The sequence below is a fragment of the Mauremys reevesii genome, linkage group 3 (assembly GCF_016161935.1).
Source record: "Mauremys reevesii isolate NIE-2019 linkage group 3, ASM1616193v1, whole genome shotgun sequence".
NCBI classification, from domain to species: domain Eukaryota; kingdom Metazoa; phylum Chordata; order Testudines; family Geoemydidae; genus Mauremys; species Mauremys reevesii.
In genome coordinates, this window is record NC_052625.1 from 158,490,215 (window position 1) to 158,562,303 (window position 72,089).

Consider the following 72,089-nt stretch of genomic DNA (forward strand, 5'->3'; position numbering starts at 1 on the left):
ATATTAACAATTTTCACTTTCAAATGTTGTGGGATTTTTAGCTTGGGCCTTTCTACCCCAGAGAACATTGGTATTTCAGTGATATTGTACAAAACTCGTACAGGCATGGAGCCTTACATCATTTATAGGAACTCCGTAATCCACCTTTGCGGGGACAGATATCCTCTGAATAATAGGTGGAATTTTAAAACATCAGGATTGTAGTTTGAGACACACTTTAGATCTGTATATAAACGTAGTAGCTCAACAGTTAAAACTGTCAGTTTTCATTATAAGCATAATGTTTAGACCCCACCAGCAACCACTAAAACTTTCTGGACGAAAGCTCTTTTCTGGATATTTCTATACATTGTCATGATAAATTGAATTTATAATCCAAGACCATTTCTTAATTTGAGGATGCATATTTCTTTCATTGTCTGGGATCAGAGGTACAAAACAGCAAAAAGGTAAACATTTGTTTCATTTCTTGAAGAAAAAAAACAAACAGAATCCTGCTCTCTACCTATTATGTCTCTGATGAGTCCAGAAGAGAATACTGTCACTTGCCATCTAGGGCAAATTAACTGATCATTTTCACTTTATGGCATTTTTTGGTTTGGCAATTGATAACCTGTACCACTGTGGTCACCCAGAAGCACACCCTTGTATTAGCCAGCTCAGATCCCCAAATCACCACCGCAACTAAAATAGGGAAAAATTCCAAGAAGGTAATGTCACGCTCAAGCACAACCCCGTTTTGTGTCCAGGTGGTGGGCATTTTTGTGCACACCAGCTGCCTTGATAAAACACCCCAAAACTTGAACCCCTTGCCACATCCAAGTGGATTTTTAACCTGCTTTGTAATAACCATTCCTCCCTCCACAATGATACCCCATTAAATCGACTCAGAAAACTTTCCCACACCCCCAAGTCCTCCTTCATCTCTCTCTAGTGAACCATATGTAATGGTGTGGCCTGGCTATGCTGCCCACTCCAGGGCCACAACCCTGCAAGCAAAGTTCAGGTCCCCCAGAATAGATTGCAGTTCCTGCAGCCTGCGTTTTTTAGCCCCCACTGCTCTCTGGAGCAACCCTGATAGCTCCTGAAGCTTATCCTGAGGGAGCCGAGATATGCCCCCCGTGGTGTCCAGCTCAATGCCCACGTAGGTCAATGTAGTGGAAGGGCCTTCTGTTTTCTCCTCTGCTAGGGGTACCCCCAACTCTTTAGCCAGAGCCTGAAATGTGTGCAATAGTTGAACACACTCATTTGACCCAGCTTGCCCTGCAAACAAAAACTCATCCAAGTAATGCACCATGTGGTTTAGTTCTGCTGACCGCACCACTGCGCAGTGCAACACTGTACTGAATTTCTCAAAAGCTGCACAGGATACTGACCAGCCCATGGGCATAGCCTTGTCAAAATAAAATTGCCCCTCAAAACAGGAACCCTACAGGTCAAAGTCCAATGGATGCACCGGCAGGAGTCAGAAAGCAGACTTGATATCACATTTAACCATTAGCGCCCCAGGGCCACATGCCCTAATGATACAAACGGCTTCATCAATGGAGAAATAGTGTACGGAACAAAGTGCCAGGCCTATTCCATCATTAACAGATCCAGGCCTATTCCATCACAGACAGGTGATGAATTAATCGGTATGTCCCTGGGGTCTTCTTGGGGACCAACCCCAGGGGGGAAACTCTCAAATGTGCTATAGGCAATTGATTAAATGGCCCAGCTATCCTGCCCTCCTTTAATAATTGTGCAATCTTTTTTTTTAAACAATATGTCCCATCCCAACTACTGACTTTAATTTTTTTGACATCAAATGAATTCTATTTCTCACAAAAAGGATCCAAAATCTGCTGTAAATTCCTGCCACAAATATGCCCCATATGCCCTGTTAGGATAAACCCATAGAAGAACACTTAACACATCCGGCCTAACTGGCATTGGGGCCCATGCCCATTGCAACACCCCCGCTTTTCCCCCTCCCCAGCTTGTGCGCTGTGTCCCAGACACCGTGTTCCACCCGTGCCAAACCTGCGGTTGAAGCTTGTGCCACCCCCATTCCTGTTTCCTCCCTGAGATCTTCCCTTTCCGCGCTGGCAAGAACAGGCTGAATGGGCCCCAAAACATGTCTCGCGAACATGCCTGTATCTACAGGGGTTGTGAAAACAACCACCATCATTAAATGCCCAGCAAATGCTATTACATGCCTGGGGCCCCTCCCGAGCTTGTTGCGAAATGAACAAACCCCGGCACCCTTGGTGTCATCCATTGCAACCACAGTGTGTGATGAGGTATGTCCCACCTTATCCCAGTTTGTGTTGCTGCCTTAATCAAAACTGCTCATCATAATTAAACCAGGACATGCTCCAAAACATATTGTGTGCCTGCCTAATTATATCCATATACTTAACCAAGGCAGAGCTCCTCTCTGGGTGGGCCTGTACTATAACATCTGCATAGATGAGGAAGGCAGCTTCCCAATTTTCTTAGGTTCTAGGCACCCTTGGCCTCTTGGGCAGTTTGCTATTTTGCTTGTCTTGCCCATGTATACTGTCTGTCACCTCCCTGTGCACTAGGGACAATATATCCACGTATTCGCCTCTCAGGATTTTATATTTAGTTGCACTGAGTAGATGAACTCCCATCGGGTCAGCCACCCAGGCATAACTGTACTCAGGACTGCATGGCATGGAGGGAGTTCTGCAGAGCCCTGCTCCCGCACAGACCTCCCAGGAGTCTCTACTCTGTCCCATGAGGTTACATGTCCTGATGGCCAATGAGTCCCCATGTGCCTGGGGGTTCGTTCCCAACATGGGCTTCGCTACCCTTGACAGGGGCCTGCCCCCGTCCTGCTGCCCAAACTTGAGCCCAGGCTGGGCCTACCCTGTCACCCTGTGCAGAACCCACACACCTAGCTGCCTGAAGCTGCTGCAGTAAATGCAAATTAGCTTGTAGTAGCTGTGTAATAACATCAGTGCCCACACTGAAGGTGCCATCCCAGGTGGGTCTGCCCAGGCTTCTGGACCTCCCACTCCTGGGCCCAGAGTATTTACTACCCCGATCAGCTCACTCCTGTCCCCCTCAGGTGAACTCACTGAGTAACTGTTTGAGCACTGTCCCTGAACCTCGCTGTGGCCCCATGCAACTGCCAACCCTTGCCAGGCTGGAAGGCTGGATACCACCTCTGCCACCCATCCCCCGCAACCTCTGGGATCAGCATTACTGCCATCCCTTGTGTTCAGTGGAAGAGAACATCCTGGTTCTAGGTGACCTTGTGCCCTTTGGAAGCACTGTAATGCTGTGTAGAAACCCCCAGAAACAACTTTACTGACCATTTGCTGCACAGCTCCACTGACTACCCTGTTAATCCACACAGCCTGCCCACCTGCATGTGTGGATGCTTCCCCTTGGTCATTTCCCTCCATCAGTCCATAAGGCTGACCTGGGTTATGCCTTGTGTTATTAAACACACCACCCTGGGCATTAGCAGCCCCCGTTTTTGTGAGCATCCCCTGCCCCTTCTGCAATACAGCTGGTACATGAAACAGTTAAATTCTGTTTCCTTCCTGGGAAAGCCCAGACAAACTCTGTGCCACCTTAGTTGTGGTGCAGTCAATGTAAACACTATCTTGTGGCCCACCAGTAGATTACCATAGATTGCGTGCAGGCCGTAGGTTGCCCATCGCTGATCTAAGGGCTTGTTTACGCTGTCCTGCAGTGCAGGCTTCGGGAGCATGGATTGCAGAGTGCACCAAAATGTTGCACTGTAGTAATCTGTGTGGTTGCTGATGGTGTGAACTATCTTGCATTAACATAGTCCTCTTTCAAACAGGACTATGTTAATGTGTAATCCTGTTTGAAAGAGGACTATATTAATGCAAACTAGGCACTTTTTATTTCACACCAGCAATTAGAATGCAACATTTAGGAGCATTCTGCAATTCATACCCCTTTAATCAGTTTCATTTGTGATCTCAGTCCTGATCTGAATCTAGCTGAACGACAACTTTCCTAACAACCCCTCCCCGCCCCTTCAATCCTCTTTTCGTAGTTCTTATGGAAAGTAAAGCCACATCCATAGGAAGAGGTAACTCAGGGAACTGGTCATGGGATCTGGAGCCTTTTACTTCTAGGTAACTGGCTGGAATCTAGCCCAGGTTGGTAGTCACCAAAATACATTGCCATCTGATGATCTTTGGGAAATAAGCCCAGTCTAGTTCCCAGTGTCACCAGCAGCCACATCACAAAAAAACACCACCACAACTGACATTGACTTGGGCTCCCCTCTGAAACTGCCTCTGAGGGTGCAAGAGATGACAGGGCATGAAGTCTTGACTCCCCTCTAGGGAGACCATAGACGTATGTTCCAATGGAACAATGACAGTGTCAGCTGATATGGGGAGGTACACAACTGCAGAAAATATATCCCCCAACCCCAACAAGATGGGCCTAGACTCTGGAACTCACTGACAAAGAATGAAGAAACTCTAAGGCTCTCAGCACTCAGAACTGAGTATTACATTCATTAGTCTGACTCAGTTTCCTCCAATATGTTCTGCACTTATTGAAGCTGTATCAAGTATCACAAGGGTAGCCGTGTTAGTCTGTATCCACAAAAGCAATGAGGAGTCCGGTGGCACCTTAAAGAATAACAGATTTATTTGGGCATAAGCTTTCATGGGTAAAAAACCCACTTCTTCAGATGCATGGAGTGAAAATTTCAGATACAGGCATAAATATATATTGGCACATGAAGAACATACAAAAGCCAGTAGGAGAATATTTCATTCTTCTTGGATACTCAATAACAGAGGTAAAGGTAGCCGTTCTTCAACAAAAACATTTCAAAAACAGACTTCAAAGAGAAACTGCAAATTCATTTGCAAACTTATCAACAATTTGATCTTGAATAGGGACTGGGAGTGACTGGCTCACTACAAAAGCAATTTTCCCTCTTTGATATTGACACCTCCTCATCAATTATTGGGAGTGGACCACATCCACCCTGACTGAATTGGTCTTCAACATTGGTTCTCCACTGACTCCTTTTTCTCCATGTGCCAATATATATTTAGGCCTGTATCTGTAATTTTCACTCCATGCATCTGAAGAAGTGGGTTTTTTTCCCACGAAAGCTTATGCCCATATAAATCTGTTAGACTTTAAGGTGCCACCAGACTCCTTGTTGTTTTTGAAGCTGTATCTAATTTAGAACATTGAAGCAGGTTGCTAGAATAGGTTATAGTACAACTGCATCAGTGTACCCATATAGTGGGGCCTCTCACATACAGAAAGTTACTCATGTGAGTAAGTGTTTGTAGGCTAGGGACTTATGGATCATATGATTGTTAAATGAACATTAAAGGGAGGCTGACAGTTGTCAAGGTAAGCTCATTGGAACAATATACATTTAATACAGTCAAATGCAAAGTCATATATCATGAAATAAAAAATGTAGGTCACATGTACTGGAAGGTGACTGTTCTGGAATGCAGTGAGAATAAATTGGATTTAGGGGTTATTGAAAATACCAGCTGAACATAAGCTCCCAGTGCAGTGCTGTAGCTAAGAGGACAAATGTGATCCTTGGTTGTAAGAGCAGGAGAGTATAGAGCAGGAGTAGGGAGGTGGTATTATTACCTCTAGATAAAGCATTAGTGAAGCCATTAATGGATACTGTTGACAAAGTGGAAAGGGTACAGGAAAGAGCTACAAGAATGATTTGAAATGTGGGAAACCTGCCTTATAGTAAGAGACTAAAATAGCTCAATCTATTTAGTTTATCCAAGAGACGGTTTAAGAGATGCCTTGCTCATGATCTGCAAGTACCTAAATGGGGAATAGATTCCTGACAGTGGTCAGCTCTTCATTTGAGCAGAAAAAGGCAGTACACAATCTAATAGCTAGATGATGAAGTTACATAAATTCAGACAAGAAACAAGGTGCACATTTTTAACTGTGCCCCCTTAGCTACAATACCACACTGGGAGCTCAGGTTCAGTTAGTATTTGCAATGATCCTAAGTACTTTTCATTGTCACTGCATTCCAAGATAATCACTGAAACAACTCACCTAGGGACATCCTGGACTCTCCATCATTTGGAGTCTTTAAATCAAGACTAGATCTTTCTGAAAGGTCTGCTTTAGCTCAAACAGTGATTACAGGCTTGATGCAGGAATCACTGGGTGAGGGTGTCTCTGGCCTAGTATATGCAGGAGGTCAGATTAGCTGATTGTAATAGTACCTTTTGTCCTTAAAGTTTTTGACTCTGTAATTGGTGAGGAAGCACACTTGCACACATATGTACTACACTCATAATACTGCTGTTATCTCTGATCAAATATAGAGACACATCAGTGGGCAGACAAGCCTGATATAGGTATATCGGGGATATAAAGTCCCTCATATTTTGTTTTATTCCTAAATTCAAACTTTGCTTTTCTTAACATTTTATTTATAATTTCCTGATACATGATTCAATAATGAACTTTGAAATCAAGCAAAAATTTTATATGAAATCCAATAGTAAAGGGAGTGGGAGAGAGCATTTAGAGCCTTCCAAACTTGGCAAAACCTCAGGAAATACCCAGACAAAATAAAAAGGCAAGATATATACATTTATATATAATAGGAACAAAATATTTCCATAACTGTAAAGAGGGCTTGATTCTACCGACTTTATTCAAGCTGAATAGTTCCCTCCATCAAGAGTAGCCACATTGAGAAATGAGCCCAGCATAATTCCAGTATTTAACACTAATAGCATAGCAAAAAGATCCAATTTTAAGGTCAATTTAAAACTTAATCAAAGACAAATTAATATAGCGAATTTCTGGCAAGAATTTTTATTACTACAAATCTTGATAACATTTTAAATGGATTCAGACTCAATCAAACTGAGGTACTAGGGAGCTACATAGATCATTGGCAGAACCCAACTCACCATTTTCTTTAGAAGTCAATGGACTAGCAAGAAAAGCCTTAGTTTCATTTTTTTATAAAGTAGTTTTTCCTATTTTTATGAAGGCTAAGTTTGCAGTGAAACAGAACAGAGACCTTAAAACCTAAACACTGACGAGAAAAGAGGATACATTCTCTTCTTAGCCCTCAGGTGATCTTTGACACATTCGGAAATGCTTGAACCTTTTTGTTTAAAGAAAAAAAAAGGATACTTTATTTCTCCAACAAGATTTATTAATCTTTCACAATCAGCAGATTGCAAAAAAGTGGCAATATGCTATTCCTTGCCTACCCTGAAAATATATTTACTAAGCATAAGAACAGGTTCAAAACTATATACAGGGTAGATTGAAGACACTAGAAAAATTTTAAAAGTTAGTCATAGAATTATATTAATTCCTCTTTCTGACAACCCTTGGAAAATCCAGAATAGACAAGTTATAGATCATACAAACATTTTCATTTAAGCAGCACAAACCTGCATTTTCATTAAATAAGTCTGTAGGTGATATATTTTTATCTGCTAAGTTTTAGTTGCCCCTCAAAGTAGAGTAGGACTTCAGTATCCAACAACTAAGCACAAGAGAAAGGTAGAAAGGTGCATGTAAGAAACTACTTCTGCTCTTTAGTGAGTTTCAGTGGAGTTGCCCTTGTTTAAGTAAGAGCAGATTTTGGTTAAAAAAATCTTACTCATCTGTTTCAGTGCTTCTCCATCTAAGCCCCAAAAAAGTTTGTAAGTATAATTACATTTGTCAGTCTTCACATTGTAATGATCAGCTAAAGTAGGAATCTCCCAAGTTGCCTACAGATCTTTCAACATTCAGTGGCTGGCCAGCAAATTAGTCTTCCTAACAAACTGCACAATATTATGTCTACAGAGACTGGTGGCTTATATTGTCAATGAAACCAGCAACTTAGTTTTAAAGAGGGTTTTCCATAGCAACAAATATCATGTCTATCTGAAAATTATATTATTACTTTGTTTTTTTTCTTTCAAAGATCACTATATTTTAAACATAAAATATACCCACTGTGACAGACCCAGGCCAGTGGGGTACAGGAGTCTGGTAGAGGACAAATATACTGGTTACTGGATGAATAGTTTTCTGTTCCCTGAGTGACCAGAACAGGGGCTATCCTAGAGTAATCAGGAAGCTGCTAGAACCAATTAAGGCAGACAGGCTGATTAGAACACCCGCAGCCAATCAAGGCAGGCTAATCAGGGCACCTGGGTTGAAAAAGGAGCTCACTTCAGTTTGTGGTGGGTGTGTGAGGAGCTGAGAGTAAGAGGGTGTGCTGCTGGAGGACTAAGGAGTACAAGTGTTATCAGACACCAGGAGGAAGGTCCTGTGGTGAGAATAAAGAAGATGTTTGGAGGAGGCCATGGGGAAGTAGCCCAGGGAGTTGTAGTTGTCATGCAGCTGTTACAGGGGGCACTATAGACAGCTGCAATCCACAGGGCCCTGGGCTGGAACCCAGAGTAGAGGGTGGGCCCGGGTTCCCCCCAAACCTCCCAACTCCTGATCAGACACAGAAGGAGTTGACCCAGACTGTGGGTTCCACCAGAAAGGAAGATCACTGAGGTGAACAAATCTGCCAATAAGCGCAGGACCCACCAAGATAGAGGAGGAACTTTGTCACACCACTCATATTCTAAAGTGTGCCCTTTGTTCCTCATACAGCCTTTTCTTTTTCTAGCTCAGTGGGTTCCAACCTATGGTCTGAGGACCACTGGGGTACACAGACTATCCCTAAGATTTCCAAAGGGATCTGCACCTCTGTTCAAAATTTTTTAGGTGTCTGCAAATGGGGGGGGGAAGGTTGAAAACCACTGTTCTAGTTAATCATTACCTAACCTCAAAAATATTCACATCTGATGACTAGAGCTTTATTCTAAGTTAAATTTTATAACTATGCCACAGGCTGCAATACTTTTCTTTTCTACATTTAACAGAATAATAGGCTATTTCATTCTTTTGTAATCTTACGTAAAATACGTGTTTATAACCAATTATAACAAACTATATAGTTACACTGTATCATAACATTGTACACAACAATAGATTTAAATGTTGGTTTATCTTCATTCCACTTGATATTTTAATTCACTGAGATTTGTCTTTGACCATGTTATTAGAGAAAACTGTCACATGCCCAGTTATTTCCAAAACAGTTTATTTAATCAAATGTCTTAGGTAAGGACAACCCATAGAGATGAAACCCTCTTCCTGTATATGTGTAATTCTCACTTTTAGTTATGTGCAAATGGAGGTAGCTGCTTCCTTGATGAAGACAACAAGAGTTCTCAATGTGTCTGTGCTCCTGGATGGACTGGGCGAACGTGCCTGGTGAACATTAATGACTGTGAAGAGAACTGGTGCCAGCATGGAGCCACTTGTGAAGATGGAATCAATGAATACAGGTACTAACATGACACTTTAAGTGTATTCAGAGAAGTTTGTGCAGGCTAAAGGCAAAGTTGAAATATTATTCCCTCCAGTTAAAATTAAAATGTGATTTGCTATTGCATTCCTGTCCTCCTTCAAATCTTAAAAGATCCTGGGCATGAATTTGTAATAAGTGCATACCTTCAAAAAAAATATCTGTTCAGATTGAAGTATTTCACAGGCTGGTCTCATAACTATACATGTCTTTACTTGACAGTAGGCTAAAATAACTAAAATACATTCCCAGCTAAATGGTTCATCTTTGCTTACAAAATGGTAAATAACTTTAGGTGTATGAAGTGACAAATGCAGTAGCTTTTCTTACTAAATTATAAATAAAAATAACTAAATGGATAATTTAAATGTTGAGTTATTTGTGGCCTTTACTTGAGGACGTTCAGACAAAGCTGTCAAGTGTGTTCTAGTTTCCTTGGTAAGCTGTAACGCACTATACATATTTTAAAACCAGGCTCAGTAAAATTAGGAAGAAAATAACTCTCTGCACAGGCACTGTGCAGTTGTGGTTATGAGCACTGAATTATTTTTCTGTCAGGAAAAGATGTAAAAAAAAATCTCTATATAATCTATTAATATTTTTTGAAGTTGCGGTTTTTATGCTACCTCCAGTTACAGTGAGCATATATAATTAATGTTTTATTTGTATTATAAGGCTGATGATAAAAACTATTAAAACACATGAATTAAAATATGCTTGCTCTCTAACACTGCTGTCCTAGAAGCCTCTAATAGAATATGTAACTTAAATAACAATTGAACCCCCCCCCCCCGACCCAATACAAAATTGGATAAGTGTATTCTGCCAAATACTGCTGGCTGGAGGGGAAAGGGCATGAAAGAGGGGGCAGAATGGAAGAGAATTTTTTCATACACAAAAAAAATCACAAAAATGCTTTTTTTCAAAAAAATTGGAATTTCATTTTTCTGACTAACTTTAATATCAAATCATTGTGCCATCTTCAATGATTTAATGACTTTAAAGGGGGTAAATGTGTGATTGTATACAGTTGGCAGGCAAAATATTCCATAGTCTTGGTGGAACATACACAGGGTACAGTGTAGACTGAAGAACAGCTGTTGCATCTCAGACCTCTTACCTCAGGTGCCTTTTACACTGCTTTTGCTGCCGTAGTTTTCACTCTGGTTCTGCTCACACACATTCTTCAGCATGTAAATCACTCTCAGCTATATTGTGTGAGTGCTGCAGCCAGCCACTCTGGAATTACATGACAGGGTGACACCAGTACATTCTTAGTCCCAGATTTTTCCCAGAAATGTGCATCTGGTACTGTTCAGCCTTCTCCTGGACAATACAAGCTCATATAAAGTCTGTTATTTTATTAACAGAAAATGATTTACACAAATCCTGTTATCCCAAATGGATTTTCCCAAACACTTCAATTCAAACACACTAATTTAGATAAAACAATAAAACAAGTTTAACCACAAAGAGAGAGATGTTAAGTGAACACAAGTAATGAGGCATAAAGGTCAGAACTGGTTACAAGAAAAATAGAGGTAAAATGCAACTAATGCCTAACTTAACAAACTAGGCTAAATTCAAAACAAAGTCTCTCTTGCTGAACTTCTATCAGTCAGGATCCCTCCCCCAGTCCAACATTGGGTTTGTTTTTGTTTTTTTGGTTCCTCAGGTGTTGTGAATGCTCTGGGTAGAGACACAGAAAGAGATAATTTGGGTTGTCTAACCTTTCTTTTTATAGTCCTCTCTCTCCTTTTGAGAAGCTTCTCCAGCTGGGACCAGAGCACCAGGCAGTCTCCCTGGACAGGAAATCTATTCTATTCCTTTACTCTAATGTGGATTTTCACCCATGTCTTTTCCTGCCAAGGAATAGCCACTTAGCAGGTGATGGCCCATTTAAGTTTGCTTACACCTGGCTGAGGGGTCAGCTTGCCCTTTGTCTCTGAGGAATTGGTTTGGCTGCTCCTCAGACTTGGAACATGTCTTAGTAACACCATACAGTGGAATATTATAACTTTGCATACAAAATTACCACACATTTTACCAGCACAATGATGATCAACAAATTATGAGTTTTCAAATGATACCTCAAAGACATACTTTGCACAAAGATTATTACAATAGTGTGTAAGGAATGAATTCATGGGTACAGACCGTCACACGTGGACCTGTAGAACAGTAAACAATGATATTATTTGCCTCTTGGCCATTTATCCTACAACAGTGTTAACAAGTCTCAAGGGACTGGATGGCTTTGGAAAATAGTAATGGGCTACAAGGCATTTTGCATTTAGTTACTGGCTAAAATCCTATTCAGGGTCAAAACAATAAAACATACTTATTTGCTGGCATCTCAGTCTTTAGAAGGCAAATTATGTTGATGATCAAACCATCAGCCCTGCACTAACTGATAGCTTCAGCAGAGAGGCAAAAGCTTGACTTAAGATAGTCCTCCAAAACAAGGTGGAGGCAGATTACAGGAACAGTGTGTGGAAATTACAGTACAGTACAATCCTGCCATGTGCACAAGGATTTCTGTTTCTAGGTGGCAATCCAAGCATCCTTTATGAGAACTGAAATATTTCTCTTTCAAAAATTAATGGATTTCTCAGGAGTACATATTCTCAGTAGGTAAAATAATGTAATTTGTCATTTTGCTTTCCCAATCTACCTTTAAAACTAAGACTAGAACAAGAACTGTTGAGTATAACTGCTGCAGTTACCCAACGTTTTAGATTCTTGCCATTTGACTTTCAGTCATAAAGTAGGTATCACTTTTGATAAGGGATATGCCAAGAGCCTTATTTGGTATGAATTAGTTTTAAGAACAAACAGATAGCAACAAACTGTCAATGTGATGAATAGGGAGTTAGATGTGTAACTCTAATTAACAATCATACTACAATCCATTTTAAACCTAGTATAGTAAATTTAAAAGATTACTTACCACTATGTTCTTCATGCATTAAGTTTGCACCTTGATTATTCTCTAGAATTCCACAAAATCTGAAATATCATACCAGATAGTTTTCAGAGTAGCAGCCGTGTTAGTCTGTATCCGCAAAAAGAACAGGAGTACTTGTGGCACCTTAAAGACTAACAACTTTATTTTAGCATGAGCTTTCATGATAGTATATGTCATGTATGGACTTTTAATTTAAAATATCTTATCAAATGGTTTTTTCCTAATTTAAAAAAAAATGAAATTCTTGTTAACCTTTGGTATGATATGTCATATTGGGACTGCAGTGGGATCAGAAAGCTTATAAAGCACTCAGGCTAGCTGTAAGCACCTTGTCTCACCCTTCTATCTGTCCCCTCCCCCAAACTGCTATTGGCCAGAGTAGAGCTTTTTACAAACTGCTAACAGGGATGGCAGAACCAGAATAGCTGAAGAAAAAGTAGGTTGAGTTTGAACCAAAATTGATTTTTTTTCTTGACAAAACAAAGAACAAACCAAAATAATTTGGGTTGAACAAAACAGTTTCAGCTGTTGATTAGAAACAACATTTCAAAACAATGTCAATTTGGAACATTTAAAAAAAAACAATGTGTGTGTTGGCTGAAACTATTCACTGAATTCACAAACAGTTTTGATACCCTGAAAAATCCATTTTTCTGCAAATTTACTATTAGCTGAAAAACTATTGCCCAGCTCCACATATGATTCAAACTCCTCTCTGGTGGAACTCTAACAACCAATCAGAGCCCCTGTCTCTCATCTATTTCACTTCAAGGATTAGGAGTACAGAAGAACTAGCTGTGCACATCAGAGATATTGAATAGATAAAATGTCAACTGTGTATTCAATTCAATAGGACTGTAGTCTCCTATTTCCATGAAGGCATATTTCAATAGCAGACCCTTTTCAGATATAGCTGTGTCTGAAGGTTTTATGTTGTTGCCCATCACTGTAATATCTGAGCACCTTCCATGTAAAATGATAGCAGTAGGAAGTCCCTAGTGGACTTCCCGGAGTCTGTGGCAGTTCTCCTTTGTTTAGGTTAAAAGCTCTACTTAGGTAGTGGTTTTGTTTAGTGTTTGTTTCAGGTTTTATAAATTATTAATTTTAAAGATATTGTGTCTAATTCTCCTGTCGCACTGTTGTAAATCAGGAGTACTTCTATTATAGATAATGGAGTCACATAGGCATACAATCATTGTAAGAGCAAAATAAGGGCCCTGCCCTTTATTATTCCTCTTGGGCACTATGTGAAGATCTTTGGCATATGTAGCAGTTCTGGCTGAAGCAGAGAGGGACTAGGACTCACTCTTTACAACGTTGATGGAATTAGGAATCATGGTCATTGGTATATGATTGGGAGCAAAAGAGTCATAACAATGTTCCCCAAGAGTTTCCTTTAACTTAAGTTTAACATACCTTCTACTGACATGGTAGTGTACTAAATCAGGACTTCTGGAGGCAATGCTAACTCTTATTAATTAAAATAAAGTGCCGCATTTCCAGTTTGGATGAGTTATTATGCCTATTGGAAGTCAGCATGTCTATTGAAGTAATCCATTGTCAAATGCATATTGACCGCATTATCATGCAACTGCATATACACAACAAAGGGAATAATAGAACTCTTGACCTTTTGTTCCTAAAAACTAGTGAGCAAAAAGAATGGCACCAGTGGCTGGGCCATTACAGAACTGTAACATTGTAGCGGGGTGGTCACCCCGTTCCTGCCTGGAGGGCTTGAAATCAGCCCTGGGAGAGGGCTGAGGTGGCAAGAGGGATGGTGCTAGGGAAAGCAGCAAGCCTCGGCTGATTGGGGAACCAGCCACAGATGCGGCCACCCCCCAATCAGGGCCCAGCTGGCCTTTATAAGAGGGCAGTGGGCTGGGAGGAGAGTCACTCTCTCTCTCTCTACCTGTAGAGAGAGAGAAGGGCCTGGCTGCTGGGGAGCTGAGTGGGGTACTGAGTGGAGCAGGGCTGGAGGAAGGCTAGAGACGCTGGGGAGCTCCAGCCTGGAAACCTCCCAGGCTGCAGGCCTTGTTAAAGGCCAAAAAGGATATTGAGGTTGCAGAGGGGCAGCCCAAGGGTAGGCAGAGGCAGTGGGTCCAAACTCCCCTTGCCGATGATGAGTGGCAATTATACTACAGTCTGCCCCAGTGAACAGGGGCTAGATGGTGACTGGCAGTAGCCAAAGACTGAGGCGAGGTGGGCATAGAGGGTGGGGGTTCCCTGGGGAGGGGAGACCCAGATCTGTGGGGGTACTGCCAGGGGGCAACATCCTGGCCTGAAAGGGGCACCGGGATCCAGGAGGGACTTGGGCCCAGCGGCAAGCAGGACACTGGCCTGCAGAGGGCGCTGCAGAGGCTGGAAACGCTAATTCCCTGGACAACCAGCAGGAGGTGCCGCACCAGTGAGTCGTTGCCCGCTACAAACATATATACATGTTTGAGATATCCCTTTCAGGTATATGTACACATCATTCAATTATACTCTTTGAAAGGGGAAAATGTTTAGGACTGATTTAGCATGGCCTATAGATAGGTTTTTATTTAATTACTCCTCAAAGTGAAAGATCCCTCCAATGACAGGAATGTTTTGGAGTCCGCCTTGAGAGGGAGCCATTTCATTATAGGTGTTGTATTTCATTGGTATGAATGTTCCTGACATCCTAATCCTGATTAGGAGAAGAACATAAATTTAGGGGGAACTATACATTGTTGCTAGAGTTGCTAATTAGCTCTTTAATTACACTGTAATCAGTAAGGGAGAGTACCTTGTACTTACATAATTATAACCAATTAACTGTAGTTTTAATTAAATAAACCATGGCCCTGATCCCGCAATCTGATTTATAATGATGAGCTCTCACCCCTGCATAGAGCCCCACTGAAACCAGCCCCAATGGGACTCCACCCAGGTACAGGAGTCTGCCCACATGGGTCAAAATGCTGTTTCAGGGCCTAATAGATTATTTATTCTTGTTGCTACCCTGATGTATTATTATGATTACAATTTTATTACAATGTTATGATAAACTTGTTTTATGCTTAAAACATATCCTACTTTATAGAAATAGTTTTGAGGCCTGCAATTCAGAAAAATCTTTCCCATAAAGAAGACTGATTTGGTTGATACTAAAGCCTAAATTTCCTGCTCATTTTCCAGTATTCTTGACATATTCAGAATAACTTATTATGCAGTATGTATAATTTAATTTTGAATGAATCTCACTAAGAGAGAGTAAAGCTTTACCAAGTTAAAATCGCACTCTAACAGAATGGTTTGGAATATGAAATAGTCTATTTGTGTGATGCCAGCATGGTTATAAATGGTAAATGTATTTTAATTAAGTTTTGAGAAGCAAAAAAACCCAAAGCTAGTGTTGATATATCCTGCCTTTTCCTCAAAACTAGCTGGGAATTTTAGGGAGTTAGATTATATATTTTGTCTCTAGCTTCACACCTCCATGCTTTTTTCATTCTATTTTACATCTAGAATTTAATTGTAGGACCTAACTGGTGTCCCTGTTTAAAATGCTAGTTCTGTGATCTGCACAGCCTTCTGTAACAATAATAGGCTTCTCCTGCTAGTGAAAGAGGTGACTGCTTTCCCCTACTTTGGTGTAGCTCTAAAAGGTATGTGGATATATGTTGTAATTTCTTAAAAAGTATTTCTGTAATAACTTACATAACATTATTTCTTCAGAGACTACAGGTGCTTACAGAAGCCACAGTGGAACTAAACAACCTTTTAATCTATTTATGAATGTGTGTACAGTTCATATTTCAGTTAGTATTTGAAATAATTAACACTGAGCAAACACAGTTAATCTGTTCAGAGTATTATAATAAATAATACTTAATTTAAAAAACTCACAAACATATCCACTGGGAGGAATTCATCCTGTGCTAATGCTGAACCTGGGTGTTTCTTGTGCTTCCCCTATCTTAAAGTTATTGGAGGCAGATTCAGGTACCAGCACAGGGTAGAGTAGCTACAGCACATGTCTAACTTAATCTTTGTCTGCAGTGATTGTTATGGGCTGTGCCAAGAGCCAGGAATCGTGCATAGGAACTGTCATACTGGGTGTTTAGTTCAGCATCCTACCTGACAGTGGCCAACACCATATGTTTCAAAGAAAGGTGTCATGTCAGAACTACACAGTAGACAGATGTGGAGTAATCTTCCCCCATAGTAGGTCTCATACTGATCTCTAATAGTCAGAGATTGGCTTAACCCCTGAATCATGAGCTTTAACATCAAATCCAAAATATTTGTTAGCATTACCTATGACAACTCTGGATATTATGTTAGCCATGTAAATGTCCAAACACTTTTTGACTTTTGCTAAGTTCTTGGCCTAAACAACTTCCTATGTCAGTGAGTTCCACAGTCTAATTACACGTTTCATGAAAAATAGTATTTCCTTTTATCAGTTTTGAATTTGCCACCTGTCAGTTTCATTGACTGTTCCCTTTTCTCGTGTTATGAGACAGAACAGAAGCTCCGGATCTAACTTCTCTAGACCATTCATTATTTTATATACTTTTATCTCTGTCTTTTATTTGTCTCTTATTTATCAAAATAGGTACCTGTAGGGGAGATTCCTGAGGGGATGTGTTAGTGTCAAGCATGCTGGATCTACCTCTGAAGAATACTTATGTTAAAGGAAAAATTTTCTGGGGTGCAGGGCTTAATTATAGAGCCTGCTTAAATTATGTGTAATGCACCAATGAATGTAGCTGACTGCCCTAGCTTATGATTTCAATTATGGGCTTATGATTGTGCCCACTGAAGTCACTGCCAAAGTTGGCATGATTTCAGTAGAGCTGGATCAGGTCCTATGAGCTCATTAACATCAGTCTTATGTTCTTGTAACTCCAATGATTTCAGTGGAATTACTCCTGGTTTACACCAGTGTACTTGAGAGCTGAATCAGGATCTCATCAGCTCTTGTTTTACTTTGTCTTTGTCTTTCCCTTTTCCTTGGACTTCGGGTCTCACAGCTCTTTCTCTGCCACTGTCCATCATCCTTTGCAAACCAACAAAAATCTCCCACATATCTTGAAAAGATATTATTTACCAGGGGAAAAGGGGAACCAAGACAAGTAAACTTAAAAAAAAAAAAAGACAAGCAACAAGCAATTTTTCATCTCTGATTTAATCTTTGGATTCATCTCTGATGTCTGTTCTTGGGGTGAATTAGTTGCACAGCTTGAGCATAATAAGTAAAGATGGGCGGATAATGAAATGCCATGTTGGACAGGAGTTGTAAAATATCTGCAGATTATCAACTAAACGCTGACCTCCCTGGAACCCAGTATCAGTCATATATGTGGTCAACTTTCTGACACTGGACAGAGCAACAACAGCAGCATAATTGATAACAGTGTATCCGTCATGCTCAAATGCAGTTGATGAGCAGAAGACCATGAAGAAATCAAGGTAGTGGGATGCCCTTAGTGCAGCCCTCTTTTACAATTTTTCTCTTGTTGATAGTGGGTTTAGTTTCTTGAGACTGATACTTGGTTACAGAGTGCTGCCTCATGGTAATAGGCTGGTGAGTTGGTGCAGCTCTTTCTTTCTCACTTTTCCACACATCCAAAATGCAAACTACAATCTTGATTTCTCAGCTTGTAGAGGTACTGAGTGTTGGTTGAAATAAAACACAAATAAATCGGTGCACAAATACACCTACCTGGCATACAACAGTCAAATGAAATGTTTCTTCTCTCTTTTCCTTTCTTCATTTCCTAAATTAATATGAAATAACTCAGTCATCCATGCAATTGTATAGAAAATTGTGTCAGAAAACATCTAATATGGCTAGTCCTGGACTCTCAACTCTGAAACAAACCAAATAGTCTGTTTGTTTGTCTGGCTGTCTTCTTATTAATGTAACTTTTCAGAGTACTGTGACAAAAAATGAAACCTGAGACTGTACCCAAACTGGCCAATATACTTTATTTGGGAAAGACAGAATTTGTAGTATCAATGAACATTTAATTTTGTTCTCTTTTTAAATGGGGAATCCATCCAATCTTTTATTCTTGTTCACATAGATTTTTTTCTGCTTCGCTGAAGACAGGAAAATCAGCCTGGCTTTTAGAATAACTAGAGTATGTTGTAAACAATGTAAGAAATGAGAAACCCTGACCACTTAATACAAAAAGGGGAATATTCTAATCCTATTAAATTTAAGTGCAAAATTTTCATTGATTTTTATAAGACAGGATTAGGCCCAGAGAAAATACAGTTGATGCTTTGCAAGAGATACTGTCCTGGGTTTGCTGTAATAATGGGCTCAGACACAGTTCTAAGTGCACATCAAGTACAAAAGATTCAACCTCAAAATTGCATAAATACATTATTTTAGGTATTGAATACTGAGGGTGATGATAACCATGTGACATACTGAAGAATCACATATCAATGAAAAGTATTACATGGTTCTCCTCATAATGAACTATCACTGTCTGTTCTAAATCTGTTCTTTGGAAAAAGAGGACATTTGCCTGAAGTGTTGTCAATCTGATACCTTTCACAAGCACATGGTTCATACAAAAGAGAATTTTCAAAACACATTGCCATTCCCCTATAACCGTTGATTTTTTTTTATTGACTAGTATTTGTGACAGATTGTTCCTTAGAAAGCTTGTAAAAATGTTCTAATAACTACACAAAAGCAGAACAGTTTTAATGTATTTTATAGAGAAGTCCCTTATTAAAATGGTTAATCTTTTGTCTTTAAAAGTACAGAACATTCTACTTAATTGACACATGCTTGATTGGGATAAGGCTGTTTTACAGGGACTTCTCCCAAGGAACTAATTTAGCCTAGTGATGAACAGCAATGACTGCTGTTTTATCATAACAGAATTGGCATAGATTTCACATATTGAGAATGCATATGACCAGGATAAAAAATTTGTTTTCCAACTAGGAGCAGAGGGTGCCTGAACTATTTTTGGGGTGATACAGGGCATAAAAGAGAAACAGTGATAGTAAGGAAAGCTGCACTATCTAGATCAACCATACACCTTCTTCCACACAGCAAACATACTTCTGCTGCTGCAGTGAAGTGGAAGGTAGCTAACTGATCCCATAAAGGCACTTAATGTAGCTGGCCATAGAAGTGGTTCACATGTGTATGATTCAGCCAACAGCCAGCCAATCTAGACTTCTCTGTTCATTGCTTTCAGTGGATGGGATGAATGGATGCCCCCATTCTGAGCAGCTTGTAGCCATCTGATGGGAAGAAAAATGGATCTGCTGAGTTACTAAGGTGTGAAAGAGAGATGTGGGAGTCATCAAGGGAGGGGGTTATAAAAAAATGGAGGGAAAATATTTTTAAAGACAAATAATACACTAAAAGGAGGGAAAGAAAACAGAAAGAGAGAGAAAGGAAAGACAACCGCATCTCTGATAAGGCATGGTATGTGGTGAGACTGAATACCATAATCAATGGGTTAAGTAGTACTTGACTAAATTTTGAAAAGGTGTGGAATTTTATACATTAACAAATACTTGTAATAGTTTCCAGATTCAAGACAGTATCACTCTGACAGTTTCACATTGATTAAACTCCATTTTGATGGCTTAGTGCCATCCTAGGACTTCAATGTACTCTCTTATTCCTTCTCTCCTTTCCCCAGTGTATACTGTGTGATAGGGGTGTTCTTGTGGTCCATTGGTCCCTGGCTGCATAGACAGCATCTTGGAGGCATAGGTAGTGGATGTGTATTAGTGCTGCTTAGAGGCTACTCTAACTTACACCAGTGATTGGGCTTGCCCTGCATTTGCAGTAGTGTAAAGATTGCTTAAAGCCACTTTTGCTCATCCCTCCTTCAGTTCTGCAATAAGTACAGCTCTATTACAGCAGAAGATCCAGCCCTAGAAGTTTTACTAAAGAGCAGATCAAAATGAAATAAAGTGAATATAATTTTTGCTCTTATTTTTTTTCAGTATCCTATTTTATTTAATTTAAAGTACTTTTAAATAGGGCCAGCTTGAGCCAATAAGATTTCTGCTGAGATGTCTTTGTACTATTCAGGGGACTGGACTAGATGAACTCTTGAGGTCCCTCCCTATTATATGATTCTGTGTGAAGCTGCCAGAATATTTTAAGGTGTAGATTTTGAGTACAGAAATCACAGTAAAGGAGAGTTGAATGTACAATAATGAGGGCCACCATGGCTATGATTTCTGTCCTTTTCTACTGCATACCAAATCTGTTCATATCTAATATCAGAGGGGTAGCCGTGTTAGTCTGGTTCTGTAGAAGCAGCAAAGAATCCTGTGGCACCTTATAGACTAACAGACGTTTTGCAGCATGAGCTTTCGTGGATGCAAGCAGTGGAAATTTCCAGGGGCAGATGTATATATAAGCAAGCAAGAAGCAAGCTAGAGATAACGAGGTTAGATCAATCAGGGAGGATGAGGCCCTGTTCCAGCAGCTGAGGTGTGAAAACCAAGGGAGGGCAAGCCATTCACAGTCTTTGTTTAGTCCTGAGCTGATGGTGTTAAATTTGCAGATGAACTGGAGCTCAGCAGTTTCTCTTTGAAGTCTGGTCCTAACGTTTTTTTGCTGTAAGATGGCCACCTTAAAATCTGCTATTGTGTGGCCAGGGAGGTTGAAGTGTTCTCCTACAGGTTTTTGTATATTGCCATTCCTAATGTCTGATTTGTGTCCATTTATCCTTTTCCTTAGAGACTGTCCAGTTTGGCCTATGTACATAGCAGAGGGGCATTGCTGGCATATGATGGCATATATTACATTGGTGGACGTGCAGGTGAATGAACTGGTGATGGTGTGGCTGATCTGGTTAGGTCCTGTGATGGTGTTGCTGGTGTAGATATGTGGGCAGAGTTGGCATCGAGGTTTGTTGCATGGGTTGGTTCCTGAGCTAGAGTTACTATGGTGCGGTGTGCAGTTGCTGGTGAGAATATGCTTCAGGTTGGCAGGTTGTCTGTGGGCGAGGACTGGCCTGCCACCCAAGGCCTGTGAAAGTGTGGGATCATTGTCCAGGATGGGTTGTAGATCCCTGATGATGCGTTGGAGGGGTTTGAGCTGGGGACTGTATGTGATGGCCAGTGGAGTCCTGTTGGTTTCTTTCTTGGGTTTGTCTTGCAGTAGGAGGCTTCTGGGTACACATCTGGCTCTGTTGATCTGTTTCCTTATTTCCTCGTGTGGGTACTGTAGTCTTGAGAATGCTTGGTGGAGATTTTCTAGGTGTTGGTCTCTGTCTGCGGGGTTAGAGCAGATACGGTTGTACCTCAGTGCTTGGCTGTGGACAATGGATCTTGTGGTGTGCCCGGGATGGAAGCAGGAGGCTAGGTAGGTACCTACCGACCGCTATGCCTACCTTCATGCCTCCAGCTTCCATCCCGGGCACACCACAAGATCCATTGTCTACAGCCAAGCACTGAGGTACAACCGTATCTGCTCTAACCCCGCAGACAGAGACCAACACCTAGAAAATGTGCATCATCTGCAAATTTAACACCATCAGCTCAGGATTAAACAAAGACTGTGAATGGCTAGCCAATTACAGAACCAGTTTCTCCTCCCTTGGTTTTCACACCTCAGCTGCTGGAACAGGGCCTCATCCTCCCTGATTGATCTAACCACGTTATCTCTAGCTTGCTTCTTGCTTGCTTATATATACACCTGCCCCTGGAAATTTCCAGTGCTTGCATCCAAAGAAGTGGGTATTCACCCACGAAAGCTCATGCTGCAAAATGTCTGTTAGTCTATAAGGTGCCACAGGATTCTTTGCTGCATATCTAATATGAGCATTACAATGATAACTGAGTGAAGCCATGTTTTCTGTGAGCATGTTCTTTATGGTCTTCTCCATAGACTCATACTGTATGTGTAAGCAAGTTAAAGGAATGTCACAGGTCCAATCAACACCCCTCACACACACACACACCTTCTGGGCCACTCACCAGCCACTCAAGCCCATGTGCGTTATGTCTCCAGAGTCTGGACAGAGCCCAGACATTGTCCCTGTCTTGGGTCCCCAGGAGACTCTTGGGGTGTAGATCCTCTATCTATCATGCAGTCCTGAGAGTTCCATCCCATATATTCAGTACTGATTTCTCCAACTCCCACCCCCTATAATTTAACCACATCTTCTCCCAGAACTCCACCTGAAGATGTGAACCTTCTCATTTATCTCTTCCATGGGCCACATGGTAGGTGTAACTTACAAACACACTTTACTTGGGATTCTAACATACTATTGCTATATCTTTATTAGCACTTGAAATATACACATATATACAAAAATAGTAAACCCTACATCAGGGGTCGGGTTTCAGAAGTGGCGTGCCGAGTCTTCATTTATTCACTCTGATATAAGGTTTCGCGTGCCAGTAATACATTTTCACATTTCTAGAGGGTCTCTTTCTATAAGTCTATAATATATAACTAAACTATTGTTGTATGTAAAGTAAATAAGGTTTTTAAAATGTTTACGAAACTTCATTTAAAATTAAATTGAAATGCAGAGCCCCCCCTGAGCGGTGGCCAGGACCTGAGCAGTGTGAGTGCCACTGAAAATCAGCTCGCGTGCCATAGGTTGCCTACCCCTGCCCTACATGCATTTGATTGCTTCAATTTCCTCACCATTGCACATTGTTTGGGCTGGGGCCAGGGTTGTCTGGGGCTCTCCAGAGACCCATTGCAGTGCATGGCTTAGATTCTGAAAAATGGAGTCTTTTTACCTCCAACTCACCTCTTCTGACCTTCCGCAATTCATCGTCTTCACTTCTCTTGCTCAAAACTTGATGTGTATGTCTTTGAGTCTTTTTATAATCTGCTTTGTCACCTCTGTATCTTTGTCCTGCTTGGGGAATCTTCACTGTCCCCACTTTTAAACAAGAGGGAAAAATATCTTGTACTTGCCTGAAGAAAGTCATTGTCCCAAGTTGTCTCACACTGAGTTCTAATGACCCACAATTGCCCCTGGTCTGGCAGAGACATGACACATCCCTGTCAACATATGGTGGATACACACAGACAAAGCAGCATGTTGTAATTATTGGACCTAAAATTTACTCTAAACAAATTTGAAAAAGGATGTTAAAGTCCATAAGATAGTAACCTATGACTCTCTGCCTGCATAAGAATTAACCATGAAAAATAGATCAAATTATTTTCAATGAATAAATGTCATAAACAGATTCAAGAAAAAACAGATAGAAAAATTGAATTAGTGAAACAAAAATGGCCTACTGATATAGGTCAGGAACTATGGTGAGATCAGACTTGGTAAACAAGACAATGTTGGAACGAGGTTACCTGTTCCAAGTCTGGTCTTATGAAAATGTATTTAATCAGTGGACAAAATAATGAGGGTAAAATATGCCACCCACTTTTACTCCTTTTGGTGATGGTTTTTTTTCCCTTTTTTTTTTTTTAAAAGAGCCTTTGGAGAAAAAAAAGTATCATGTGCCCCCCAGCTTATCTCCCAACCTGCCGTCATTGTAACTCACCACAATTATTTTCAGCTTGCTTGACCTCAAGTCAGAAGGAGCACACCAGAAGAAGGGACTTTCTTACTGAGAGGAAGGCTGGCTGGCCTTGCTCAAGAAAAAAATGTTTTCATCTGTGGTGCTGAAAGTCATCACAATATCATGATATTCAGTCCTCAGTCCATCAGTGGGGATTATTAAGTGCATACATCACAGAGGTGTGTAAGATCCTGTATTGTTTTCCCTTCCATTGTTGTGTTGTTTTCTGACTGCCCCTATATCTCTCATTCTTTTGGCTTTTCATCAAATTCTGAAATCAACTAAACTGTATTCATTCTTGCCTGCTTTGTCTAAGGACAAAGGATACAATCACATGATGTTCTTGATCAGGATACCAACCAGGGTCCAAACAACTAATATGATCAACTTGCCAGGCAAAGTATCCACTAATAAATAAACAGTGCTCTGAAAACATCAGCAAAAACTGTATTTCACTCTTTTTTTTTCTTTCTTGTTACTCCTCTACCTTGTGTCTCTGTCAAAAACAGAATAAGTAAATGCCTTTGCACAGCAGGACTGAAAGTAAAATTAACCCTTTCCATTATTCAAAGAAAGGTTATTAATGAAAATAAGAAATGCTGATAGGGTCTGACTATGTTTTGCATAATCAATCAATCAATCACAGTTTCAATATAAATACTTGTTTTAATTGGTCATTCTTTGTGTGTGCATGTTTAAATCAATGAGCTTTCAACTTGAATGAATGTTTTGGATGTTTGTCAAGTTACCAAGTAAATCCAAGGTCTCTGTAAAAAATAATCCCAAACCTATCTATCACTGTTTAATGTTGGACAGAGAAAGAGACAGAAAAACACCATTAGCTCTTGGGGCCTTTGTCATATCATGGATGCCTGTTGTATTGATATTGATCTCAATTTTCTTAGAAACAACTTCATAATTGCTTAATATTATTATCCAAAATTCATAAGTCATACATCATCATCTCAAAAACCAAATCATCTCAAGGAACTTCACAGGGAATTTGTGAACAGTCAGTCATCATAATGGATGTAGAATTCCATGAATTATTTTGGCTGAAATTGCTAGAACAACAAAAGTAACACAAATTGTGTTTAAATTTTGTAATAAAATTATCTGATGCTTATTGAAAATGTCTTAGTTTAATTCTACAGAATTCTTGTCAAATAAATAGTCATGACAATTTAAAAATCCTGGTTCAGTTAAAAATTAGCTTGCTTATCATGGTATTTTGTCACAAAGCTTCTGAGCAAGTTTGAAAATGGTCCTCTAATGCTTGACATGCTTTAGATAACATAGTTTTAAGGAAGTGACCTGAATACTGAGGATCTATCTGTGCTAAAAATCTATATTTAAGTATTATGCTTAAATTTCTGGTCTTACCATTAGTTCTTAGATATTTACCATAGTTTATTGTGTTAAAATACAGTTATAATCCATATTTGTAATACAGTTCTGTCTTTTTTATAAGCAAGATGGAACCATGTCACAAGGTTTAGGTGTCACAACCATGTACAAGTTCTGTGCTTAATTGTGGTAGGTTCTGTAGGTCATACAGGGCTTTAGAAGATGTTTTTCAGCAAAACAAAAAAAAAGCTATTGTGATTAAGCATAAGATTATAATTAGTCACTTGGACACAATGAACATTTCATTAGAATAGACATTAGATATGGTTGAAGTGATAACAAGATGGTATCAGCAGAATACATTACTGTTGAGACATTAGAACAAACATTAGGAAGATCATTTATGTAGAGGACAAGACCAGTACAAGATGGGACAAAAGAATCAATCATGATAGACTCCAGGAAAAGTAGAATGCAATCCAGGTTCACAGTCATGAAATACTCCTGATTAATCAGCAAAGTACTATTCAGCTTTACATCTTGTGAAATCCCATTTAAATCTATAAGATCGCACAGGGAGTAGATTGGTATTGTCTGACTGCAAAGAGAGACAACATGAATGTAATGCTGCCACCAAGAAGCTGGGGTGAAGACTCCACTCAGTTTCTTCTGATTTCAAGTACTAGGCAAAATGTTATCTTTCTTCCATTAGCCAACAGCAATTTGTGAACAGTCTGCCTCCATGCAGTAGAGATTAACTATGTGCTGTAGTGAGATCAGGCAAATTCACTCCTCCAAGCCTCCCTCCACTGTTTTCCTCTTTCAGATTGACATTGGCACTTGAAGGGGAAATGTGTTGGAGAAGAGGGGAGGTATTCCTAGAGAAATTGGCCTCAGTGTGAGAGAGACTTGTGTGCACTGGTGCTGAGCTAACCAATCCTGAATCTAACCCAGTCTTAGAATCATAAAAGATCAGGGTTGGAAGAGACCTCAGCAGGTGGATCTAATCCAACCCCCTGATGTAAGCAGGACCAGCCCCAACTAAATCTTCTCAGGGTACGTCCATACTTACGGCCGGGTCGACGGGTAGCGTTCGACTTCTCAGAGTTCGAACTATCGCGTCTAATCTAGATGCGATAGTTCGAACTCCGAACGCGCTCCCGTCGACTCCGGAACTCCACCACCGTGAACGGCGGTGGCGGAGTCGACAGGGGAGCCGCGGACTTCGATCCCACGGCGTCTGGACAGGTAAGAAGTTCGAACTAAGGTAGTTCGACTTCAGCTACGCTATTCGCGTAGCTGAAGTCGTGTACCTTAGTTTGACCCCCCCACCCTAGTGTAGACCAGGCCTCAAACAGGGCTTTGTCAAGCCGGGTCTTAGAATCTCCATCCATAGAGGTTTTTATCACCTCCCTAGGTAACCCATTCCAGTGCTTCATCACTCTCCAAGTGAAATATTTTTTTCTAGTATCCAACCAAGACCTTCCCCATTGCAACTTGAGACCTTGCTCCTTGTTCTGTCATCTGCCACCACTGAGAACAGCCTAGCTCCAAATTCTTTGGAACCCCACTTCAGGTAGTTGAAGGTTGCTATCAAATCCCCCCTCGCTTTTCTCTTCCCAGTTTCCTCAGCCTCTCCTCGTAAGTCATGTGCCCCATCCTCCCAATCGTTTTCATTGCCCTCCGCTGAACCCTTTTCAATTTTGTCACAACCTTTCTATAGTGGGGGGCCTAAAACTGGACGCAATACTCCAGATGTGGCCTCACTAGTGCCGAATAGAGGGGAATAATCACTTCCCTCGGGGCACTGTCAGCAGATCTACTAATGCATCATTAGTCATCTGTCCAAGTTTCCACTTCTTGTAAGCTTCTTTTTTTGTGTTTAAGCTCACCGAAGCATTGGCCACTATTATCTCAATGCCCAAGCAAAGCTTTTTTGCAGTGCCTCCTCCCTACCCATCTCCAGTGTTAACCCAGGTATCAGCAGAGATTCTGATGCAATGAGTCTGTCAATAGGGCCTGGCTTTGGAGAAGTTGATGAGGAGAAAGGTGACAATGGAGATAGGGCAAGAGAAATGTTGACTTACAACTGAAATGGGCAATGTACACTAATTGTCATGCTTTTACAGAAATATGAATGTTCCAGAGATTTTTTCCCCCCACTTTATAGCTGTATTTGATTTTGTTGCAGAGACCTATTTTAGCCTTGCAGCAAGTATAAATAACAAATCAACCCTTCTCTCAAAGTTTTTGATAGCATTTTCAGCATGTTGGTATTGTAGATGTCTAGGATATGAATGCAAGGTCATGCTCATTAGAGGCTAACATGATAATAGTACTTTTGCTAGGACACGTATAAGAGCCTTTTAATTACTTAGAGATGGTTTGATGCATATTACACTTTTACAGAAAGATTGGAAGAGCTCTTTGAAGTTCAGGTGTATGTCAAAGCTGCATCAGAGCAATGTTTAACATAAAACACTATTTAAGCCTCAGAAAAGAGCGATCTGGGATAAAATGATAATACTTTAAATATCTTGGATTGTTCACAATCTTATAAGAATGTTAATGTTATCAAAACATACAATAAGTTAATTGTCACCAAATCCCACAAGATTGGATTTATATTATATTTTATTCAAGCTAAGACATGTACACTCTGTCAATTAAAACCGTCCACACTCAGTGAAACTAGAGTAGCTCTTAACAAGCTAGTACATGTACCTGAAACTAAGTTAAAAAAATTCAGGGGATGGAAACAAAGGCCTAGATACACAAAGGGACTTAGGCACAATATTCAGCATTCCAATGTCTAACTTTCAGGTACCTAGAAAATCACTGGATCAAAACTGGCATCTGCAAAGCCTGAGTTAGATGCCTAAGCTCCCTGTACAGTGAATGAGGAGAGATGGATGCTTAAGACTGGGATCCACCACCTCACCGTGGTGCTGCTGGCCATTGGCATGTTCTTCACTGCCTGATTCTTCATCTATGAAGTGACTTCCACTAAGTACACACGGGATGCGTAGGCAGGAAACCACTTACGCTAACCAATGGGAGATGCTGATGAAAGGGGTTCATCCTGAACCCTGTGCCTCTCATGGAGTTTGCTGCCTGAGTCTGGGCTGCAGGGAGATGCCTATCTCTATTGCAATCCACAGCCAGGAATTATTCTCTGGCAGTTTAGGTGCCTAAACTATTTCTGGTGAGAATGAATTTGGCACCTGCCTATCTCCACACAAAATGGCCAGAGGGGAATGAGGACTCCCTTGTAAGCTTTATCCCCTTGGTTTGAGTAGTCACTCAGGCTCTGGTAGATTCCCAGTTCAATTTTCTCCTCCCCTTGATGAGAAAAAGGGATTTGAAGAGGGGTTCTCTACCTCTCCAGTGATTAGAGCACTCCCCTCTCTATAGAGCTCCCTTTTGCTGGCCTAACTAATATTTCATTGTTCAATTATTTAACCAAATCAAACCAGCTTCTACAAGAGAGAGACACCTCAGAATATTCCATAGTGCAGTGCTTAAGACCCTCCCCTCAGATGGGGAGAACCCCGGTTAAAGTTCCTTTTTTCTCATCAGGCAGAAAAGTGAATTAAACCCAAGTCTTCCAGATCCTGGGTGAGTACCCTAACAACTGGGCTAAAAGATTATGAGGGAGTATGCCTATTCCCCAATCCCAGCCATTTTACGTCTACTGAATTGATGCCCCCCCAACTTTGCCTATCTTCCCCAATCTGTAGATTACGCTGGGGGGCTAAAGCAGGAGATAGGCATCTGGATTTCTAGAGCAGGGATTCTCAAACTTAATTGCACTGCAAGCTCCTTCTGACAACAAAAAATACTACACAATCACAGGAGTGGGGACTGAAGCCTGAGCGCACCCAACCCCAGCTGTAACCCTTGGGCCCCAGCATGGCTAATGCCAGCCCTGGTGAGTCCATTAAAATGGGGTCATGACCCACAATCTGAGAACCGCTGGCCTAGAGTGATGCAGCAGTGTACATGCTCAGAGGCTGAAATTTAGAGGCATAAGGAACTTTTACAGCTGAAGTTTAAGTGTCAATTTAGGGCTTGGCTACACTTGAGAGTTGCAGCGCTGGGAGTTACAGCGCTGGTCGTACAGCTGTGTAGGGAAAGCGCTGGTGTGTGGCCACACTCACAGCTACCAGCGCTGCAGTGTGGCCACATTTGCAGCGCTGTTGGGAGTGATGCATTATGGGCAGCTATCCCAGCGTTCAAGTGGCAGCAACGTGCTTTTCAAAAGAGGGGGGTGGGGGTGTGTGAGAGGGGGGGAGAGAGAGAGAGAGAGTGGATTTTTGGAGCCGACACTGTGTATCAGCTCCCTGCCTTGCAAAATCAGAAAATTTTCCCGACCCCTTACTCTTAACTGCAAACAGCCTGCAGACTAGACTCCCCTTCTCCCTCCTGCCCCCGCTGTTTCTATCCTCAAGCAAACACTCATCCCCCTGCCTGCCTCATTCACAGCAAGGTAGTGGGTTATCTCATTTGATTGTTACAGATTGATCACAGCAAACAGGAGCTATGTTTGTTTTTTAGATAAGCAGCTCCCTGAGCCCCAAGTTCACAACAAAACAAAGAGAGGCAGCATAACAAAACAAAGGGAGTAATTTAGTTAAAAGCATTCTGGGATATCTCCTAATACCCCTGGCCAATAATAACAGGTGTGTGTGTGGCCACACTTGACGAGCAGCGCTGCATTACCAGCACTGCACTCGTTATACCCGAGGCAGAGCAGGAGTACAGCCAGCGCTGCAGCCAGGGAGTTGCAGCGCTGGATGTGCCTTGCAGGTGTGGACAGTTACTAAGTTGCAGCGCTGGAAAGCCTCCACCAGCGCAGCAACTCTCAAGTGTAGCCAAGCCCTTAGTTTAAGTGCCTACAGGCATAGCCAGCAGTTGTGGAGGAAGTAGGAGGGTTAGGGAAAGGGTGTGGCTCACAGTGGTGTCTAAAACTGGGATATAGGTACCTAATTCCCTTTGTAGATCTGGGCCAAAGCTTGTACAGTCTAGATCAATTCTGTGTAAAAAAGAAAAAAGGAAACCAATTTTTGATGAAGTGTAATAATATATTCTGCACTTTACAAACCAAACTCATTAATATTTTTTGTGATATTTCAAAAATTTGTCCACTTTATTTTACAGTTTCATCTGTAAAAGTTTTGTAGATGGTTAATAAATGATTAACAGATGTTATAAGTATGTTAAACATGAATAGTATGTTATACATGGTTGTAAGCACATCATTAGAATATTATAGATAGATAGCGATATAAAATATGGCTATAGAGACCTGTTGAATTTCTGGAAGCTAGAAAAATTATATCGAGTAACCATTTATTAAAACATCTCTTAATCATGTATAAATCTTTTATAATCTATAAATGACACCTTAAAATAAAGGGTGACCAGTATTTCACTGAAGAAACATAATTTTATACCAGGAGCCTTACAAATGCTTCTGTTTGTATACAGTAAATGCTGATTGAACAAAGGCTGTTTCAATACCATTAGATTGTGGATTTTGCATTGGAAATGTTAAATACAATTGTAGGCATGAATAGCTATATATCTCAGCTACTCTGTTCCATGTAGTATGGAGAGTCTACTCTTTATAATGCTGTTTTCTAATCATGTTTTACACATAGAAAATAATTAGCAGCTACTGTATATTTGAGAAAGCAGTGATCTGTATTTAACAGCTTGGCTAAGCAAACTTTTCACATTGAAATGGCAAGGCTAAGCTCTTTTTTTCTGGGCAATATTGTAAAATGAAGAGTCTATCCATGCAAATGATAGCTGGAGCTATCTAGTGAAGTGGATCTATTACATTAAACTGAAGGCATCCAGTTATAATAACTCCAGGACAAATATAGGACATAGATATTCATTCCAGGTTCAGTTTTTCTGGATTTGTGCACATGCTTGAAGACTGTGAAATATGATACTCAGAACACACCTCTACCTCGATATAACGCTGTCCTCGGGAGCCAAAAAATCTTACCACGTTATAGGTGAAGCCGCATTATATCAAACTTGCTTTGATCCACCGGAGTGCACAGACCCGCCCCCCCTTCCCCCGGAGCACTGCTTTACCGCGTTATATCCGAATTCGTATTATATCGGGTCGCGTTATATTGGGGTATAGGTGTAACATGTTTTATTATAAAACAAAGAAACACAATGAAACTCCAGCATCATAGATATGTCTCTTCTTCTGTATAGCTGATCTAGGGCTTCATAAAATTAGAATAAAATCAAAAGCAACAGAAAATATATAGGAAAATAAACAAATCAGTGATAGGATTAACTAAAATTAGGTGAATGCCAGTTTCTTGTATTTTCCTTTCTCCTTAATTAGAGTGAAAAGGCTAAAAGTTAAATAATACATCTTTTCAGTGTTAACACAGAGTTTGGCATCTTGTGTTAATTTCTTGAACTCTAACTATATTGCAAATGTTTTAAATAGTAAGAGACTACTTTTCAAAGGTTGGTTCAATAACTGCATCAACAAAATACACCCACACCAACTGGTCCTACAAAAACTCATGTTTGTGTCTGTAACATAGTCAACTGTGAATTAATTGTGTAACTGGAACCTAAGTACTACTCTGAGCACACATGTAGATTTACACAAACAAATAACCATCTTGTAGGCATAAAAGTATCCTTTGTGGGCTCAGTGAGTGCATATTCAGAAAATGGGGAGAGAGAGAGAGAAGCCTATTCTAAATTCACCTGCACATCATTGGATTACAGCTCACAAAGATAAACATGACCATAACAGTTTAATCCAGTGATGTCTAGGGCTCTGACTACTTCCTGTAGGTGGAATTAATACACTGAATTGATTGTTATTTGTATTAAAGCATTTTCAGATTTCTATTTTGTTTGGTGTACATTTTGTGAAACCATGAATCCATGTTACTGGTCTTCCCTATGCTTCCCCAATAAATATACCAATATAGAGCATTCCATTTGGTAACTTTTGAAATCCAATCAAATTGCCAGCAGGGTTTTGTTCTGTAACTGCTTTGCTCCCACATTAAGTAATATTTGTTTTTATTCTGGAAATTCCCAGATGGAGATGCCAGGAGCTAGTTTAGGTTGAATATGATTATAATAATGTTTGTATTACATTAGCATCTACAGGCCTCAACTGAAAAAGGGGACCTGTGGTTCTAGAAGTTGTACAAACACACACTGCAAGAGACTGTTACTTACCATGAGAGATTACAGTCTAAACAGACAGCAGATGGGAGGGAAAACAGGCACAGAGCAGAGACGTGACCTGCCAAAGTCACATAGCAGCTCTTTGGCAGATCCAGAATAGAACCCAATAGACAAGATTGTTTTTAATGTGAATCTTCCTGTGTTTTGTGGAACACAGTTTTATATGTGCAGGATCAAGTCCATAGTCCAACGGATGTCTGTACTATTGTTTCTGGAACCATATTTCCAATACCGAATGCAAACATTCTGTGAATATATCTGGATAAGAAAGAACACGGTGTTATAATGAAACAGAGTCCTGTGGCACCTTATAGACTAACAAATGTATTGGAGCATAAGCTTCGTGGGTGAAAACCCACTTCGTCAGACGCATGTAATGGAAATTTCCAGAGGCAGGTATAAATATGCAGGCCAGAATCAGTCTGGAGATAACGAGGTTAGTTCAAACAGGGAGGATGAGGCCCTCTTCTAGCAGTTGAGGTGTGAACACCAAGGGAGGAGAAACTGCTTTTGTAGTTGGCTAGCCATTCACAGTCTTTGTTTAATCCTGAGCTGATGGTGTCAAATTTACCACTTGGGAGGGGAGAGGGGGGATGTTGCAATATTTCTCACGCCTGGAACTGTGTGACTACTATTAAGAAAATATTCTGCAAATATTCATCTGAATTCAAGGATTTTTGCTTTGACTTTGTAATACTTTTCTGTTTGTTTTCCATAGATACTTATGCAAATGAGTGTATGGCCAGGAATACCTCAGTGATTTGAGCATTGGCCTGCTAAACCCAGGGTTGTGAGTTCAATGCTTGAGTGGGCCATTTAGGGATCTTGAGCAAAAATCTGTCTGGGTATTGGTCCTGATTTAAGCAGGGGGTTGGACTAGATGACCTCATGAGGTCCCTTCCAAACCTGAGATTCTATGGTACATGACCTATCTGTCTAGTCTAAACAGCTGTGGTTTTGTTTACCAGATACTTCCAATTAACTATTGCAAGAAAACTACTGAACCAGAATTATTCAGTGAATAGTCTCAAATAATAATAAATCTGAGAAAATCACAGTCCATTCATGGAATGTTTCATAGTCATAAGACTCACGCTTAATCAAATTAAAGATAATTCACTTAGCTCTAGTTATGATGCACAGAAGCATTAGTAGCTAATTTTGTTAATTTTCCCTTGTGCATTTCAGGTGCATGTGTCCTCTGGGATACACTGGCTCCTTCTGTGAGCTTGACATAGATTACTGCATTGGAAACCAGTGCTCAAATCATGGCTTCTGCCAGGACAACTTGAATAATTACAGCTGTCGCTGCATGGTTGGATATGAAGGACCCTTCTGTGAAGTGGAGATTAATGAATGTTTAAGTTCACCCTGCAAAAATGGGGCAACCTGTATGGATTTAATTGGCTACTTCTCATGTCAATGTGTCGCAGGCTTCAAAGGCAAGTTTTAAAATAGAAATATTCACCTTTGATTGGAAATATTTGGTTGTCTAGTTCTATCTCACTAAAGTTCTGATCATTGTTATTTTTAATCATGTGTATATTCCTAATTTGGAACAACATTAATTTTATTTGAATGCCTATAGAATTTCTTAGATTGGCTGTTCTAAATTTCCCTCACCACATCTCCATGGTCAGTTTCTTTGGGTTAACTGTGGTGCTAATGAAAATGAAAAATGGGGAGTGGTCAGATTATGGGATAAATCTTGCTCCCATGTATGTGTAAAACCTCCAAAGCAACAAATATGCTGTGGGCCCACTGTCGTGTGTATTAGGTTATGGAGGGCCCATTCATGCATGAGGATTCTGAACCCACTGTGAGCTGCTGAGTGCCACTCTATAGTTTCTGCCTCTGACAGCACAAAGAAGAACTGGCGATGAGCTGGAGTGTGACCTGCAGCTCCATTAACTTAGCAAATCTACAAACCAAACCTCCTATGCAGTGTGCTGAAGCCAGTACTACAGACACAGAGTGGCTCTATGTTTGCTTTGTAACCTGACAGTCTTGGGGAACAATTCTTTTCCTCCTCCCAACTACTCAGGCTTCATGTGGTGAACCAGGGTATGGTTTTGCATGACAACTTCTGAGGTGTTTCTTCTAAAGCATCTCAGTTCAAACTATAGCACACTTTGCTGGATCAAGCCATACTAATGGTGTTTTTTAACATCTTTAAAATGTAGAACCCCAATTTTATAAAATAATTGGGGACTGAGCAGTTAGTAAAATTATGATATACTACATTATTTTCTTCTTCCTTCACACCACGACAATGCTATGTCCAATGTACTGATGTCATCATAATGTGAGGGGATGCCAACTTGTTCTTCAACATCACTTTCATTATGTGATTTTTCCCCCCCAATTGGGAAAAATAGTTTGTATAATATGTCATTTGTAAGTCTGGGTTTCTTGAAACCAAGATTCTGTAGTATTTAAAAGTCAGTGTGGGGCTCTGCCCTCAACAAACATTGTTAAAGAACATAAAGGGCAGAATGGCAACATTATCTATATTACTATATCAAGAGTATTTTTTTTTCATTTAGGACTTGATTCTGCAAGGTACTCTGCCTCTGATACAGAAAAGCATGTAAGCATAAGAGTAACTTTTAGCGTGTGTAGTCCCACTTAAGTCAATAAGATTACTCAGGTGTTTACGTTAACAAATGTTTAAGTATAACATGGGAGCGCCAATCTGAGCATCCTCACTGATTGCGGTTGTGGTAGTGTAATATGGGAAAGGAGATGGTCTCTCAAGTAACCAGATTCCAAACCATTTAAGATTATAAATATTATGGACCCAATCCAGTTCTCATTGCAACCAATGAAAAGACATACACTGTCTGCTAAGGAATTTGGATCAAGCTCTAATTTTATCACTTAGCAGAAATGTACTGAATATCACCAGGAACTTAGCTTTCTACCTAGGATACTTATTTTATCTGACTTAAGACCTAGAAATATGGCTCACATAGCATACTTAGCAGAAAATATTCTTAATTGACTGGGCATCTCATATTTTTATGTTGTTCCCAGAAATGCAGCCTTCTGAATGTAACTGTGATAAACAACCCAAGATGATGTGCACAATAGTTAGAAGGGAATTGTGAGGAAAATGAGTCAAATCAGTCTGGAATCTTAATAGCAGACAAATATTTTCATTGCTAGTTTGACAATTCAGGATGTCATAGCTCAGGATTAGGGCTGCTGTACATGATGGATTTGCTTTATGTATTATAAGAAAGATCAAATAAATTAATAAAAATGTCACTCACCAACCTCAAAGTGTGGGGGAACTTGAAGGGGCCAGCAGTGAAGGGGGACGCCCACATCTTGAATACTCCATGTAGAGCTGGTCACCCCATCTCAAAAAAGATTATTGAAATTAGAAAAGGTTCAGAAAGGGAAAAAAATGGAACGGCTGCCGTATGAGAAGAGATTAATAAGATTAGGACTTTTCATCTTGGAAAAGAGATGCGGGGGAGGGGAGGGGATATGATAGAGGTGTATAAAATTATGACTGGTATGGAGAAAATAACGCTTCCTTATTTACTTACTCCTTCTCATAACACAAGAAGTAGGGGGAACCAAATGAAATTAACGGGCAGCAGGTTTAAAACAAACAGAAGTATTTATTCATACAACACACAGTCAATCTGTGGAACTCTTTGCCACAGAATGTTGTGAAGGCCAAGACTATAACAGGTTTCAAAAAAGAACTAGGTAAATTCATGGAGGATAGGTCAATAAATGGCTATTAGCTAGGATGGGCAGGGATGGTGTCCCTAGGCTCTGTTGCCAGAAGCTGGGAATAAGTAACAGGGAATGGATCACTTGATGATTACCTGTTCATTACCTGTGGGGCACCTGGCATTGGCCACTGTCAGAAGACAGGATACTGGCATAGATGGACCTCTGGTCTGACCCAGTATGGCCGTTCTTATGGGACAGTCCCAGCAGCCAAGGGATGGGGCATTCGTTGAGGGACACGAGGTATCTCCTCCCCACCTAGGAGTCTCTGGCACCCACTGGCCAGCTCTAAGGGGAGGGGTGCTGATTGTCTAGCATTCCCTAGCTCCCAGGATTTAAACTGGGCCAGGGGCTATATGGAGCCTCTTTCCACTCCCTTTCAGCAGCCCCACCCTATCCACCATAAACTAGGAATGGGAACCCAGCCTTACAGATGCTGCTGTCTAGCCGATAGCCTGTTTAAGGGATCTAGAAGGAATTTTTTTTCCTATTGGTCAATTGACAGAGGACCAAGACTTTTTTGCCTTGCTCACAGCACCTTCAAGCCACAGTAGGTTAAGTAGCAATGCACTTGGTAGCTAATTGAGGTTTGTAAATTCATTGCAACTTGTGGCTGGTTTCCAGTGTGATTAAAGAATAAAATAAACAATTCTCAGGGGTAAAAGACTGGGATTTGGTGATGGGCCTTGGGCTCATGGGATCGGGCGAGACCTTGTGACCTTTGCAGACAAGGATCCCCACCCTTCTGCACCTCTGTACCCCTTCTAAAGGGGAGTATGCTGGGACGTACAGAAAGCTGAGTCCTGGGAGTAAGCTGAGAAGAGCCTACCACAACTTGTGAATTAAATGGTAAGGAGACCTGTAGCCCCACACTGGAACCAATTAAATGCCTGGTATAGGAGAATATGGGCGATGTGTGGGTAGAGCCTGTCCTCTGGGCTAAAGTTTAATAAAAGTTGCAGTCTGTCACTTAATTCCATGTGTCTATTCTCATTTTGCCCCATGTCTTCATCAAATTTGTTTACAAAGCTTTCCATACTTCTATTTCTAAAAAGTTGTGATTTTTAACCTGTTTGTAGCTAGACATTTTTTATATTTGTTGTTTTTCACCAACTTGCTGCTCTGTGGTCAGAAGCAGCTTTTTGTGATGAGCTATATTTGCAAATTGTAAGACATTTTCCTCTCAATATTTCTTGCTGCTGCTGCAGATTAGATCCTGGAATTTCATGTATCAGTTTTTGCAAGCTTGGACCAGGACCAGAGCTGGAACAGTAGACTTAGCAGAACATGTCACAGTACAAAACAGGAGGCGTAGAAATGCACATATGAAGCAGGCATCAAGAAAAGTCATGTTTATATGTAGCAAAACACAAGCTTGCCATCAGGTTGGCCTAAAATTTACCATTAAGATGGAACAGTTAAGGGAATGAGCATAAGCAAAGAGAAAAATACATGGCCCAAATGTAGTACTAAACCATCATTCTAACTTAATACATTTGTATTACACCGTTGAACCTTAAACACCACCTGACACTTCACCATAGCATATGGGACAGCTTACAGAAAAGATATAAGAGAGTTCTTTCTTTTCTCACTGCCCAATACAGCATTACAGGATAATGTTCATAGGAAAGAAAATTTAAAGTAGAAATAAATTGCACAGTATTGCTAGTTCAATTTTATTATTATAAATTATTAACACAATATACCAAATATATAGTAGAGGGGTTAAAAAAAGCCAATGGCAGTTTGTAAGAATTTAATTAGTAACCTGGCAACAAAAACAATTCCATTTTGGTATGGTCCATGATGTTTTATGATTCTGGGACATTTTCCAAAGTAGAACAGGTTTTTAAAGTTCAGTCATAACTGCACATTATAAACCATCCAAAAATATCCTGAATAGAATAGTAGAAAGGACAGGTTTTTATCAGACCCAATCCATATGAAAAAATAAATACCTCATTGTCTCTCTCCCACTTACATAAACCCACATGTACTGGCTCATATAGATTCATAGACTCTAGGACTGGAAGTGACCTTGAGAGGTCATCAACTCCAGTCCACTGCCCTCATGGCAGGACCAAATACTGTCCCGGATAGACATTTATCTAACCTACTTTTAAATATCTCCAGAGATAGAGATTCCACAACCTCCCTAGGCAATTTATTCCAGCGTTTAACCACCCTGACAGTTAGGAACCTTTTCCTAATGTCCAACCTAAACCTCCCTTGCTGCAGTTTAAGCCCATTGCTTCTTGTTCTATCCTTAGAGGCTAAGATGAACAAGTTTTCTCTCTCCTCCTTATGACACCCTTTTAGATACCTGAAAACTGCTATCATGTCCCCTCTCAGTTGTCCCTTTTCCAAACTAAACAAATCCAATTCTTTCAGCCTTCCTTCATAGGTCATGTTCCCTAGACCTTTAATCATTCTTGTTGCTCTTCTCTGGACCCTCTCCAATTTCTCCACATCTTCCTTGAAATGCAGTGCCCAGAACTGGACACAATAGTCAGTTGAGGCCTAATCAGCACAGAGTAGAGCGGAAATAACTTCTCGTGTCTTGCTCACAACACACCTGTTAATGCATCCCAGAATCATATTTGCTTTTTTTGCAATAGCATCACACTGTTGACTCATATTTAGCTTGTGGTCCACTATAACCCCTAGATCCCTTTCTGCCGTACTCCTTCCTAGACAGTCTCTTCCCATTCTGTATGTGTGAAACTGATTGTTCCTTCCTAAGTGGAGCACTTTGCATTTGTCTTTATTAAACTTCATCCTGTTTACCTCAGACCATTTCTCCAATTTGTCTAGATCATTTTGAATTATGACCCTATCCTCCAAAACAGTTGCAATCCCTCCCAGTTTGGTATCATCTGCAAACTTAAAAAGCGTACTTTCTATGCCAATATCTAAGACGTTGATGAAGATATTGAACAGAGCCGGTCCCAAAACAGACCCCTGCGGAACCCCACTTGTTATACATTTCCAGCAGTATTGGGAACCATTAATAACTCCTCTCTGAGTATGGTTATCCAGCCAGTTATGCACCCACCTTATAGGAGTCCCATCTAAGTTGTATTTGCCTAGTTTATTGATAAGAATATCGTGCGAGACCGTATCAAATGCCTTACTAAAGTCTAGGCATACCACATCCACTGTTTCTCCCTTATCCACAAGACTCGTTATCCTATCAAAGAAAGCTATCAGATTGGTTTGACATGATTTGTTCTTTACAAATCCATGCTGGCTATTCCCTATCACCTTACCACCTTCCAAGTGTTTGCAGATGGTTTCCCTAATTACTTGCTCCATTATCTTCCCTGGCACAGAAGTTAAACTAACTGGTCTGTAGTTTCCTGGGTTGTTTTTATTTCCCTTTTGATAGATGGGCACTATATTTGCCCTTTTCCAGTCTTCTGGAATCTCCCCTGTCTCCCATGATTTTCCAAAGATAATAGCTAGCGGCTCAGATACCTCCTCTGTTAGCTCCTTGAATATTCTAGGATGCATTTCATCAGGCCCTGGTGACTTGCAGGCATAACTTTTCTAAGAGATTTGTAACTGGTTTTTGTATTTTATCTTCTAAACCTACCCCCTTCCCATTAGCATTCACTATGTTAGGCATTCCTTCAGACTTCTCGGTGAAGACCAAAACAAAGAAGTCATTGAGCATCTCTGCCATTTCCAAGTTTCCTGTTACTGTTTCTCCCTCCTCGCTGAGCAGGGGGCCTACCCTGTCATTGGTCTTCCTCTTGCTTTTAATGTATTGATAAAAAGTCTTTTTGTTTCCCTTTATTCCCGTAGCTAGTTTAAGCTCATTTTGTGCCTTTGCCTTTCTAATCTTGCCGCTGCATTCCTGTGTTGTTTGCCTATATTCATTCTTTGTAATTTGTCCTAGCTTCCATTTTTTATATAACTCCATTTTATTTTTTAGATCATGCAAGATCTCATGGTTAAGCCAAGCTGGTCTTTTGCCACATTTTCTATCTTTCCTACCCAGTGGGATAGCTTGCTTTTGGGCCCTTAATAGTGTCCCTTTGAAATACTGCCAACTCTCCTCAGTTGTTTTTCCCCTCAGTCTTGATTCCCATGGGACCTTACCTGTAAGCTCAGAGAGCTGATCAAAACCCACCTTCCTGAAATCCATTGTCTCTATTTTGCTGTACTCCCTTCTACCCTTCCTTAGAATTGTGAAATCTGTGATTTCATGATCACTTTCACGAAATTCACTTTAAAATACAAGCTTCCTGGGAACTCACAAATGATTTGAGGAATGAAACCAAAATTATGGCCATGAAGGACTCTGCACAAGATTTTGTGGGGCCATTATACTTGTTGTTTAGCCCTATGACAGTGTAGGATTTGGTAGGTTCACACAGGAGCCATGAAATCCCAGCAACCATCTTGGAATCATTCCTGATGAGAAATAATTCTGTAAAGAGTTTTTAAGTACTTAAAACTTCCATTTGTATTGCAAAAGAATATTTGTATTTCAAAAGAATATGTCTATTAGACATATCTGATAAAATATCAATCAGCATTTCTAGAATGACCACACCTGAAGCACAAGGGGGATGGAACTTTGTCTGGGCTTGCTGAAGGAAGGTAGCAGTGCTTTATGGTGATGGGGAGGAGGCACAGGAAGGAGATCAGAAACTGCTGCAAAAAAAGTGGATGGTGGTCAACTTTGGGGCTGACTCACCCCCTCAGAATGTAAGGGAGGAAGGCTTTAAGAGGGCAACCAGGGGCATTGGAAGCCTTTTCTCTATGCAGCAGGCTAGGCAGCCTGCACCCTTCCTCCCATTAAGGTGTGAATATCAGGTTGGGTTAGGACCTGCTGTGGGCATTGTGCTAGTTACTCCTTTGTAAGGGAGCTAGAAAAGAATTTTTCCCTCATCACCATATTAGCTTCGGTGGAGTAGGGTATTTTGCCTTCCCCACAGTGGGTGTCAGGGAGGACCTATTATGGTGAGAAGAAAAGTGGTTAGGCTGTATGCCGCAACATCTTTTGTAAGTGGGGGGAATATGTCCATAAGGAAGGCTTCCAGTGACCAGATAAATGACCTGGTAAGGGACTTGAAAACGATATGCTGGCTAATGGAACAGGGCTGGGGGTTCAGTCTCCTATGATTAGTATGGCAGGGAGCCATACACCCATGGCTTGAACAGTACCATATACCCCCCTTTCATAAAGCCCACCTTACCCCGCCTATGAGGCAGGGGGTGTATGGTACTGTTCAAGCCATGGCTGGCTGGGGTCCTGGATGAAAAATGAAGGGGGCTGCTGGAAGCCCCGGGTAGTTATTTGAATAAACAAGGATTTGCCTGCATTGTACACTTATCCACCAAGTAATCCCAGACATCTAATAATAAAGTTGTGGTCTGATTAAATTCAAATTCATTTCAAGTGTCGCCTGTTCTTTTTTTCAGTATAGCTGGACAATGCCTCTAAGATTTCTGGTACCTTTGATTATTCACTTCCTTTGATTTCTGAGAATTCTTTTGCCAGAAAAATGACCTAGGGCCTGGATGGGATTTTGACCATCACTTTTTCATTAAAGAACTGCCTTTAGGCACGTATTTAAAGCTGTTTACTGATGGCAAAATATTTATCATATTTGATTAAAAAATGTAATTCAGAGCTGGTGCTATTTCCCCCCAATTACAATAACCATTTCACTTTAAACTAGGTATTTCTTTTGAGTAGTGGAAACTTTTCCTAGAATACATGTAGTAAGTTACAGTCCTGCAGCCTTAAAATTCCACTTGTACGGAAAGAAAAGTATCCTCTATTTTAGGAGCTCAATGTTATCTCATGCAAGTCACACTGCAGGGGTTATTAAGGCTCCAAGACTGCATATACCTGGATCAATTATCAAAGTATTTTAAGCTGCAGGACATCATGCTTATGTGGAATTTTAACTAACTCAGGTAATAAATACTACATCAAAAATTTTAAGTCACACGGAATAATGTCCAAACAGGTTGAAAATTACATCTGACAATAAACCGGTGAAACTTGATCATAGAAACAAGCATTAGCAAGTTGATAAGGAATTGGTGTAAGTTGAACTGAAATAATCCATTCTTGAACTGGAATAATTGTCCACACAGGGGTCTGTACCAGTTTAACTAAATTGATTTTAAAGCCAGTTTATGTTCAAGTGGTACAATTTCTCATGTAGACAAGATCTTATTGAGAAGGAAGAAATGACTGAGTGTGAAAATGATAAGGAAGCTTTGAACTATTGGTCACAGGCAGCTTCAGTTCAACATAGAAAGGATCGGGTCCACAATCTATTAATTCAAGATATAAGAGTCAGTTTTGCTTGCTCATGAATGTGTTTGCTCTAAAGTAGGTAGATATGTTGAGCAAATAGATAATACTTTTACCTAATTATTTTCCATATGAAGTTTATAAGGTATCAAAATTAAACTATTCATTCTTAAGTACCTTATTTGGTTACACTGTATTTTTACATTTTTGAAGAAAATTTACATGTACAGCAGCACTATTTTCAAATACATTGTCCTACTGTTATTAATCCCCAGTTGGACTTCAGCAGCGCCTCATTCAGACAATAGCATATATGAAGTATCAACACTGCAAAATGTTTGTTCTCCACCAGCTCTGGGAAAGAAAAGCTCCAGATTACCCAGGAAGCCAAGCCAATTTATAGAATGGGTGCTATTTATTTGTGCCCAATCTATGAAGCCTCTCCCACTTCACCATCAGGTCTGATGTCCTGTTGTCCCTTTATCACAAAAAAAGGGACATAACATGGATGACGAGATGGAAGATTACATTTGGCGCTTCTTTCCTTTTTAGGTTGTGATAGGGATGTGGGATATAGTGGCTACTACTAAAAAAAAAAGCCATTTGAAGTCTTTTCAAGTTGTGGCTAACTACGTGTCTTATTTACCCATAAATTCCTGTTTATTGTTCTTCTGTTTATTTTATTGCTGAATGTCCAATCTGACAATAATGAATCATATGAGATTTGCAGTATTCTGATCCCAAAACAGAGAATAGACTGAGGTACTTTGCAGAATTTAAGATGAGTCATCAGATAAAATATGGGATTATTCTCTTTTATCAACCAGAAAGAAAAATCCCATAGTTTTAATGCTTTTTACTGAAAGCATATAGACTTCTGTAGTAGGAATCTTCTCTTTCATGGTATGTTTGAAGCAACAAAATACCCCAACACCCCTATACCCACCTTGCCTCAGTGGCCACTGCCAGTCATCATTTAGCCCTTTCTCTGGTGCAAACTGCAGTTTGAAATGGCCACTCATCACTGGCAAGGGGGGGTTGGGCCTGCTGCCTTTTCCTGGCCTGACTGCCTCACTGCAAGGCCTCAGCCTTGCAGGTCGCTAGGACAGAGCTCCCCATCTCAGCCTGCCCTTTCGCAGTACTGCTCTGTCCGAGGTACCCCTGTCTCTACCAGGAAGCTAGCTTAGCTAGGTCCTTCTTGCTCCTCTGCTGGAGCAAGACTCACTTCCTTTTCCCCAGAAGCCCTTCTTATACTAGCCCTTATTGGCCGCCTCAAGCCTGCTCGTGATTGGCTCCCTAGGGCAGCCCTTTCCTGTTTTCAGCCCCTTCCTGACTGGAGGGGGGTGACTGCTCTGCTACACACAAACCCTCAAAATCCCACACTCAAAGGTCTGGGTGGGATCCTCTAGCCTGTGCAACCCAGAGATGTCCCGCCAGTCGCACTCATTTCTCTTCCCTTTCCTTCAACTTCAGGGCCAGGTCGTCCTTCTCCTTGTGGGCTTTCTGCAGCTCCATCTCTGCCGTCCAGTGAGCCTGTTCCACAGCTGTCAGCCACATACACAGGCTATCATCCCACAGACCCTCTAATGTTAGGGACTGGGTTCTGTCATAGCCTGCTCCCGCACAGCCTGGGTCCCTACCTCTTGCTGGGCTCACTGTATTTCAGTCCTCTTTTCTGCCACTACAACTGGTGGCTGTCGGTCAGGTCTACGACCTTCATTGCAGTGTTGACCATGCTCATCTTTGCTCCTTCTGGGTTCCCAAGCATCTCCTTCTTTAGCTGCCCTCTCCTGAGGGGGCAATGCCTCTTAATATGACCCCACTTGCAGCAGCCAAAGCAGACTCCCTGCCCCTCTGCTGCCTTGGACCTCTCATAGTCCATCTTGGGTCTCCCCTTCTTTCTGGGGCTCAACTAGACCCTCCACCTTGGGTCTTGACACTCCCACTGCAGGTGTCCACATTGCCCACAGGCCCAACATGTCCATTGTCCCCTGGGTTTCCTCACCCAGCAGGCCTTCCCAGGGCCTTGTCTCTTCCCTTGCTTTGGGTGAGGCTCCTTGCCTCATCCCAGTAGGAACAATCCCTCCTTAAATGTCCATGCATTCTGCAGGAGTAACAAGCCCTGTACTCTGCTACTGGCCTCCTGGCCCTGCCATAGGGCTTTTCCCACCACTCTCTGTGGTCTCGCCTGGATTCCTTCTTCAGGAGTCTTACAAGGGCCCACTGTTCATCGAGCAGCTGCCCCATCTGTTCCTGTAGGGCCCAACACATCTCCCATTGTCCCTCTTGAATCACCTGTAGCAGGGTATCTAGTCTTCCCCACTGCTCACCAGCACCCTTTCGCAGAGGCATCGATGCTGGAGTCCAGCCAGGGATGGCATAAGAGCCCTCTGCAAAAAACCCTCTACATAGGGTGGGATCGATCATCCCCTTCCCCTATATTGGCACACCTTGCCCAGTCCTCACAGTTCTCCTTGTATCGGGGTGGACCGCAAATGCCCATGCTCTCCACCATGTGTAGCAAGGCAAGGCACTCAGCACAGCATCTCCTGCTGGTCATCCGGGAATGATCCCAATTCCAGCCTCAAAGCACCTCCTGCTGGCCAGTGTCTCCCTACCAGTACCTGCTTCCTGTGAATCTCCACCATTTGTAGCACTCTAGGCTCTGCATCCTTCCTGGACCCCAGTGTCCCTTGCCTTACCACTTACTTACTACAGCAGGGCCCCCACACTCTGGGTCTCCCCTCCCAGGGGAACCCCAACCCCTGTATACCCACCTTGCCTCAGTGGCTACTGCCTGTCATCATCATGCCTCTTCTCTCAGGGGCAAACTGCAGTCTGAAACGGCCACTCATAACTGGCAAGGGGGTTGGACCTTCTGCCTTTTCCTGGCCTGGCTGCCTCCCTGCAGTCCTAGTACCTCCTCAGGCCTTTGCTGCAAGGCCTCAGCCTGGGAGGTCACCAGGCCAGAGCTCCCCAGCTCAGCCTGCAATTTCCCAGTACTGCTTTGTCCAAGGTACCCCGGTCTCTGCCAGACAGCTAGATCCTTCTTGCTCCACTGCTGGAGCAAGACTCACTTCCTTTCCCCCAGGAGCCCTTCTTATACTGGCCGTGCCGGGCCCTGATTGGCTCCGCAGGGAAGCCCTTTCCCATGGCTGTTTTTAACCCCTTCCTGACTGGAGTCACTGCTTTTGGCCAATCATTTATGGCAATTGGATGGTCATGAATATTTCAAGGTTGTCTTTTGAGCTGGGATTGGTTGCATGGTGGAAATAAAATGGTCACATCATATGTCTCCTGGTTTCCTATCTGAATGAGTGTGTTCAGAAGGATAAGTAGGAACTATTGTTCTCTCAGAAAGAGTGGCCATATTTGATGTACTTTCTCTGAAACAGTCAGGAAAGCCTAGCATCCATGTGCTGTCTCTTACTTCAAGAGCATGAGCACTGAAGTTACCCTGGCAACTGCTTGCAAGAAGTTATGGGGCTAGTCTGTGTGAAGCAGAAGTAGTGGCTCAGTGCTGCTCCCTGTTATAACACATAAAGAGGGATTCATAGACTCATAGACTTTAAGATCAGAAGGGATCATCATGATAATCTAGTCTGACCTCCTGCACATTGCAGGCCACAGAATATCACCCACGCACTACTGTAATAGACCCGTAACTTCTGGCTGAGTTACTGAAGTCCTCAAATCATGTTTTAAAGACTTCAAGTTACAGAGAATCCACCATTTACAGTAGTTTAAATCTGCAAATGACCCATGCTACTAAGGAAGGCAAAACTCCCCCAGGTCTCTGCCAATCTGACACAGGAGAAAATCCCTTTCCAGCCCCAAATTTGGTGATCAGTTAGACACTGAACATGTGGGCAAGATGCACCAGCCAGATACATTTACCTGCTGCTCACAGTACAGAAAAGGCAACCATTTTGGTTTTCACTATGAATTTTTTTTTATTACCTAAAAGGGTTTTTCTGCTTGATTTCACATTTCACATAAAAAAATAGATTGTCCCTACCTTTTCAGAGGCTCATAATCAAAAGTGAAGTGACAAACATTTTCAAATGAAATCTGTCATCTCTTTCTCACAACTGTAAATAGCGAACTTTTCTTTGAAAGGCTAGGGAAATCAGAAGGAAGAAACTAGAGTGATTTTGAGGAGTGAAGGAATGCCACTGGAACTGGATAAAATACAAAGTTTGCTGTTTAGTATGTGTCAAACAAAAGCTGGGTCCAATTATCAGTTCTCTAAATGTGTGTGTGTGTTTACAATCCTTTGGTGATCTTCCAGAAAACACCATCCTAGCCACTATGGATGTAGAAGCTCTCTACACAACATTCCACACAAAGATGGACTACAAGCCGACATGAATAGTATCTTCGATAATGTCACGGCAAACCTGGCTGAACTTTGTGACTTTGTCTTCACCCACAACTATTTCAGATTTGGGGACAATTTATACCTTCAAGTCAGCTGGACTGCTATGGGTACCTGCATGGGCCCACAGTATGCCAACATTTTTATGGCTGACTTAGAACAACGCTTCCTCAGCTCTCGCCCCCTAATGCCCCTACTCTACTTGCACTACATTGATGACCTCTTCATCATCTGGACCCATGGGCAGGAGACCCTTGAGGAGTTCCACCAGGATTTCAACAATTTACACCCCACCATCAACCTCAGCCTGGACCAGTCAACACAAGAGATCCACTTCCTAGACACTACAGTGCTAATAAGTGATGGTCACATAAACACCACCCTTTACCGGAAACCTACTGACCGCTATACTTACCTACGCGTCTCCAGCTTTCATCCAGAACACATCTTATGATCCATTGTCTACAGCCAAGCTCTAAGATACAACCACATTTGCTCTGATCCCTCAGACAGAGACAATCACCTATGCAATCTCTATCAAGTGTTCTTAAAACTACAATACCCACCTGGTGAAGTGAAGAAACAGATTGACAGAGCCAGAAGGGTACCCAGAAGTCACCTACTACAAGACAGGCCCAACAAGAAAGTAACAGAATGCCACTAGCTGCCACCTACAGCCCTCAACTAAAACCTCTCCAGTTCATCATCAAGGATCTACAACCTGTCCTGAAGGATGATCCCTTACTATCATAGACCTCGGGAGACAGGCCAGTCCTCACTTATAGACAGCCCCCGCAACATGAAGCAAATACTCACCAGCAGCTACACACCACACAACAAAAACACTAACCCAGGAACCAAACCCTGCAACAAACATCAGTGCCAAGTCTGTCCACGTATCTATTCAAGGGACATCATCATAGGATCTAACCACATCAGCCACAGAATCAGGGGCTTGTTCATCTGCACATCTACCAATGTGATATATGCCATCATGTACCACCAATGCCCCTCTGCCATGTACATTGGCCAAACCAGACAGTCTCTATGCAAAAGAATAAACAGACACAAATCTGACATCAGGAATTATAACATTGAAAAACCAGTAGGAGAACACTTCAGTCTCCCTGGTCACTCAATAGCAGACTTAAAAGTGGCAATTGTTCACCAAAAAACTTCAAAAACAGACTCCAAATTGAAACCGCAGAACTGGAATTAATTTGCAAAGTGGACACCATCAAATTAGGCCTGAATAAAGACTGGGAGTGGACGAGTCATTACAAAAACTAATTTACCCATACTAATTTCCCCCTACTGTTACTCACACCTTGTCAACTGTTTGAAATGGGCCACCCTCATTACAAAGACAAAAGTGATTTGTCCTCCCTTGATATTCTACTGTTAATTGAATTGTCTCATTAGACTGACTCCCTACTTAGTAGGGCAACTCCCATCTTTTCATGTACTATGTATATATACCTGCTACTGCACTTTTTACTCCATGCATCTGATGAAGTGGGTTCTAGCCCACGAAAGCCTATGCCCAAATATATTTGCTAATCTTTAAGGTGCCACAAAGACTCCTCGTTGTTTTTGCTGATACAGACTAATACGGCTACTACTCTGAAACCTGTCAAAATTTTTAAGATACCCAGAGAATTAAAACACATACAAACCATTTCTAGTTAGCGTAATATGATTATTTTCAAAGGCACACATGGCAATAAATATTTCAGCGTGTTTTTTGTTCAAATTTTCTTTTTCTAGATTGTGATGCAAATAATGTTTGCTAGCTTAGAGAATAGCCACTTGGAGGTTTTTTCAAATGTTTGTAACAGTTATGAGAAAGGTATTTTCAATGTTTGATAAATCAGATGAGACTGAGTGGGATATAATTGCTTCTTTGTCAAATGAAGCAATTTAGCTGTAATAACAGCCTCCAGGCATAAAATCAGCACTATTATTATCAGACCAAATTTTTTATCATCTTATTATTATTCTAAATGAAAAGCAGAATTCACACATCTATCTAGTTTGGTCATAGACATACAAAATCAAAATAACTTAAAACAGTTCGATGTGTGGCAGTTCCTATATTGTTTTAAGCTTAAAAAACAGCTGTACTGCACACTATTAGAAATCTGTTTCCTGATGTAAACATTCATACTAAGTCTGTGGAGTACTGTAATACAGCTTAGTGTATATTCACAAAAAAATAGACTGTGCACTCTGTTAAGCCTTCACATAAAATGATCTGTATTGGTTGTGATAGCAAAGATAAAATGCTTTTTCTGAATTAGGTTTGATGAGAATTTACTTTTAGCTGTAGATCATAATAAGCATTTAATTGAGTTTCTACATGAAACTAGAAAGTAAATTTTCTTCATCTATTCTTTGTCATCGTTGACAGCATCACTGCCCTTCCCATCAACCAGACTTCCAAACTGAGGGTTATTTTTACTCCTCTCTCACCTCTCTGCACAGCCAGGTTTTATATTTCCTTCTGCAAAGCATATCTGAAGTCCCACTGTTTATCTCACTGTGCTCTGACTATTTCCAGACTTACTCTCAGGCATTCTCAGTAGCCATGTCACCCTCTCCAATTCAATTAAAACATGGCCACTAAAATTAACGTCCTTGTCTGATGATCAGGCCATATCATTGCCCTCGTTGAAAGTCCTACACAAATCTGCTGTGACCTATATCTCTGATATCTTCTCATCCTCCCCCACTATTCTACCCATTGCACCAATGACGGCCTCGATGGCCTGTTTGTCTTGGTTGTGTATATAACTATGAAACTGTCATGACTTTGCTTATGTGTAATATACATTTAATTCTCTAAGAACACTGTCTTCTGATACTGGATGTTATTTGGCATTCAGACTGTTACAAAGACTACACATACTGAATACCCTCTCGTAAAGACTTCACCTTTATTTGTTCTTCTTTTATTGTTCACTTGATCCAGTGCTTTCAATTAGTGTGCTCTTTGTATATGGAGGAACATATGAGTTCCAGTAACAAGTGAAACTCTGAAAGCATTCCGAGAAGATAAAGAAGCAAAGGAAAAGTTTTCTGGTTAAAAAGAAATAAAGAAAAGGTAAAATGGCCTCTTGTAAAGGAAAGAGAATTAAGAGATGTGGATGAAATTAGTTCACACAAAGAAACTTGTTGAGGGCAAAAGTTGGGAAACTGAGTCATAAGTCCACCCAATTTAGACTTAATTAATATTCTCCTTTATTTATACAATTTCAGGCAGAATTATTATCACTAATAGTGTCCGAAAATACATTTGTGCTAGACAAATAATAACAGACAAGACAAAATTAATAAGTGAGCCCAAGTTATCACATTCTGCAGTACCAGGAAATGCTTCTATCTTCCATGATAGTTGTTCCTTCTCTGATCCCTTGGTCTGATTCTTCAGTCCCATTCTTCAGTTTCTGGTCTGGTGTTTTTCCAGTTTGGGCCCATGTTTGCATAGATCTTTTATACATTTCTACACTACTGGTTACTTAATATTTATGCAATTGGCTTTTAGCACAGCCACCTTTTGGGTTTTAGGTAACCTGTGCATTATGCATGCACAAGCTTCAAATATCCAACTTCTGCATTTTTCCTCCTGGTGTTGCAGTTTCTAGATCATGTCCTGGGTCTTCCCAGAAAAAAAAGGGTTTCTATTTATCATTACATGTTTGTTTATCTCTTACTTACATCTTACAAGACAACATATTGTTTCATCAGCAATAACATTTAAAACAAATCAGTAATTCTTCGTAAAAAACTGGCAAAGACACCAATATGCAAGCAAGGCCTGGTCTTAAGTATTACCTCATCTGTACACATTCATTATCCATTTTTAAAAATAATTAAAATATAGCTAACAAAGCTTTTAATTTTATCATTTAGCAATCCTTCATTTTATCTTTCAAAGTTATAAGTCAATATATGTGTATTATCTCCTTCTACGCTTTAATCTATTAGAAGGCACGGGAATTATGGAAAACATGATCATTCTTCAGTGTCAACATTTCTTATCTTCTTTAAACAAGGGCTTTTCATTTAAAGTCCATTTTCAGTTTGTGAATCATTACAAAGGGACTTCAGAAATTTTCCTCTGAATGCATTTTAAGGGGTGTCTCAAGTTTAAGGCTTTAATATTTAGCAGTTGTTAATGGTACCTCAACAAAGTGTAAATGCTGCTGTAACACTTGAGTCTTCAGATAAAAATACTATCCAGTTTGAGAAGGTACTTGTGCTAATTCATCACATGTGGATGAAAAAGGCCCAGTTAACAGGAAAAGATGACAACATAGTCTGTCACACCTCAGATGGCATCAGCAAATGAGGATTCCATGTTTCTATTATTTTCATTCCTTTTTTCCCTCAGTGTCATATGTCTCATTTTACCATCTGTGTAAAAGCTGATGGGGAGAGGAAGGAATGAAGATTAATCTTTTTTTTTTCTTACACATACTTTGCCATTATACCTCAGCCTTATGCCCAGCTGATTCACTCAGAGAGGGTGGCCTTCCACATGCTAATCTCTGCTTGCCTGTGGAGAAGTGGACAATAGTTGCCTCTGTGGCCCCATTCCCTCCCCCCCACATCCTAAACTCTACAGAGAGCCTTCCAATGGCCTCATATCCACACATGGGAAGGAATCTGGACCAGAAGAGGTGGGGAAAGCAAGATGTTGGGCTGAGAGAGCTATATACAGTACCCTCTAATCTCCACCAACACTTCAAGGAATATACTTGTACTCTATTGACTTTCCTGAAGATTCTCCGTGGGGTGGTGAAACCTATTTGAAAGGGTGAGGAGGTTAGGCAGCTGAGGGCAGGGGAATCCCAACAGGAAGCTCCACTGAAGCCACACTGCAGCAATTTCCACTGGGGGGTACAGGGAGCCACAGGACTAAGGTGGAGGCAGAGGGCCTCCATGCAGATGGTCCTTGACTTCCAGAAGGTTCCCTGAAATCTATAGCTTTGGGGAGCTGAATCTCTTGATTCATGTGGCTTTGTGTGAGTATGTTGCAGAAGGGAGGCAAAACATTTCCCCTAATAAAATAATGCAGATAAAACTCAGGAGATGTTCAGTTTTCCACCCTCTGATCAGAATTCCCCGTGGAAGGGGGAAATCTTGGCCACATTGCTGTGAACATACTGAGTATGGATTTTTCCCTTTCTGTCCATATTCTTGACAGACCACAGGATCCTTCTTTGTGTATGAGTCCTAATTTAATCATACTGTCTACTTTCATTTTTAATTTCCTTTCCACCTCCCATCTGTACTGTTCCTATTCCCATTGCCCCATTGTACATGCTTCTCTGCCACCTTTTGCCTCCTCTTCCCTTGTACATGCTAGAAGGAAAGAAGGAGGATACACCACCATATGATTGATCAGCTCGCTATAGACCAAAGTTTGAAAACAGCTGTTATACATAATTGTCTATAAGTTATTGTTCCTCTGGGTTTTTTTTATATGCAACAAAATATATTTTGCCAGCTTGTTTCAATATAAACAAGGAGTGAAAAGAAATAGAGTGAGCTAGACAATTTGACAAAAAATGATTTAACACAACAATTTTGTAATGGAAAGGGGGTTCTAGGTTTAAATATATATATACACTGGGTAAAACTCTGTTTCCCTGAGATTGCCACACTTTGACCAATCCCTGTTAAAATGGACCCATTGTAACTAATGAAGCAGAAAAATGCATGGCACACAGTTCATCTATCAGGCCATGTATACAGTAGTAAGTGCACCTTCACAGGATGCCCTGAGGTCAGCATTTAAATTGCGGGATTCTGATAGCGCATTTACATTGCGAATACTTTCTTCCTGATTTTTAACAGTTCTGCACAATTTATCATCTTTTCTTTAATGGAAATTTCAGGAGAAACATGCTCTGTGAGCATGGATGAATGTCTGGACAGGCCCTGTAGAAATGGAGGAACCTGTGAAGATGTAATGAATGGCTTCAAGTGCATTTGCCCATTTGGTAAGGATTTATAAGCTTTTACATCACTCTGCATTACTCTGACTGAAGTCACTTGTACGTTGTAATGCTGTTATTGAGATGTTATCAAACATTGTAAGCTAAGAGCATCTTGTCTGCTTCTTGAAAGACACATTGCTGTTATTTAGAAAAGTAAATGTGGAAGCTCTTTGGAAACATTTGTCTAAAATTAAACTATGAAGAATTTTGATAAACAATAATCTAGCTCAGATAAAAAATTGCCTGTCAGTCTTTCATTCTAAGCCTTAAAATAAAACAAAACATACATTATCTAAGGATAAGACAGCAGTTCTACATAACTATGCCCAAATATGGTGATTTGTATATATTTATTTACTAGTTTAGTTATCTGACTGTACACCAGGCTTATGTTTAAACTGTTTTTTTGTTTTGTTTTGAATTTTGGTTTGTTTGAAATGTAAGTCCCAATTCAGCAAGACATTCCTATATATGAAGTTACTTTATTTGATTCAGCATATTAGCAGTAGTAAATATTTAAATTATGGTACACCTATAGTGTGCTGGCTGCTGTTTAAACACAGAAAAGAGTCTGTCCCTATTGTGATGGAGTGTAAAGCCTCCACTGATTCTGGAGATTTAACAGGAGTTTGAGATCTGAATTAACATAGCTGGTGGGGTGTTGAGAAGGTCAGTTATCAAGGCCACCTGAAAAGGGATCAGGTTTCCTTAGAAAAGGACTCAGAAAATTTAGTTAAAAGGAAACACAGGAAAGAGGAGATTTTGCTCTATGAGCATAGTTTGCTTGAAATTAGGGAAAAAAGAGAATTTGAAAAGTCCATAAGAGTTAGCTCCTGTGATAGATTTCAAGAGGGGGCAAGCCTCCAGGGAATCAGCCTTGGGGTGTTGGTATTCAGCTAAGGAGCAGCATTTTGGGGAAGATTTATGAAGGGCTAAAGTTCAACCCTGGGGGAGAGTGGAACTAGCTTCAGTTTATATTTTTTGGTTTGGGATTTACTGAAAACCTTTGACAGACTCCTGTGGACTATAGCTGTAAAGGAAGGGGGAGCCTCAGACCTTGGGGAGCCTGAGAGGAATGCAGGTACACAGTGAGCCCCAGAAGGGGCTGTTGGGGAGATCTGCGAATGAACAAGGTAAGAAGTAACCCAGGAAGGAAGCAGTGGGCCTGAGTAGACAGACCTGGTCTGCTTAATACAGGATCCATGGTCTGGAGCCCAAAGAAGAGGGAGGGCTAGAGTTCCCCTATCAGCCACCAAAAAAGGAAAACCTTGGAGACCAAGGTAGAAGGACTTGAGTTTGGACTTGAGCCAAAGTTTTGATGCAGGCAAGACAGTCAGACTGGGGAAATGGGTAGCAGAGTGAGCAATGAGATGATAGCAAACAATATGTTTATGATAGTTGTGTGGTGGGTATTTTTTGTCTTTTTGTGTTTAGTTAGGAAGGATATTGAAGAGAGAGGGGACACTGAAAGGGGGGAAGATGAGGGAGATAGGACAAAGGGAGAAGAGGGTAGTAATGCTGAGGTGAAGAGGTTCTGAGGAAAAAGAAGGGCTGATGCAAACAGCAGTCAGCATAGAGTGGATAAAGTTCAGTGAAAGCTGTAGAAATTTTTCTGAATTCCCAGAGGTCCCTGCTCTAACTACTACTGCCCCTCTCAGCTGGAGTCTCTGGCTGGCTCCTCTTTACAACTTTCTCCCAAGCCCATGTGGTGAGGAAGAGGAAGCAGAGACTCCACCTGGTTCCTAGTGCCCCTGACGGGGGGTGAAGGGGCTTCTCCTCTGCACAGTTCTGTGTCTGGGGAGGAGGGGCCCTGTTTTCTTTCTAAACATGTATAAGTATTTCTTATACCAAAGAACCATAGTAACACACTTTGCAGCCAGGTTTTTGTTTGCTATATTTCTCTATAATAGTACTTCTAGTTTGGTTGGTTTTGTTTATTGTTGTTTTAGTTCCCAGAGCTATCTGGGACTTGGTACTGTACTTCTGATCTGATTGATAAGAAGAATCCACTTGGAGCACATCATTTTGTGAGATATGGAAACTTGTTCATTAGAAACTGGACTGGCTGAATAAAGGTGGATATGATAGAGATCTATAACACCATGAATGATATAATGAAAGTGAATAAGAAAGTGTTACTTATCCTTTCACATAACACGAGAATCCGGGGGGGTCACTCAGTGAAATTAATAGGCAGCAGGTTTGAAACAAACAAGAGGAAATATTACTACATATGACGCAGTCACACTGTGGAACTTGTTGCCATGAGATGTTGTGGAGGCCAAAAGTTTAATTGAGTTCACAAAAGAATTAGGGAAGTTCATGGAGGATAGGCCCATCAATATCTATTAGTCATGATAGTCAGGAATGCAACCCCATGCTCTGGGTGTCCCTAATCTTCCAACTGCAGAAAGTGAGATTGGACGATAGGGGAGGATCACTCAAAATTGCCCTGTTCTGTCCATTCCCTGTAAAGTATCTGGCACTGGCCACTGTTAAAGACAGGACACTGAGCATGAGAGATCATAGTTCTGATCTAGTAAAGCTGTTCTTAAATGACCATTGACTTTTGAAAATGCTTAATACCTTTTCTGCACTGCCATTTGCAGTTAAATGTTTAGTGTTGTTATGGGAAACTGGATTTGAAAAACATGGTCTAGTGATGTGAATACACAACTGGAGGCTGGAACAAGCGAGGTTTACTCCCAGTTCTAACATATGACATTGGGCAAATTGTTTCCTATTTGACTCTTTTCCCCATCAGAAAATGTAGGTACATTTGCTTTTCACAAAGGTGTTGTGAAGGGAGTTAATGCACGTGGAGTTAATGTTTGTAAAGTGCTTTGAAAAGGAAAAGACACTAAATTGTAGATATTACTACATTGTTTCTAATCGGAGAATCACTTCCTATTAGAACTAATTCCAGGTAATACATGAATAAAAAATGAAAACCTAGCTTCTTTTTGCCATGCTTTAATTGAATATGCATATCTTACTGGCTGTCTGACAGGAAATAGGTTTCCTTGATCAAAGGAACAATAGGGTTTTTTTTGTTGTTGTTGTTGTTGTTTTTTGCAAATAAATAGCTCAGCCTTGTTTTTACCACAACTAGTAATATATATATATATCCAAGGAAAACAACACAAGAAGAATAAATAATTTAATTAGAGACAGTATGCTTTTCTTCATATGAGAATATATGGGTCAATAATTGAATGTTTGACTAGATGGCACACAGCTAGCACTTAATTTCCTTGTTTTCCTTTAGAAGTATTTTCATTTACTGTAGCTGTGGCCTCTCGAGAAAGTAATATATTAATGAAAACTTGCAGCTCTATTTTGTGTAATCTTTTGGGCATTATTGCCTTAATTTTAAATAGTTTGGTTGATAAATGTTTATAACCATTCCCTGGTCACTTCTTCTTTTCACCTCCTTGTCTGTTATGCTTGCATGTTGCATCTGATCTTTTGGAACTGTGACCATGTCTTTCTGTACAGTACCTACAAAAATGGAGCCTTTGAGCACTATTGCAACATAGCCCACACCTTAGATTGTGTATTTATCATCTGTGTAGAGTGGGTTTGCTTTTTTAGTAGTAGTAGTAGTCATAGATTCATAGAGTTTAAGGTCAGAAAGGACCATTATGATTATCTAGTCTGACCTCCTGCACAATGCAGGCCACAGAATCTCACCCACCCACTCCTGTAATAAGCCCCTAACCTATGTCTGAGCTATTGATGTCCTCAAATCATGGTTTAAAGACTTCAAGGTGCAAAGAATCCTCCAGCAAGTAATCCGTGCCCCATGCTACAGAGGAAGGCAAAAAACTCCCAGGGCCTCTGCCAATCTGCCCTGGAGGAAAATTCCTTCTCGACCCCAAATATGGTGATCAGCTAAACCCTGAGCATGTGGGTAAGACTCACCAGCCAGACATCCAGGAAAGAATTCTCTGTAGTAACTCAGATCCCACCCCATCTAACCTCCTATCACAGGCCATTGGGCATATTTACCGCTAATAGTCAAAGATCGATTAATTGCCAAAATTAGGCTATCCTATCATACCATCCTCTCCATAAACATATCATGCTTAGTCTTGAAGCCAGATATGTCTTTTTTCCCCACTACTCCCCTTGGAAGGCTGTTCCAGAACTTCACTCCTCTGATGGTTAGAAACCTTCATCTAATTTCAAGTCTAAACTTCCTGATGGCCAGTTTATATCCATTTATTCTTGTTTCCACATTGGTACTAAGCTTAAATAATTCCTCTCCCTCCCTGGTATTTATCCTTCTGATATATTTATAGAGAGCAATCATATCTCCCCTCAGCCTTCTTTTGGTTAGGCTAAATAAGCCAAGCTCTTTGAGTCTCCTTTCATAAGACAGGTTTTCCATTCCTTGGATCATCCTAGTAGCCCTTCTCTGTACCTGTTCCAGTTTGAATTCATCCTTCTTATACATGGGAGACCAGAACTGTACACAGTATTCCAGATGAGTCTAACTATTACGGTACTGCGTAGAGTCTTCAATCAGGGATCAGAGCCTCATTATGCTAGGTGCTATACAATGCTATAACAAAGAAATGGTCCCTGCTATGAAGACCTTACAGTCTAAGTAATATATATAATATGCCAGAAAGGATGATTATGATCTAGTCTGCACTCCTCTGTAACATAGGCCATCGAACATCACCCAAGGATTCCTGCTTAAAACCCATAATTTCTGGTAAAGCTATAGAATATGTTTAGGAAAAACTTCTGGTCTTGATTTAAAGACTAAGACTTGGATGCACAAAAGGAGTGAGGAATCTAAATCCCACTGTTAGGTGTTTTGCTCATTGCAGTGAGGCCTGCTGAACATCATAGATAACTAAACTTCTTACATGCATGTGTTTTTTCCAGTAACACTTTTCTAGCAGTTATGTTTCTGCCTGAGGGCATGTGCATTGCTGCCTGTCTCCTACCTAAACCCGAGACTGATTCACAAATTGGAGGAAGGTAGGGGTTTGGCTACCTAAATTGGGTATGGGGGCCAATCTAATAGGAATGCTCAGTGGGCTTCTACTGGGTTGGGCTCCACAGGTAACTTCTCACAAAATAGTTGGGAGTGGAGGACCACTTCACTCACAACTTTTAGCCTAGTGGTTAGAGTATCCTCCTGGGAAATATGTATGACCCTTTGATTAAAGTGCCCCCATCCACCTTAGCAGGAAGAGGGTTTTGAATAGGGATCTGCTACCTGCTAGGTGAGTGCTCCAACCACTGGGCTATGGGATAGTCTGAGGTGTTCCTCCCTCAGCCTCTCCTGTTGAGGCTATTGCATTGTAGATAAATAATTAGTCACTGAAGAAGGCAGACTGGACTCTGTCTCTCACACCCTGGGTAAGTACCTTAATCACCAGGCTATAGAATCATTTGCATGCTTGTATGTGTACTCTCTCTTGCATATATATATATATGGGCCAGAGAGCGGCCCCCCCCCCAGCATGCTGCTTTTTGTGAATTGCAGTCTAAAGTGCCTATGTTTCAACAATCATTGTATAGGAGTTTGGGCACTTAACTCGGGCTCTGTTAATCTCACTGATTTTGTTAGGCACCTGAGAGTTAAGCACAATGCTTAACTCCTTTTCTGCATCCAGGCCTAAGTGACAGAGAATCTACCTCATCAGTAGGTATATTGTTCAAATGGTAAATTGCCCTCAGGAATTAAATGAGAGCCAATAGCTGAATGAAACAGACAGAGGGAACACAAGGAAGCTTTTCCTCTGTTACACCTGTATCTATAGCACGAGTTCCTGGAGTATTCTCTATGATTCAAGGTGATAACTTAATCATTAGCTTTCCAGAAGGAAAAAGCATGATTGGTGTGCTTAGGGCAGGCAGTATTGTTTTATGCCACCAACACTGAATATTAAGGGGATACTCAGGCTGCAACCCCGGAGGGGATCATGGCCCCAGGAAATGTCTCTTATGTGTATGTACAGAGCCTAACACAAGGGGCCCTGATCTCAGTTGTGACATCCACGTCCTACTCTAATGCTGCTGTAGCTGCTTCTTATAACCTAATCCTAGGCTCATCTCACATCATGAAGCATTCAGACTCCATGATCACCAAACTCTTACACACTATCATATGTGCAGCAGGGGTTTTGGTATCAGTGGCATCTACTTCTCAATAGAAGTGAGGAGAACTATTTTCTAAAATCAGCAAAATTCTATAGGAATGTGCATATTTAATAGAACATCACATGGACAGATTTGCTAACATTTTTCATTTTAAGTAGTTTCTCTAAATTTTCACACCACAGTAATTACATGTCAAGTATGAATATTTTTGTTGTTTGTCATTTATGAGTTTAAAAAAATCTTGAAGACCTTTTTATAGTACAAAAATGCCTTCAATTTCCTCCAAGTTTTGCTCAAATAAAACTCCCAATATTGAGCTGAGATCAAATCTGGAAAGAGTTTTTTGTTTTAGTTTGTTTTTAGCAATGGATGAAGTTTGAGTGTTCATTTTAGAGGCTTACTCTTGATACAACAGTGGAGAGAGACTATTTAAAGATATATCTATAGGTTACACAAGGTGGGAGACAGAAGGCTTGCTTCTCCACTGTCTTTTGCTTCATGTATTTATTTACCCATGTGCCAATGTGTGAAATACTAGCAAATCTGATGGGGTACCATTCTACACCCATCCAGGTCTAAACCACTCTAGATGGTACATTATGCTAGGTGTTTAGGCATGTCTGACTGTCCCAAAATGAATGAGTTACAGCAATAGCATGGGAATGAAGGGCTGAATTTTTACTCAGATCTAGTCCCTCTTTGACATTCAAAAGGTGCAAAGTGACTACAAACTATCCAGCAGACAACTTCCCTGCCAGAAGGGGACTCCCTGCTAGTGCAGGTGTGCTGGATCAGGCCCCGTCCACTGTTTCCCCTCCCCTAATTGGCATAGGTGGCAGCATAGGGAATGTTAGAGTGTCTGCTCTCATCTCTCATCTGTAACTCTCCAGTGGAATAGGGTCCAATCCCCATTGTCCACATATGTACAGCCTGTAGAAGTATATAGTAGAATTGTTGGGGAGGGCTAGTGAGTTAGTAAAAGGGTCAAGTACATTCCACACTTGGGCTAAAGTTTTTCAATGATTAGTACACTTCCTGAATGATACTTATAAATATCTTCAGGTCTCACTACTTAACCAGTTTCAAATGCCAGTGGATGCTCTTGGATGTGTAAGAATGATTGTGCATGCCTAGTTCTTTCAAATATCAAGAACTGCAAACATGCTGAGAGATAGGAGATTGCATCTTTCTTAAGTTTATGTATAAGGAGTTCTGAACTTGCACAACATGATGGTGTCAAATAACCAAACTTTCTTTTAAAAAAGCAAAGGCACTAGACTTATTGTTAAATTTCAAGCTTCAGCTATGTTTAGATGCAACAAACACCCAAACATTTTCATAACAGAAGAGAAATGCTCTTGTTTTCATTTTCAGAAAACTGATAGTATTTTTTTTCTGGTAAAATTCCTAACACTGCCTTGTTTGAAGGGGGTCCTCTCTTTTCCCCCCCCCCCTAAGAAACTTCTCCAAAATTTAAGTCCTAGGGATTCATAATTTTCTCATAAACATTGCCTCAACATATATTTCATAGTATATTAGTAAATATGTTGATTTATGTCAATATTTTAATTAAAATAAGACTGATACCACCACAGACTCTGTAAGCCTTTCTTTTACACTACTAGATTCATTCATGGAGGATAGGTTCATCAGTGGCTAGTAGCTAAGATGGGCATATATGGCATCCCTAGTCTTTGTTTGCTAGAATCTGGGAATGGGTGACAGAGGATGGATCACTTGATGATTACGTGTTCTACATAAGAAAGGCCATACTTGGTCAGACCAAAGGTCCATCTAGCCCACCAGTCTGTCTTCCAACAGTGGCCAGTGCCAGGTGCTCCTGAGGGAATGAACAGACCAGGTAATCATCAAGTGATCCATCCCCTGTCACCCATTCCCAGATTCTGGCAAAAAAAGACTAGGGACGCCATCTATGCCCATCCTGTTCTGTTCATTTCCTCAGAAGCACCAGGCATTGGCCACTGTGGGAAGACAGGATACTGGGCTAGATGGACCTTTGGTCTGACCCAATATGGCCATTCTTATCTAGATGAAACATAATGACTGATGAGACTTACAAGATCTACCAGAATAAAAGCTGAGTTGTAACCTTTGCATAATATAGGCTCTATAATAGTGCACATAATTCCATAAATACATTTTTTGTGATAAACAGTAGTTCTGCTGAAGGTCTTATATTACCAAATTATTATAATTACTATAACTGTAAAAGTAGATGTACTGTTATTGCACAAAGTAAAAGGCAACATACTATAATAGATTAAAGCAATACAAACTACATTAGGCAGGTTCATCACAGTATTCTTAGCAGGGTAGTATCTTAAGTTATGGAGGTTTACTCTTATTTCTATCCAAACAGAATCTTTAAAAAGTTTTCACGCTTCAGCACTACAATTTACTAATCTGTTCACACTGAAAAAAATGTAGACAGCATATGCTCACTCATTAAACAAACAAAACTTCATGCATTTAGAAACATCCTCTTCCACTTTAAGGGCCCAATCCTTATCAGACACAATTCTAAAGGGCTGTAAAACTGAAAACCCAAATTCATGGTACTTAATGGCCCTAATTTTATACCCTATGAATATGCAGATGAGTCAATGGAACATGGAAGGAGGGACAGGGAAATCATGCTGATTATCTTAAGGGGTGAAGTATATCAAATTTGACCCAGTGTAGGGTTGCCATCTTTCTGATTACAGAAAACCGAACAACCTTGCCCTTCCCCCTGCCCTGCCCCTTCTCAGATGCCCCACCCTTGCCTACTCCTTTCCCCCCTCCCTCCATTGCTCACTCTCCCCCACCCTCGCTTACTCACTCATTTTCACTGTGATGGTGCAGGGGTTGGGGTACAGAAGTGTGTGAGGGCTCTGGCTTGGGGTGTGGGCTCCAGGGTGGGGCCAGAAATGAGGGGTTCAGGGTGTGAGGGGAGCTCAGAGTTGGAGTGTGGGAGGGAGTTCAGTGTGCAGGCTCTGGGCAGCACTTACCTCAGGTGGCTCCCAGAAGCAGGGGCGGCTCTACGAATTCCGCCGCCCCAAGCAGGGCGGCGCACCGCGCCGCTCGCACTGCCAGGTGCCGGTCCCGTGCCTTCGTGGGACCTCCCGCAGACGTGCCGCTGGTCCCGCGCCTACGGTGGAGCTTCCGCAGGCATGCCTATGGGAGGTCCACCCGAGCCGCGGGACCAGCGCATCCTCCGCAGTCATGCCTGCGGGAGGTCCGGTCGTCCCGCGGCTCCGTTGGACCTCCCGCAGGCATGACTGCGGAAGGTCCGCCGGACCCGCCTGCCGCCCTCCCGTTAAAATGACGCCCCACGCACGCGCTTGGCGCACTGGGGTCTAGAGCTGGCCCTGCCCAGAAGCAAGTGGCATGTCCCTCCAGCCCCTAGGCACAGGGGTGACCAGGGGGCTCCAGGCGCTGCCCTCACCTTCAGGCAGTGCCCCTACAGTTCCCATTGGCTGCAGTTCCTGGCCAATGGGAGCTGTGGAGCCAGCACTTGGGGTGGGGCCAGCACATCAATCGTCTCTGGCCACCCCTGCACCTAGGAGCTGGAGGGACATGATGCTGCTTCTGAGAGATATGCAGAGCCAGGGTAGGCAGGGAGCCTACCTTAGCCCTGCTGCACCACCAACTGGACTTTTAATGGCAATGCTGACTGGAGCCACCAGGGTCCCTTATCAACTGGCTGTTGCAGTAAAAAACAAGACACCTGGCAACCCTAACCCAGTCCCTGTTAAAAGCTAAATTAAGTTTGTCAGATAAAGAATTTATTCCTGTAATCCTCCAACATTTTATTATTGTCTAATCTCCTAAAAGCCAAAATACTAGTCCAAACTAAATTAATTACAGTTCATACAATAAAACCTTTGTCAACTCATATTTTAATACTGGCAATCAACACAACTGAGTGTATCTTTCACAAATAGACAATATAATGGAACAGACTGTGAAGCTCTTCAAAGTTTAAGCAAATGAATTTCCCTTTCTTAAATGTAGGGGATTCAAAGAAAATCCAAAGTGAAAAAAACCCTAGCCTCTCAAATCACCTCTCTGTATAACCTCATAAAAGATTTTCTCTTAAATCTGACCATAGAAAATTAAATTCAACAGCCTATATACTATGATGCCAAAAGCAAGTCATTTAATGTAGCATCAAACACTGACAGCCCAGGATTTGCATGATATTTAAATGTATTAATATAATTAGAAACACTATAAAAGTTTATGAATCATCCATAGCAGGAATAGCAGAAGCCATGGAAACATGAAATGTTTCTTCATTCTTACTACTGTAAGAATGAAGAAACATTCAGACTGTCTATCCAGACTGTCTTTAGGCAAGCACAGTTTTCAGAAACACATATTGCTGGACAAAAACTGAATACATTTATTTTCTGTTCTGCAGAATTTTCCATAAGTAAATAGTTCTTTTATTTTTATTGAAAGAGTTTTTTAGAGTTTGGCTCAGCAAAGCCAGTTTCAACAGTGAAGAAAGATTATTTCTTTGATTGATTTTACAGTATTAGCAGTTCTGGGATAGACATCATCTGGTACATAGAATTTAGTATCTTCAGAGAGTCAGTCAACACTGCAAGAACATACAATTTTTTTTCATTCCATGCTCCTGTAATCATTCCATGCCCAGGACATATGTTTAAATATTTGAATGGACATTAACAGACTACACTGTAGTATGTAGGTGATATACATGCAGAATGACATGCTGCTGAAAGGTAAATATAATGGAGTAAATTGGGAGTAGCAGTAAGTATATCTGTACCAGCATCTTATGTCTAACAAAGTTGGTACTTGAAAAAAGCATGCTGAATGTCTCTTTTATTCTGGCTGATATTGAATGCAAGTGACATTCTCAGTTCAAACATGACTGTGAAGTCACAGCTTACATTAAGAAAATAGAAACAAATCGACTTTTTTGTCAAACAAAAAATATTGTTAAGGGAACCACTTACCTAAACAACTCTGGCCCATAGATGAAGGATGTCTTATGGCTGAGACAATGAACTGTGACTCGGGAGATCAAGTTTAGTTTTTGGCTCTAGCATAGACTCCTAGTGCGACCTTGAGCAAATCACTTAATCTCTCTGTTCTTCTATTTCTCATCTGTAAAATAGGGATGATATTACCTTGGTCTGTTTAGATTGAAAGCTGTATGGGGCAGGGACCCAAGGACTGTATGATATATTTTTTGTATCCTGTTATGAATTTATGTTCTCAGTTTTTTTGCTTGTTTCAACATCACTCTAAATGGATGACATGATGAAGTACAATCAGCAAGTGATAACATTCACAAACCCTAGTTCCATGCTATTGTTTGTTCCAGTCAACTTCCCTATCTTCTTAATATAAACTTGTTTTGCAGGTAAGTCTATATTAGTAAATGGTCATATATGGACAATGACAAAACAACCCTGTTTACATTCAGGACACTACTGTGAATATTGGAGTTGGCCGATGAGATTGCAGAGCCATTGGCCATTATCTTTGAAAAATCATGGCAATCAGGGGAGGTCCCGGATGACTGAAAAAAAGCTAATGTAGTGCCCATCTTTAAAAAAGGGAAGAAGGAAGATCCAGGGAACTATAGGCCAGTCAGTCTCACCTCAGTCCCTGGAAAAATCATGGAACAGGTCCTCAAGGAATCAATTCTGAACCACTTAAAGGAGGGGAAAGTGATCAGGAACAGTCAGCATGGATTCACCAAGGGCAAGTCATGCCTGACTAACCTAATTGCCTTCTATGATGAGATAACCGGCTCTGTGGATGAGAGGAAAGCAGTGGATGTGCTATTTCTTGACTTTAGCAAAGCTTTTGCCACAGTATTCTTGCCAGCAAGTTAAAGAAGTATGGGCTGGATGAATGGACGGTAAGGTGAATAGAAAACTGGCTAGATGGTCGGGCTCAACGGGTAGTGATCAATGGTTCCATGTCTAGTTGGCAGCCAGTATCAAGTGGAGTGCCCCAAGGGTCTGTGCTGGGGCCGGTTTTGTTCAATATCTTCATTAACGATCCGGAGGATGGTGTGGATTGCACCCTTAGCAAGTTTGCAGATGACACTAAACTGGGAGGAGTGGTTGATACGCTGGAGGGTAGGGATAGGATACAGAGGGACCTAGACAAATTAGAGGATTGGGCCAAAAGAAATCTGATGAGGTTCAACAAGGACAAGTGCAGAGTCCTGCACGTAGGATGGAAGAATCCCATGCACTGCTACAGACTAGGGACCGAATGGCGGGGCAGCAGTTCTGCAGAAAAGGACCTAGGGGTTACGGTGGATGAAAAGCTGAATATAAGTCAACAGTGTGCCCTTGTTGCCAAGAAGGCTAATGGCATTTTGAGTTGTATAAGTAGGGGCATTTGCAGCAGATCGAGGGACGTGATCATTCCCCTCTATTCAGCACTGGTGAGGCCTCATTTGGAGTACTGTGTCCAGTTTTGGGTCCCACACTACAAGAAGGATGTGGATAAATTGGAGAGAGTCCAGCGGAGGGCAACAAAAATGATTAGGGGGCTGGAGCACATGACTTATGAGGAGAGGCTGAGGGAACTGAGATTGTTTAGCCTGCAGAAGAGAAGAATGAGGGGGGATTTGATAGCTGCTTTCAACTACCTGAAAGGGGGTTCCAAAGAGGATGGATTTAGACTGTTCTCAGTGGTAGAAGATGACAGAACAAGGAGTAATGGTCTCAAGTTGCAGAGTGGGAGGTTTAGGTTGAACATTAGGAAAAACTTTTTCACTAGTAGGGTGGTGAAGCACTGGAATGGGTTACCTATGGAGGTGGTGGAATCTCCTTCCTTAGAGGTTTTTAAGGTCAGGCTTGACAAAGCCCTGGCTGGGATGATTTAGTTGGGTTTGGTCCTGCTTTGAGCAGAGGGTTGGACTAGATGACCTCCTGAGGTCCCTTCCAACCCTGAGATTCTATGATTCTATTTCAGACCAAAACCAGCTGACATTGGTGCACCTTTAAACAAAACCACTTTAAATGTGAACTGCAAAGCCAACTGTGTGTGTATGTGTGTGTATATATATATATATATATATATATATATATATATATAAATGGCTTCACAGTGTGTTAGATAGAGTGGGAGCTCATTCTCACTTTTTTTTGTTAACTCACTCGCTTGTTTTGACATTAGAAATGCCAATTGGTGTCTCCCCTTCTTAAAGGGGGGAGGTTGTTTGTTGTGGTCTTCAAAGACCTAGATGAGGACTGACCTCTTGAGGAAACTTGAGCTGCTTCTGCACCGCTGCCAATGGAATCTTCAGGAGGAAACCAAATAATACCATTTGGTTCCTTCACTTGTCCTCTTGAGCTGGCATCTGCAGGAAAGCAAACACTGCAACCTTTTGAAGAGTTGAGCAGCCACACTGCAAGACATTCCTCCGCAGACAGACAGGAACTAGTCCAGCGCTGAAACTCAGTACTCCTGCCTCTGCCACTGGTTCCTTATTTTGAACCTGTCAGGGAAAGCAGAATGGAGAACACCTCTCTGCTTCTGATGCTCTCCATTGCTTCCCTCCCCATTGACCTCTGGCAGTGAGAACAAAAGAAACACTTCTTGCCGGATGCATTGTTGTTCACCTTCCCCAGACCTCTTTAAGGAGGAAAGGGATTCCTACAGTTAATCCTTTGCTGCTCCTTTCTTCTTGAGAGAAAAGGGTGAAGATGAAGAACCCCTTCCTCTTACCTGCTCCCTTTAGTCCTCATCACCTTCATGCTTTTGGGAGGGAGACTGGACAATAAAGAACCCTCTCCTGCCCCACCAAGACTTCTGTTTTCCAATTGGCCTCCCTCACTTTTCAGAGGATAGCAACAATGGAAAGACTAACTGGTTATGAAAGGGACTGAGGGTAGGAAGGCAAATAAAAATAGTCTTCCTAGGGGGGGTTGTTTGTTTGTCTGTTTGTTTAATTAGGAGATGTGACAATCTCTCCTTAAGCCCTTCACTCTAGGCATTTTATAGTATTTTCTCATTTTGTATCTAAAAAGTCAATAGCATTGCTGAGCATTAATCTGTATTCCATTAACTTCTCAATGTTTTTGAGTTTCAGTTCTTTGGGGATGTGTTATTTCACAAAAGCTTTTGAAATCTGGTATTTGATCATGACACCTCTGATGTTTTCATACATCAGCCCTATTTTTCATAGACTTATTTCCTATGCATAAAATTACATCTCAAATAGTCTCTAGGGGTGCAGTTCTCTCCTCAAATACGCATGCACAGAATTATATCTAAGAGAAGAGCTGGCCCTCCAACCTTTATCATTAATCTAGAAAAACCCTGCTATTCAGCCCATCCAGATCATATGCATTTCATATATAACCTGCTTAAGTTATGAAAGAATTTGAGCTGTTTATTACATTTATATTCATAATTTAAAATCTAGCCTAGATCTGTTGTTTTCAAATGGTAACACTCACCCTTCAAATGATTTAAGACTAGTTTATTAAAAATGCACTAATCCATTTGATGTATTTCTTAGAAATTACATTGTTTGCCAATACAATTTTAATGACACTTTTATCACTAAACAAAATAAGGCTCCCTATTCCTACAGATCATTAAATCATGTAAGTGAGACTCAAAGGTCTCTGGACTAGATGACATGACTAGTGCCTGGGCTTCTAAAATAATGACAGAAAATCATCTGTTTCCTCTCAGGATTTTGATTTGGTTTTGTTATTGGTTTGTTCTTTTATAGTATAGTCACTGTCTAGTTTGATAACCTACAGTTTTGTGATATGTTCTGATATTTTAAGTAACCTACTTGTGGGATTTTACTTCTCTAATACAATATGTGGTACATTACAAGATGATAAATATGCAAAGAATAACTTCATTGCGTGGAATGGGATTATAACTAGTTAATGGCTTTATCTCTAGTAAATTTGAATCACTTCATGATATATTCTATCCAGCGATGCATGTGCCATTGTCAACATTTAAAGTGTCTGATAGAATAAACAAACAAACAAATACATTTTTCCAACTAGCTGTACTAAAAGTTGAAGCTCTGGAGGCTGCTAAGACCCTGGTCATTGGAAGGTTTTGTGTGATTTCTAGTGGGGTTTTTTTGTTTTGTTTTTTGTTTAAAGCACTTACAGATTGGGTTGTTTTTTTTTTTTTACAAACATTACTTAATAATCACAATGTCAGAGTGTTGTGCCAGGAAGTAAGAACTATTATTCCCATTTCACTGACTGGTAAATATAGGCAAGAGGCTTGATTCCCCCCGCCCCCAAGTGACTAATGATTTTGCGTGCCTCAATTTTTGGTTGCTGAGCTTGAGACACCTTCTAGGGGCCTGAATATCAGAGTATTGATTACCCACATTCTGAAAATCAGACCTCTTTAATGTATGTTCAACTAAAATCAACATGTGTTAAAGGGGTTTGATTTTCAAATATGGGAAGATACATAATATTTTCTGATATTCTGACCCCTTTAACATGTTTCAAACTCAGAAACCAAAACTTGAAGTACACAAATCATTAGCCACTTTTGAAAATCTTGGCCAGATTCCGCTTAATCTGCATCCAGCAGCTGTAGACAGCTTTACCAGACATTCTGCTCAGAGCAGCACAAAAAACAAAACACAAAAGGGATCTTTTAATGTCTACATTTAAACTTATTGGATGCTAAGGAAGTGGAACCTTACAGGAAGCTTGCTAGAAACACATAATCTAATCCAGGGGTAGCTGGCTGCAGCAGTTTTCAGCATGGCATGTCTGGGCAGGCCTGTCTGACAGGAACACCTCACAAACAATGAGAGCATAGCGAGACTGTGAAAGAAGGGCACAACATTCCTGGTCCCACTCATTCCTCTGACTGCCAGCCCTCACTTGGGGCTATCTAACCCCTGCTCAATCAGCCATGTCCTACTTGTCTCTCATGCTCCCACAAGAAGTTATCCATGTGGAGATGAACAGGAGAACAGGCCAGATGTGGAGGAACAATCAGGAGGTAAAAGGCCTCTCAGACCATCATTTTCTTCTATCCATTTTTCCCTGACTCTTCATGAAAGTCTGGGTTCACCTTTATGTAATCTGCCTTGATCTCTATCTTGATTTCAGTGCGGAAAAAATGGCTTTTCCCTGGAAGGCTTTTCCCACCCCTTCATCCCCATGGTCTTAGGGAGCATTTGTAAAGTTGAAAGTCTACACTTAGGGATTATCCCAAGAGTAAACTCTTTCAAGTGTTGCACTATTCTGTCTGTCTGTACTGCTATACTGCTTCATGAGAGTCATCTCACCATGGTGCATCATGGGAAATGTACCCTGGTCAGGGAGTCCAGCTCAGAGGTGGCTCCAAACTGCAACCCCCATGAAGGGACCACAGTAGCTTAGGCAGACACAATATCTTTGAACCAAACCAAAACTTTTCAATTTGGTTCAACAAATCAAAAAATGAAACATTCTGATTCAGGAACATCAATCAAATCTAAATCTAAAATGTCCACACAAAATATTCATTTCAACATTTCCCAGTCTATTTTTTAACTTTCCATTCTGTGAAAGTCAATATTTTGACTTCTTGTCTCAATTCAAGTTGAAAACAATGTCAAAATATCAATTTTCTACAAGATGCAAATTCCAATTTTCAGTCATCTCTGTACAGAACCCACTATCCACATTCTCCCTGGGACCAGTGCTGAAACAAGTATTGAGTTGTATTTCTTGGTGGCTAAAAGAAGGTAGGTAGGTACTTAGAGGTCAACTGCCTTGGTGAGAGCTGGAAAGGATTGGTGGTGACAATGCCAGCTTCAAGAAGACATTCATGAATCAATTTAATCCAAGAATGATGGACCAACAGAACTCCAACATGATGTCAATAGGATCAAAGAACTAGATACATTCAAATAGCACTAACTCTCCAAGTCTGATCAATTAAGACACGCTGATTCTACTGCTGAAGTTTTATCAGATGCCTCTTTACTTGTTGATATAACAGATCCTTAGCCCACCTACAGGGGTCCATTGTTTTTATGTTCCTGGACAGAAAAAGAAACTGCTCTCCTTTCAAATCTTATACACAAAAAGGGAACTAAACATCAAAGACGACTCCTTATGCCAGCAAAGGATAAATCTGGATGAATGGAATCTATGTCTGAAAGTCTTTCAGTAGAGACTCAGGACCCTGTCAATAGAATTCTTTGCATCCAAGATCAAAGAAAACTGCTAAAATTTTATTCAAGATGAAGAGGTCAACCAGGTTGTGTACCTCCTCCCATTGCAAACACATTACTGTATTTCTTGTTCACAATTCACTCCCGGGAAATTCATGTACACTCAAAATAGCAGAAGTAAGACTGATGTCTATCGTTCTTTGATCTAATTCAGAAGGCAACCACCATTCCATTATTCTTCCCCCACAAGAAGGATCTACACTCAGGCCCAGAGAAATTGAATTAGGCTTCCTGGTATGAGAGACATTAAATAGTGTTTTTTTTTCAGGCATATACATAATCACCGCTTTAGCCTCCAGAAAGCAACAGGACATTTTCAAAGCCTTGGTCTATGTATAAAGTATGATGAAAAAACATGAATATTTGCATAAGCAAAGGTTAACATATATTTTGTAGTTCTCACAGCAAGGTTTTAAGGTATACCTAAAACTCTGGACTGTACATTTGCAAGTGGCAACCTTTTCCAGCATGCTAAAGACAGCAAGTGAATACACCATTTCATATCATCCAGAGAACATAAGATTACTCAGAGCTGCTTCACAGACAGTCCTGCACCAATAAGGAGTGCTTCCCTAGAGGGAATGGAATCTTGTACTAAATGCTCTGATTAAACATTCCTTTGATCCCTTGTGAGAAGTGTCCTTATACTTTCTTTTTAAAATATTTCTCTCTTTCTGATTGCAAATACTTCAGTAAGGAGCCTTGCACAGTCTTTGGATCTTATCAGTAGTACAGACATATTCCACCTCTCTCATGTGGGCATAGTTGTGCTAAAAGCTAACACAGCCTTAATCCCTAAAGTGTATTTTGTGTTCCACAGGTCACAAGAGTTCATTCACTTTTCTATTTTGCCCACATACAAAATGTAATCTGAGAAACTCTGACATACTTAAGGTCTTCTAACAGCCAGACCTTTATATGGGCAATGATAAGCAATTCAGAAAATCTCTAGCTCTATTTATTCCATATTGCCAACTCAACAAAGAGAAAAAAGAAAACAAAGACTTCAGTTAATGGCTAAAAATGGTGCATTTCTGAAACTTAGAATGTCAGATGCCTTCATTTGCCCTCAAATGTTCATTCTTATTAACTCAGCACCATGGAAGCCTGTTCTGGAGAAGTATATGCAAAATACAAAGAGCTATGAAAATGGCTACTCGGTCATTTGTTCACATCTTCACTAAATTTTACAATTTTAACATGCAGGCTTCATCACTCCCAGCTTTGGGGAACATGTTTCTGTGCTTTGTGCTGAGCTAGTAATCACTGAAAATAGAACATGAAGATCCTCTACATTGTGTGTAGTTATTAATACTTTTATTGCCTTCCTGGTTAACCACTGCTCTTGGAAATGCTATTCGCATGGACCGGCAGACTTCTCTTCTGAAGAGAAGTGAAACTTTTTCAGATGAGTTGCAGTTTCTTTTTCTTATATCAGGAAAGTTCACAGATCCAACCCAGACCACAGTACTAGTTTTGAGGGAAAGTATTACAGTACTGAGAGAAAGCTTGTATTGTTACACATCTACTTTTTTGTTGCACCATATTAGATTGTCAGTATCTGGGTGGAATTTTGAAGTTGTTCGGCAGTAGGAATGTGTTTATATGAATTTCTTGCTATGTTCAATATCTTGTTCATTTATGGTTAAAGGAATTATCTCTATGAAGCAGCTTTGGAAGTATCTCAAACAGGCTCGGTCTTCAGGGATTTGGCTACTCTTAGCCTGCCTTGACTGACAAGATTTGGTCCACCTCCAGGGAACTGGTAGCAAAGATATTGTCCTGGATCTGTGGACTTGCTTCACAATTCCTTTAATTTAGTGGGAAAGTTTCTTTATATATT

At 40.9% G+C, this 72,089-nt stretch overlaps 1 long non-coding RNA gene across 2 annotated transcripts; it reads left to right on the top strand.

Moving 5' to 3' along the window:
- Positions 1–8,238: 8,238 nt before the first annotated feature.
- Positions 8,239–33,914, top strand: LOC120401376. Of its 2 annotated transcripts, none has more exons than XR_005596416.1 (3): positions 8,239–8,299; positions 9,211–9,377; positions 33,666–33,914. It is a non-coding gene; the product is annotated as an uncharacterized LOC120401376 (long non-coding RNA). The 2 variants fall into 2 exon arrangements; XR_005596415.1 differs by having other exon boundaries at positions 8,256–8,307.
- The last annotated feature ends 38,175 nt before the right edge of the window (positions 33,915–72,089 follow it).